Source organism: Pavona decussata, unplaced genomic scaffold (genome assembly GCF_977016875.1).
Source record: "Pavona decussata unplaced genomic scaffold, jaPavDecu1.1 SCAFFOLD_202, whole genome shotgun sequence".
Taxonomy (NCBI): Eukaryota; Metazoa; Cnidaria; class Anthozoa; order Scleractinia; family Agariciidae; genus Pavona; species Pavona decussata.
In genome coordinates this window covers 307,908-379,239 of record NW_028145610.1, presented here as the reverse complement: position 1 = coordinate 379,239, position 71,332 = coordinate 307,908, and the positions used below count along the sequence as shown (strand labels likewise).

The following is a 71,332-nucleotide window of genomic DNA, read 5'->3' as shown; positions in this document are numbered from 1 at the left end:
GATTAAAAGTTAATTTGAGATCTGCCCGCTCATCGGGTTGATGAAACCACAAATCGAAGAACAATTTCTTCGCCGTTAATGCTTGATGTCCGCTGGGAAAAGTAGAACCATAAGGATTTGCCCATGGAAATGCATTTCCAGGTAGCGTGACATTTGATTGTGTTGGTCTGTTGCGTTACAAACTATCCAAATCACCAAAAGACTGAGCCGCTTGAAGGGTTCACTGCACATTGGATAGAACCTGTAAAACCAGTATTCACAGGTTTGGCAGTATTAACATCCGAAGCGTTACCTAGGGGACAAACCAGACTGCTTTCATTACTTTTAAAGGAAACCTCCACTCTCGAAACATGTTAACGTTACATTATTGAAAATACAATTTTCTTTGAAATTTCATTGGAAACCATGGAAATAATATTTCAGTGTCGGAAAAAACATAATTTGATTATCGGCTATTTTCGTATTTAAATTTCCCGCGCACCACCATCTTGGATTTCATGACGTAATAAGGTTGCTCAATTGTTTTACACAAAAGAACTTCTGCTGAATAACAATAGCGGCAACCATTACACGTCATCAAATTCAAAATGGCTGCCCCCAGGAAATTTAAGGTCATTCCCCTAAAATAGAACCTACACTCAGATTTTTTCCAAACTTTGCCCATGTGTGGCTCACTATATATAAACTGCAAAAATGAAATAAAAAGAGGGGGTCCCCATGCTTGTTCTTCAGCAACGAAGCATTGAAATATGTTAATTTCTGCATGTTTGGACAAAAAGGACTGTAATAGAGCATTTGCCAAAAACAGGAATTATTTTCTGAAGAGAACAGTTAACGGCTCATTTCATAGAATAATTCCTTGTTCATAAATCATTTTCAAATGTGAAATCTGTTTGAAAACTATTCCTAGCCAGTACTACTGAGATATTCAACAAAATAATCTAATTCCTTACTTCTGAAGCTAGACCAAAATGTCCATTGGCTAGAGATTAGGTGCAAAATTTGATATTTCTAACACTAGGATTTTCCTTAAATTTTCACGGTAGTTAGTAAACGATATTGTGGTTAGAAATCTGAAAAGAGAAAATAGGTTCACCGGGTTGGTTTTGCAGATATTTCACAAAGCAGTGGTAAATCGAGCTTCAAAATTGGTTTCTCCGCGAAGGGACTGGGGCGAGTCTTATGAAAACACCTTAATTTTCACGCAAACTGCAAATTAAGAATTTTGTTCTTAGATGCAAGTCAGATTGAGTGATACTCAGTAGTTAGCTAGAAATGAGCGTAAATTTTTTATTTTGCCATTTTGCGCAGTAGAGTTGCGCACGGCAAAACAAGGGAATGACCTTAAAAGCGAAAGTTGTCGATAATCATATCTAATTATTAACACACTTGAATGTCATTTCTACGTTTTAGACAAATATTTAGAATTTAGACACTATTTCCAACGCTTACCCGTCAATTTGTTGTTAGAGTGGAGGTTCCCTTTAAGATGTGGCGAATATGCGACTGTATCGTTCGTTCCCTTTTCGAGTCCAGTAATTGAGGTCACGTCAGAATGCGTGACACGATGTCCGGCAGAATTTGCGTTGTTGCTACACAAGGGATCGAATAAATCTTTCAGTCGAACTGTTATGGGTGTGGCAGAAGTAGGTCTTGCATTTCCCTCAGTCAAACGGAACAATCCACCCAGATTGGATTTAGAAATCTCATTTTCATGAGAGCGACTTCAGCTGGAAGGATCAAGTCCTTGGAGCGCGTAACGAACAGTGAACTTCTGATGACCTTTGGTTTCCCCGAACAGCAGCGGGAGATTCAAACTGTTTTGACCTTGAATAGGTTCGTGTCTGGTTTAACATGAAATGAAATGAAACAAAAAGATGTTGGACTGTTACGCTTAATGATATAGTATGTAAACCGTGTTCCAATGTACTACACGCGCGAAATGGGCACAGAATGATGGAACCCTGCCATACGGCCACCTTATTATTATGGACACTTTTTTGTCCCGGCAAAATACCCATACATTTCCTTATAAAAGAACCCCGTTAATGCAGCAATATTTCTTAAGAAAATCTGCAGACTCACCGTGTGTAAGCTCACTCCAGAAAATAGGGTTGAGGTGTAATCAGCTGCAAACTGATGAGAAGGAAAACTTACAGTACTACCTACCTGCAAATTATACAAGAAAAGACATACATGTATCAGTATTAACATGGACTTTCTCTTTTTAAAAAAAATGGAACGTTGTCACTCACTCGCTCGCTCGATCGATCAATCAATCAATCAATCATTAACAATTCCCTACATTTTGTAACTTCATAAGGTCCTGGCTGTGCGTTACTCTTGATTTCTCATAATCTTTCACAATTTTCTACGTATCTAAATAAGGAAATGAAAGTCTATATTTAAATTATTTAATTCCCTTATACTGTATAGTGAACTACAGTTCACCACCAAATTTTCTCCGAGTCTGATTGGTTCAAATTGATATCGTGACGTGACAATGTTCAACAGTGGAGAGACACTATCAGTGTTCAGTATTCATCCGGCGAAAATGTCCAGTTGAGCAGCACTCGTCTGTGAAAAAACTCCCATTTATTCTTCCAATAGTATACATGAACAAACAGAAATTCATGAAATGTTTTCATTGCATTTTTTCCTGTAAGTTGTTCAGTGGACTTTTTCATTTCAACCTTTCCACGTCAAATTGGTGGGCGTAAACTATTCGAAAAGCCAGTCTCCGTGACTTTTGTGCGGAAGAATTTTTTTTAGTAGTCAACAATAAACCAATGGAGTGTTCCTCTCAAGGAACAATTGGTCTGATAGTTGCCCCTTTGGAATTCGATGGTCTTAAAACAAATATTTGTCGAGGTCTTGTGTGCGTGTGCGAGTTTTAAGACCATCAAATTTCCGTGGGGCAACTATAAGCCAATAGTCCCTCGACAAAAGCATTCTATTGTGTACGTAGGGAGTAAAAGGGAAAATAGGGAAACTGTTTTTCAGAGTATAATACCAAAACTATTTGTAGCAATGGGGTAGACGGAGAAAGGGGCAAGGCGATAATAATAGCCGATAAATATGCCTTCTTATACATGCTGCATATATTCTGTTTTTACATGTAATTAGTGAATCGAACAGGCGAAACGTTGAAAAACTAGTTATGGGGGGGGGGGGGGGGGGATTCGGGAGGTTCGTTGGTCGATCGTTTCTTTCCACGTAAACGTTGACTGGTAACTGAATTCCGCACGACAAAGGTGGCCAGTTTCCTCATCAACGCTGCTGACAAAACAAAACATTCGTTTCTAAACCCCCCAGGGAGTACTCCCTATAATGGCCTATACGGGGAGGCTCCCCCCGAAAGGGGTACCTTTTTCACGCTTCAGTTATATGAAAGGGTAGGGAAATCTGTCATTTAGGTATTTAAAAGGGCCTTTCATTATTTTCCAATGGAAGGTATACGAAAGGGGTACAATTTGTCAATGGAAGGTATACGAAAGGGGTACCTTTTCTGCCAAAAAAAAGTATATAAAAAGGTAAGGTGTCGGACCTCGGGGCGGAGCCTCCCCGTATTAATTTTTTTTTAGTACCCCCCCCCCCCCCGGGTCTATTCCTTACGACGCAGCAACAAAGTTTCTTTAGAAAATAACCCCTTTGCTCTTTTATATCGTCACGCAATGTAGAAATCTTTCACCGAATTTGTAGGGACCGCTACATTTGAAATCGAACCACATTTCCTAAGCTTACAATGGGACACTAACTTGTAAAAGCATTTGGTCTCAACCCTTGCAATGAGCCGAAATAGACTGAAATAGTATGTGTTCTTCTTTATGGGCCTTTGGACGAAAACGAAAATCGTCTTCACGAGTGCCTCACAGGACCTTCGCATACATTTTTTTCATCGCGTTTCGGGTACGAGAAAGCTGCAACCTATTGCTTTCCATAGCTAATGATTTTGCTAAACCAGCTCAAACTAAACCAACTGAATTGCCCACCTTGCTGCATTTTCTCTTTTTCCATTTTCGCTTTGATTATTGACAGAATCTGTTAAAATAATGGAGTTGAAAAATTAATGAGGTCCCAGTGTTCAGAATTCCGAAATGTATGTTGTTACAAAACTGAAAGATCACTGTTCTAATAGAAAACTACCATTAATGAGGGTTTTAAATTTCTCTGTTTACCATACAACTTCTAACTAACTGGTGAAGTAATAGAATCTAAATTAAACAATGCAAAAGAATGCAAAGGAAATCAAGTTTAGAATCTAAGAGAATGTATAAAACTCAATATAAAAATCACAAAAGAGCCTTTGAACTCAAAGGGTCATCAATCCTTTTGATTCTAAATCTTATTTAGAACGTTTTTAAATTGCGTTTCGAAAGTAATTCGCGTTTGCTTTGGTTTGCTTTACTACGTTTCCTGATTGGTTAACACACTCGCGTTACTTTCTCAACCATTAAGAAGCAAAACCCAAACCAACCGCTCGCAAGCGTTTTCCCGCGGTTGAGGCCAGTTACATGCACTTGCTTCGAATTCTGATTGGTTCACTGCATTGTTTGCGTCTGCTGTGATTGGCCAAAGTAATAACTTTGCTTTTTGCTTTTTTTGCCAATTGCTCGTACGCAAGCCAACCTCCCACCTGGCCTGGGTTGCTGAAGCGCGGGAAAACTGCCACACGTTGACATTCAAATCCTAGCAGTATGCAGGATGTTTGTCCTATGATGAAACTAGTTTAATGGCCTTAGCTCCCATGAGTCCCTTGTAGCTCAGTGGTAGAGCATCCGAACTAGTAATTGAAGGTCTGAGAGCATAACCGACTTATGTCGAATTCTAGCCCGGTTTTCGATTTCGCTCGGATTTGTCCGGATTTTTTGCTCGCCCTGGTTTTGAAAGCATTTCGCGGTTTTACAATCGAGTCTGACGTGGACCGAACCTATAAGAAAATTTGCCTTCCAAGCGCTTTCACTTGTAGACAAGTAGTGATGACTGTGCCGTGGCGAATTTTTCAATTCGATTATCAAATCCCGCGGGAGCATCAGAGACAAATCACGGCACAGTCATCACTACCAAGGAGGGACACGTCACACTCGTTGTTTTCCAAATTATCGGTAGCCTAAAAGTTTCCACTGTCCACGAGCCGTGTATAGTCGCGCCAGTTGTTGTTTCTATAAGTAACGTTTGTGATGACATCATGGTTTGCTTTTGCGGGTTGTAACAAACCCAAAATAGATCAAGGCGGTCGAGATAAACAACTCGAGTAAAAATAAGACAAAAAAATTGTGTCAATTATTTGGACCTGCTTCCTTCACAATGGACCTCACTGACAAACCAAAGTAGTAAAATCTATGGCCCAGCTTCTATCCCATTCTATCATTTCATAGAAATTCTTCCAGAAAACTCAAACCACATCATCAACAGTTACATTGTAGGATTGGTCGGCCATTAAAATCACTCACCTCTTTTCGGCTTCGTAGACAGTTTGCGGACCATTGCTTTGGTGGGGTGCAGCAAGCAATTACCGGTAGTGAAAGGACTTCATGGGCCTTATACGTGTAAGATAAAACTTTCCAGTTTCCAGCATCAACATAGTATTGCAACAGCAATACTTGATCATTTGGGCAAGTGTCTTTTTCTGTGGTGTCCCACCAGAGCTTCATTATTTCTCTGTGATAGCTGGAATCTGGTCTAAACACCAGAAGTCCTGCATTAAAGCATAGATCCAGGACACCAGGTCGTGAAGAGGCTGCAGCAAAGTCATCTGGATTGTCAAACAGTTCATCAATGTTGGTCACCAACATGTCATTTCAGTTTCAACATACCAGTAAATTATCAAGGAAAACTGAGTGTAACTCCACGCGTGAAAATATTTGGTATGAGTCCCCTTGATCCTGAGTCCACGGGGTCTGCCAAGAAAACCACAGTTTCTCTGTCCCCCTATTTTTATTTCCAGCCAGTTGCAGTCAATTTCCTCGACCACACGAGTCTGCCAGCCTACATCCCGTTCGGTCACAGAGTCCGAAATAAACCCAATCATATTTTTCTGGCACGAAAATGTGCTAATAGACTTTGCCTAGAACCAAAGCTGGCAAAACAAAGACATCGTTCACCAAAGCGGTCAGCCAAGCCACGTCTGTTCAAGGTTGGACGTTTTCTTTACACCAATCCCGGCCAAAACGGGGCTCCAGTTGATATTGCCTCCATTCCTTGAGAGCAAAGTGGAGCTCGTTGTCCAAAAAACCGCTGTTTGTCACTGAGAACCTCTGAAAGTCCTGAAATGACCAACTTAGCATATCTGAAGAATATGACATCAAAACTGGTCTCAACACGGGGAGAATTATGATCATTAATGTTGGAATAAGAGACACGGTATCCGGTCGTTTCATTCCAAGTCAAAGTCACATAAAAAAGTCGTTTCGTTCAACGCAATAGCATGAGCCGGCCATAATCAGGGATGGAGACTGTAAGCGTGGGGTCCACGCAACCCCATAACTGTTGTACCGAAAAATAGATTTTTAGGAAAAAATTGTGCCATCCTACACGTCATAAACCCGCGCGGATACACGCAAATTTGCGTGGGGTTATTACCTTATATGGTAAATGGCAGAGAGAGTCCAGTTCGGTTTTGACAAAAAATTTCCCTGCCAGAAGAGGTTTCTTTCTGGCAAGTCTTTGAGCTTGTACAAAGTAAACAAGCCGACTATGTGAAATACTAGAGATGCAAAGATTTGCCAGAAAGAAACCTCTGCTAGCAGGGTCGGACAAAATTAATTATATAATTTTAATTAAATACTTTGAATGTGAAAATAACGTTTTATTACCCTGTACATGTTTAAGTCTCATCTTACTAAACTACAGTTGTAAACTAAAGCATTGGGGACAACTCCAGAAAATTCTCCTGGCTGAGTAGAAAACGTTAATTAAACCTTACAGTACAAATATAAAAATATATGAACTTAAATTTTATTCGAGAAGTCAGTTTCGACCATTTATTTCAAATTGGTGGAAATTCCTTGGGGAGACGAGTTAAGGCAATGTCTCAAGCGTTTTCTATGTGCTCACTGGCATGACAGACTGACCAATCAGCTTATATCTGAGCCATTCCAAGGCACCAACAGGCTCTCATAACTCCAAGTGGCCATTTTGCTGTATCATCTGAGCTGCAAAGCCATGATGGGAACAGAGCACAGCATCCTTGGAGACCCAGGGGCAGTAAGAAGGGTAAAAGGGATTTTCATGGAAGAAAGTTTACTATAGGTGAGTTTATATGTGGAGGAGATTCCTGCACTGGACAAACATGCCTAGCATGTGCTACATGTTCTAAGATAATAAACAAGGATATGGTTAATAGAACCATCCTGAAAGAGGTTTAAAAACTAGATTAAAGCTGATTGGTCCGTCAGTCAGGAAACAAACTGAACAGCAATATTTTCACATAGGATCACAGCAGTAATCTGTTAAATGAAAGCAACAAAGTTAGTAAATGTGGAAAAGCAAGATATAAAGTTGTACTACGTGAAAATATGGTTTGCCGGCGAGGACTCGTTCAGTCAAGACACTGAAAATCCCTAGGCTTCTTTAGATGCAAGGCCTCTGCTGAATAATCGATTGACATCAAATTTTTGGAAATAAAAATTATTCCAAGAAGTGGAAAGAAAAATTTAGGAGTGCAAAAATTGGATATGATAATTGGGCTATTTTGCCTTCAAATTTCCCGCAGGCCTCCATTTTTGGATGTCCTTAAATGGTTGCCGCTATAATTTGTCAAGAAGCTGAAGTCATTCATTTGGCTAACTGTATGACTTTGTGCAGTTCCAGATAATATCCATAATCCCCCCACGGAAGGTTTTTTGTTTTGCACCCCCCGTCTCCTCAGGAAATTCCAGTTTAACTTCATACTTTGCTTCTAAAATTTTTACTTTCAAGACCCCCTACCCCTTAGGAATTTCCAATGACAGCTTCCATGTGGTGGGTATGGATTTTTCCTAGAACTGCACATTTATGAAATCCAACTGGGAGCATGCAGGATAATTAAAAGCGAAAATATGTGATCAACAAATCCTGTTTTGTCTGACTCAGGTGTACTGATTGGATTTACCACCAATTTCCACAGTAGTTAGGCTTACTTCACACAAGCACAATCCACTATTCAATCTTATATTTTAGGGTAGTTTTTCACAATTCAGGCTGATTAGGTTCTTAATAGGTTCTTATTTTTCAGAGGTTGTCATAGTGTAACCATTGGCAGAAATCATCTATAAATCGTCTATACTGCACTGTAGCTTTATGGAAAACATATTTCTAGTGAAAATCCAAACAAATGTAAATCAAAGAAAACATATACACAATAACTTTTTGTCACACAATTAAAATTCAGAATTTTCACCATCAAAATTGGAGTGATTGTTTTTGTATAAGAATCTATTTTTCTTTGCCAGGTTGAACAGGTTCTTATATTTTTGGGTATTTAAATGCCAAATTTCAGCCTGTAGGTTCTTATATCACTTGGTTCTTATATTCGGGTTTTTACTCTACTCAGTCCCCATAGGGGATATACCACAATCTCTTGAACGAAAGTCATTCCTTAAAAAAAAATTGTTGGAGTTTTGGATGTTCTTTGCCGATAAATATAGATGTCAGTCAATACCCAGTATCTGATTTTGGACTGATCTCCTGACCGATGGTGACAAAAGGTGTCAAGTTACATGATGGTGCATTTGCATTTACCAGATGTGTTGTGGGACATTGGAAAACTGGAACGGCCAATGTCCTGTCTGGCAGCGAGACAAGTTCCTTTAAAAACTCTCATTGGACAACAAATCAGTAAACGAAAATGTGGAGAAGAGCCTGCCCGCCTCTCTTCCAGCATTCCACTAGTTTTCTCTATCCATTCATTTTTGTCAGGATCATAGCATATAATTTGTAATATTAATCCACCATCCCTGCTTAACACCTGGCTTAATGCATACAGCTTATTATCAGCACGCGCCGTACATGTCGGCTGTCCCCCAGTAGATCGAGTCGAGCTCGGCAGGCTTGCTATAAAGTGCCATTCATCTGCAGTTTCATCATACACTTCACATTGACAAGTTTTAAGTTCTGAAATGAACTGTGATTTTACAAGACCACCAAAAATAAAAATTTTTCCATAAGCAGCAGAACCAGTACGTAGCATCGCACCTCGCTTCCTGTAGGTCAGCTATCTTGCTCCAAGTGTTTGTGCTGAGGTCATACCTGTTAGCATCACTCAGAGTCTCACATGTGTATGTGTAGATCCCACTGCCTTCTACCATTGAACCACCAAGAAAATAAATAAAATTGTCTTTGGAAACAATGCACATTCTTTCTTTCATACCCCAATCAAAAGAAGTTATGTCTTCCCATGAGTTTGATTCTGGTATATACTTCGTGATCACAGAAACATGCCTTCTGCCACAAGGCGACATTCTTCCTGTCCAAATTTTGCGGGAAGAATACTGATACCAATTTCCTCCCTGACAAATGGGGCAAGATCTATCTTCAGATACCAAAGCATAAATTTCCTTGTCATTTCTAACAAATGCATTGAGGATTCTCCTTGGTGTTGTGTAAGGCAAAGCTTCCCAGCGGTTTGAAAATGAATCATACCGTAACATTTTTCCGCATCCAGGTGAGGGCATAAAATATAATTTACCACTGCAAGAAGCAAAGTGAAGCTGTTCCGAGAATTCATTGAATTCAAATTCGGATATTTTTACGCCCGGCAGTTTTTTGGCAGGGAATCTTGACCACGAGTCCTCGCGAGGATAGTAAAAACGCGGAATTTGGTGTGTTCTGGATGAGTAGACAACTATAACGGGGATCTCAAGAGACTTTCTCGGCTCAACACTGAGAGGATTATAGTCTTTTGAGGCAGCGAACTTTATAGCGTCTTTTACACGATCCATGCAGCCTTCATTATCATTCACAAGATCATTTGTCACGATATCACTGCGTAGGAAGTCACGCGATATATAACAAAGTCGAACTTCACGAAACAACTCTGAAAAATGTTCCTTTCGCTCCTTATTTCCGTGATCAATCCACGTCAAAATGATGTTGAACACATCTTCCTCGGCGCCAACATTTATTCCGTCACTTGAAATCCACATTTTAACTTGCTCGCTCGACAGATTCAAAAAATCTTTCGTCGCTGCTACGGTGGCAAAATTTTCAAAGATGAAGGTTTTGGCGTTAGAGATCAGTTCGTCGCATCGATATTTTTCGGCCAAATAGTAAGTTGAAATTGAGTTTGAAGCATTCAACTTCTGCGCTAAAAATTTCCCAGCGATAGTTTTCAGATGCGGAAGAACCAAATAGTCCGCCATCGCGATCAAATCTCGAGCATTGTCTTCAGCTGTTATCTGAAAAATATGAGTGTAAATAAACTCCAATATGTCGCTTAAACTGGCTCCTGTTAGCATTTCCAAGCGAACTACTCCTTCGTTAGATTCCCTCATGTCGCTATTAAAGAGCTTTTCAAAGAAAGGGCTTGCCTCTGAAAGAACACCTCTGTGAGCTTTGAATTCTTTCCCATCTTCAACCACCAAAGTGACGTCGAAAGGACGATCGAGGGTTTCTTGTGGAGCAAAGAATTGCTGTCTAATCCTGCTTGGAATCTCCGCAGCGGCTTGCTTTGCAGCTTCCATTAGAAATGACAATGAAGCTGATTTTTAAGGCATGGGCGTACACTCCAACCTGATGCAAATTCTTTATTTTATTACCTTCAAAGAGAGAGGACCCTGGGTACGAGGTTGATTACGTCCTAGTGACGTTAAATGACGTTTTTCGGGTTCTACGCAATTCGAGATATGGGTGGTTATGGGTGGTATTTTTGCGCGGAAAATGCAGGGTTACCCTCAATTTTCTTTTAAATACCAAGAGCACTTGGTAAGTTCTGCTTTCTTCGCATAGTTTTACAGACGTGCAAGGTTTACAAAAGTGTAAACAAATAAAATTGGGAACTGTGGTATTTAATAAAACCCAAATAAGCACCTATTTATAAAAATTCTCTTAAAACATCAGTTCCAACATGAGGGAGAATGTAATTACGGCCGCGGTCACGTAATATCCTTTTTCTCTGTGTAGGAAGATGCACTATGCTAGGATGGAGCAAGTGCACTTCGTATGCGATCTTGGGAGCGGCCTGCGACGGGGTTTAACCTGTGATAACTGGCGTTTCACGCGCTTTGCGTTTGGCTCAGTCTGTTCTGCAGGATAAAGTGGTGAGCGAAGAGTGATAAAAATCTGCGAGTCAGCGAGCCATGCGAGCCATGCGAGCCAAGGTGTGAGCCATGCGAGGCGTGCGAGGCGTGCGAGCCATGGGAGCCGTGCGAGCCATGCGAGCCATGCGAGTCACGCGAGCCATGCGAGCCACAGTATAAATGTTAAGAATTTTTATTTGTTGTATTTACATTCACATAAGAACAAGAACAAGAGCATCGGAAAAAGATGAATAACATCGCAATATTTAATTCTTACAGTGGGACAACGCAAACCATCATATTTCAGTTTTTTGTTACAGTCAACCTAGGTCACGCGTGAACGATATTTTTGAAATTTGAACGGAGTTTTGAAATTTACATGTCAGTTTTGAAAATCGCCAACGAGATTTCAGAGTTCCCGTATAAATTTCCCTAGCTTATTGACGGTATAAAGCTATGAATTTTTCTTTACACTGCAAAATTGAATATTTCAAGAATAACAATTGTTTCCCAAGTATTTTGAATCCGGATTTTTTTCAGTTAATGCGTCTTTTTCGGAACGATTTCCAGAGAAATGTCCAACATTCCATTCACACGTCGGACATTACAAAGAGAAATTCGAATGTTCATTTCAATCTTGGAAATACTGTTCACGCGTGACCTGGGTTGACTGTAATTGACACGTCAGGACTGATTGTCAGTGTCATTCCAATCTTGTAAGGTAATGATAAATGAGTACTCAAAGATGAGCGAAGTCAATATTGTCGCACTAAATTCAATTTGAAAAGAAGCAGCGTAACAGAAGCATTTGCCGTCAGCTGGTGGGTCGAATGCTATCTCGAAACCAGCCTCTGCCACTCTAGTGGTGAGTTTTGAAGAGAGACTTGTCTAAGGGAAAGGACAACCACATGCAGCAGTCAGCCAACAGACAGACTTCTGATAACTGATTCTTGACTAAAGACCAAACGTGTTAAAATGGCGCGATTTACTCACCATTCTTGACGCCAACACACGGAGATTGAAGTGCTGTTCTTTTCTTTTTTTTTTTTTTTCTTGAATGAAGTTCCACGTGGAAATCAATGAATGACATGTGTCAATAGATACCTATTCGAGTGGCGGTGCAGCCGTATGTTTTTCTCGGATTTTTTTTTCTGAAGTCTTGAACCAATAAATTTTTGCGTATTTTTTTTATTTTTTTGCGCATCTTGGGCGATTTTGAATAGGCAAAATTCTCTCCAAAATTATAACAAAAACGAAAAAAAAAAAAAACAATGAAAAAAATTCATCCATAATTTTCTCACGCGAATGTAAATAAAACAAATAAAAATTCTTAACATTTGCACTGTGGCTCGCATGACTCGCATGACTCGCGTGACTCGCATGGCTCGCACGGTGGCTCGCATGGCTCGCTGGCTCGCAGATTTTGCAGACCCGTGAGCGAACCCCGAGGTCTTTGCCGTGTCGCTTGGAGTCTGAAGCCTTTCAGCTGCTAAATGGAGCCCTGGAATTTTACTTTGTTTAGACCCGGAGGTGTAGAGCACCTATTATTATAACGCTTTAACTATATAAATACTGGGCAAGAGAGGATCGAGGGGTACCCCTTGATCCTCTCTTGTAATGGTAAAGTAATGCCGCGATTCTCCTTGATGTGGAAAAATGACAAATGGCACTCGGTTTTCGGTCGTTGCAAGTCGTTCGAACGGGAAAAGAGGGGCAATATTTTTTTCACTTTTGGCCGGGTACTCAAGGAATCGATTCCCACGAATGTCAATTTCCTCCAGGCGTCAAACCGAGATAGACTGTGGCCGAGATCTTTCCTTTCTCAGTTGCGCTAATTTTGAATACGTAATTCGGTCTAATTTCCTGAAATTTTTGTATTCTGCTTGGGAACATGTAGATGTTCTTTCTTTTCGCTTAAAGAATGACCTCCAAAGACGAGCCTTTACAGCAGCTATCATCGAACGCAGTATCCGCAAAGGAATTAGCAAGGTAAGAGGTTTGTTCGCTCATCGCTGGCTACATCTTGTAGGCGCCTGCGAGAGTTTTTCAACGACATGTATTAAGCTATTTTTGTGGAAGTGAATCAAGGTTTAACAGTGGATTTAAGTTAAGCTTAAGATACTAACAAGTAATTGGTTCTTTAAACCTGTTTAATAGGAGTCTAGGCCTTGTCAAGAAAAGACCTTCTTCTTCTACATGCCGAACGAAAGGTCAAGAAAATTATGTCAAACCTGGTGAGTTAGCTAACCTACATGCTCGATAAGCTTTTTTAGTGGACTGAATTCATAAAATTTGCTACAATTCTGGAGTCAGCTAAGAATATATTTTCGTACCCTCTGGATTATGAGTGTTCCAAATTAAAAGCTCATCAATTCTGCAGAGGTTGGAAGCAAACTTTGTACGTGCTCTTTAACAACATTCTTCCAATGCTTTGAAATGCCTTTATTGTAATTCCTTTTCGTTATTACACAGGCCAGTATTCTTTTTTTTTCAGGCCAGTGTTTTGCATACCTGATTGTTCTTGACTTTGAGTCAACATGTTGGAAAGACAAGAAAATGAACTATGGCCCTGAAATAAGTAAGTTGAAGACAACAATTCTGTAGTTACTTTGCCCAGATAAATCAACGAGCGGAGAGCCACTGAGAACAAACTAGACAATATTTGTGTTTAGTTGACTGACTGTCCTGACTGATCACAGGTAAATTTAAAACAGATCATTATCTTACAGGTTGCTCAGATTGACATATCGACCAAGTTGGTTGTTACTACCCATACAGACCATTGACTGTCAATCAATAATCACTGTGGAAAAATTAAGTGACACTGATGTAGCTAATGTTTCGGTGGATTGCCATTAATGGACGGCCAACAGGTAGACTCTTGCTCGACTTTCAGTCAGTAGTCTGTTGATCAAGTAATGACATACACTCGATTGCAAAAACGTTGACACCTAAAAAGCATAAACCATGAACGATGAGACCCAACGGATTTGTGGGTGCTGTATAAACAATAACCTCATTTCCATAATCATTAATTAACCATTCTCATTCTTTGCAATAAAAAATTCAGTGCTGACTTTATTCTTCCGAATAATCTTCTACCAAATATTGCTTAAGTTCATTGCCTGTTTTGAACTTAGGCAAATCGCAAATTGTATATCCACTCAAATTGGCCCTTGTTGGCGAACTTGGACACTTTAAGGAAAGCTTGGACAGTTTCCATCATTCACCACGTGCAACTAATTTTGGTCATCAACCGTCGCATGAGAATAGAATATTATGCAAATAAATTTAGTACACTTACTGACCCATAAAGCCATTGGGTCTCATCGTTCACGGTTTATGCTTTTTAGGTGTCAACGTTTTTGCAATCGAGTGTATATTGATCGCTTGTTGGTCGAAGGTTGATCAGGTAGCGATGTTTGTTAGATGTTCATTGATTGAAGGTGGGCTAGCCGTTGATTCTCACTTGACTATTGACTAATATGCCACCGGTAGTAATATCACAGTTGATACATTGGTCGACATTGGTGGACGCTCAAACCTATCAGTGGACTAGCGGTCAATTCTCACTCCATAGCTGAGTGGCACATCAGTCATGTGTCCATGTTTTGATTGAGGCACCCTATGAGATACATGATCCACTTATAATAAACAACAGTCATTCAACTTATCTGTGTCGATATGTTGATTGAGGCACCCTATAAGATACATGATCCACTTATAATAAACAACAGCCATTCAACTCATCTGTGTCGATATGTTGATTGAGACACCCCATAAGAGACATGATCCACTTAAATGAAAAAATAATAATTTTATAATAAACAACAGCCATTCAACTCATTTGTGTCTATATGTTGATTGAGGCAACCTATAAGATACATGATCCACTTAAACAACAGCCATTCAACTCATCTGCCTACATTTAGATAAATGTCTAGCCTCTTACAAGTGACTTGTAAATAATCAGCCCTCGGATTCAGGATCATGTAAGAGTTTCAAAAACGAAGTGTTGAAGTTTAAGACTGAATGAAACTGGAGAACTCTGTGAAAAAAATAAACCCTTTTAAACATTTTAAGAATGAGAACTAACAACCAACACAATCCATATATATACACCTACGCAAATTGATCAGTTAACCTCGGGTGAATCAGCAAAACTTTTATGCTCTCATAATTTACAAGCTGGGCCCTACACGCACTCAATTAAGAGTTGACAAACACATTAGTCCAATAATCATCATTAATGACTTCTAAAATTGATCTTTGATTTGAACAGTTGAATTTCCAGCAGTCCTTCTCAATACTTCCACTGGAGAACTGGAATCCGAATTTCACATGTTTGTTCAACCTACTGAGCACAGGAGACTGAGTGTGTTCTGCACTGAGCTGACAGGCATTACCCAGGTATCACAGAATATTAGACAAGTACAAATCAAATGAATTCAAATTTTGTTTTTCCAGAAACTATCCATACCCCTCCCATAGAAGCTGGGTGTTTTGGATTGGACCCTACAACCCTCCCCCCCCCCCCCCTTAGCCCCACCCCTTCCCCCTAATAACAAAAGGAGGGTAATTTTTAACAATGCTAAGCAGCTTTATTTTGGGACAAGAAATTGCTTCTTGTTGTAGGCATATAGCGGCTGGTAAACTGAGATTGGAATCATGCAAGGGCAGCAGCTTCATTGTGCTTTAGGCCATAATTCTTAACAATATGATATGAGTCAAGCACCTTAATTTAATGGTTTCTATCTTTGTTTTCGGTGTTGCATAATAATTATGTACCTAGATTTTTGACAATGGGCCAATTCATTGGTTCTTTGACATCTCCAAAATTGCCAAATGAATAAAAAAATAAAAGGGTGCAATAAAATTATTATAGTCTTTCTCCCTTTTTCTTTTTTGCATAGTTATTCTGTTAAGCTTTTTACGGGCCATGAAATCTGTGATTTGGGGTTAATGGAAAGTGCTCTTGAAAGTTTTAACAGGCCACCTTTACAAAAATTCAGGTTGATAAATTGTTAGGTTATCTTTGGTTATTTTTATTCTTTTACATGTGATTTGATGTTTAGACAAGACTTACATTCATTTGATAACATTTATCTCAAACTTTCTTATGAGAGGGGCAGGGATGTTCATTTGTCTCTCTTACCAGTGTAAATTATGGATTTTGGTATCACGCAACCTTTTTAGCCATCAAAGTATCATTTACGGTTGCACACAAAGGATAAAAAAGTCCTTAATTCATACTTCAAACCCTGGTAATAAACTTAAGATCAATAAGGCATGAAAATCAAATCTTCAAGGGTTCTTCACAACCATCATTTAAATTAATAGTTTAATGCACATCAGGATTTGTTTGTCTCTGTAGAATGGGCCAAATACATGTAAGCTAGAGCCATTGGGGGTGGGGAGAAGGGGGGGGGGGGGTGGGGGTAGATTCCCATGTGGAAAAGGCAGAATGCTCATCAGAAAATTTGAAATCAGAATCCTATGGGTCAGACCAATCTGGGAATGCACCCTACTAATTTTTTTTTTCTGTTCTTTAGACTCAAGTGGATGAAGCTGTTCCAGTTGGCACATGTCTGATGCTGTTTGGACGCTGGTTACAGGAGATGAGAGATAACAATTGTTTTAAATTTCCTTGTGATCAGGTGCAGCAGAAGAAAGATCACGAACCACACAAGGATCATTCAGTCAAATGGTGCACATTTGTTACATGGTCAGGTAATTAAATTCCTCACTTCTATAAAGCAATAGTCCCAAATTACAACTTATCGTACATTACTATATATAAACACCAATTAAATACCAGGTGAGCTTTCACGCAAAAACATGATATCATTCTTCACATTTGAAAATAAGATTTTATCTTCACATGTGAAAAGATCACCGTTGCTAAGGTTACATAATAAATCGCACCTTTTGCAATGATTTGGTATCTCATTGATGTTTATACAGTCGAACCTCCCTTTGCGACCACCTCTCGTAAGCGACCACCTCTCATAAGCGACCACTTTTCCAAAATACCAAAAGTTTTCAAGTCAAATCACTATAGATGGAACCTCTCGTAGGCGACCACCTCTCGTAAGCGACCACCTCCCGTAAGCGACCACTCTTAGAGATGATTGTTTAAAATTTTCTATTGTTTTTAACCTCCTGTAGGCGACCACTTGACACGGCACAATCTGCTGTTTCTCTCACGGGTGGAAATTGACTAACATATCGGCCCCCATCATTACAGCGGATGCCGTATTACTAAAAATCCCACAGCCGGAGCAACCGGAAGTGTCTCCCAACATTGAAACAAATGATAACATATACATGCACTATGGTACACTGAAATAAACTTTAATCAGGTTGAATCCCTTACAGGAAAAAAGCTCTCTTATCTGGTAAATAGCATGCATGTACATGCACGACCGGTGATGACTCTCTCAACCTTGTATTATTCAACAGAAAAATTGTGGCGATAAAGAACGTCAACTGGATTATGTAACAAACAAAAAAACAAACAAACAAACGCCAAAGTTGTTGATGTGTTACGCTTGTGTTAGGCAGTCTAAAGAAAAGCTTTTACTTAGGGTTTCGATAAGCAAGGGCAAAAGCCGTTAGGTGTCTGCAATTACCATCATGCATGTAAATTACCCGGAATTTAGACCTCCCCCCCCCCCCCCTTTGTGGTCTGACCTCTGGTAAGCGACCACCTCCCGTAAGCGACCACATATCCTTGACATTATGGGTGGTCGCTTACGGGAGGTTCGACTGTGTTAAATAAACAACATTACATGGCTGCTTAGAGATACAAAGTTTCTCTTCTGACATGTTGAAAAATATTTCGCTTGTTTGCCAGCTCACTCATGAAATATTTTTCAACACTTGAAGAGAAATTTCACATCTCCGCACGGTGATGTAATATCCTCTATTTATTTAATAGCTGGCTTGTATTTTCCATCACAAGCCTTATTTAGGATATCATGCAATGCTTTGCAGAATGGGGAAAAATGCGACACTTTTGTAAATGGAAGAGAAACCTCTCTCCATTGCCCTAATAAAATTTATACTTCAGAGCGGTTAATATTTAATGTTAACCGCTCTGAAGTATGCTAATCACTTGGTGGCGAGTAAGGGTTTGTTGGTGCCTCCATGATTTGTGTTGAAACAAAACACAGATCATTCCACACTCACTGTGCCTTTCAGTGTGGAATGAAAGCAATCATTTAAGGTGTGATAGGGACCTCTAGGCTGTGTTCCCACCATATGAAACCATCTCTACCCTCTCAGTTGGAAGAATGAAGGGGTACCTATAACATCCAGCTGTTGATTACACAGAAGAATAAATCACCAATCCAGGTACATACCAGCCACCAGCTGTTAACCCTGCTATAATGAATTTGATTTTTAATTTTTAACCATTTTCTCTTAACTTCTTACAAGTAAAGGCTTAGATATGCATAGGCAAGTGAAAATAAAACATAAAACCGAATAACGTTTCTGAGTTGTCATGATGCTATTATCAAGTTCGAAGTAATAGAATTAAATAAAGTCAATGTCAGAAATAGTTCAATTCAAGCGAAACTATTTGCCTGACATTACATATACAGACATTATGTTAATTTTTGGTGAACTATTTCTGACATTAACCCCTAATATCAAAGAGCAAATTCTCCTATCTTGTCCCCATACCTTTCTTATAAAAAAAAACTGTACTGGGGAGAAGTTATTGAAATATCAAGGAAATTCACCTTGGGTGATCATATCCTTACTACGTATTCTCATGACCTCAGGGGTTGAATAAACATTTGATCTGGCTTTACTGTGCCATCTCAAAGGGTGTCTTGGATGAACGTTTCTAGCATGCTTATCATTCTCTCATAATTTATCCAAATTTTCTATTTTAACCGTAAGACTGGGACCTGGGGAATTGTCTTAAGAATGAATGTTACCGGAAGCAGTTGAGGATGCCACATGCACTAAGGAGCTGGATTGATCTACGAGCAACATACAAGGTTAGTGAAACAGTGTTTATAGAAAGATTAGGCTTAGTTTTTGGGGTGGAAAAGAACCATGAAGTAAAACCAAGGCCCCACTCACAGGGGTCCCCAATGCTTGTCACGTCAATGATTATCTTAGCTCCATGTAGTTTTTTTATGTTTCAATTTTCTGTCTTGTGCTGTGTCAGGGCTCCATTTACAGCGGTTACCAATAACATGCGACCTACGGCATTCAAAAGAGTCGGATAAAGTTGCGTTTTGGTGGACGTCAATCAAAGAAAAGCCGTTGAAATTATATTGAATTCTGACAAGATTCCAAGGTAATCCGGCAAGAAACTATGAATTTTACCTCGCTAAGAGAAGGTAAACTTTATTTAAATTGATTCTGGAGCCAGATCAAGCGCAAATAAAAGGTATTTTTGAAATAAAAATTTCAATTTCACTGCACGTGATAATTTGCTCACTTGCACGCATCGCTGATTTAATTATCAGGTGTAGCTACTAGCGATTTCAAATGTTTCATAAAAAAATAAGGTGTCGTCCAAACAATGCCCATTTTTTTAGATAACCTGGCTTAGAAATCAACTTTCATTAAGTTTATCATCCATCAACGGATAAAACTGTCAATTTCTTGGTTCTGTTGCCTTGAAATGTTTTTAGAATTCAAAATAATTTCAACGGCTTTTCTATGATTGACGTCCACAAAAACGCAACTTTATCGGAGTTTTTTGAAGGCGATAGGTCCCGTGTTATCGATAACCGCTGTAAACTAGCTCTGCTAAATTGGATATCCCTGGATAAATATTGAATTAAATAAAAAAATAAGAAATTAAAAAATAAAAATCTCAGCTTCAGAGATCTCAGTGTCTTATAGTTAACAAAAATTCCGCAAGCGTGCGTTGGATATGATGATAGATCTTGATCTTAGTGTTGAGCAGAAGTTACATGTAGACTCTACAGCTGTACCACTATCCGAAGCGGAAATGTTTGGAAGCCAGGAGAGTGCTAGGACCACTGACTATTGTTATTTTTAATAGAACTTTTACAGTCGCAAACCTCAAGGATTGGCAGGTGCCCTGCAAGATCTGGGAATCAAATTCTCTGGCAGAGAACATTCAGGTATCAGAATCCGATTAATCAACTTGTCTACCCTCCATCAGGTCCATCAAGGAAATTCCTTGATTTGGACACTAAACTGGCCATTGGTCACCATGAAATACATCTTCGCACGAAGGTCTTCTTCTTCTGCTTCTTCTTCTTGCTACCGTTAACCATGTGATAAACGTTCTCCCAAGAAGGAAAATCGCGGGCCACGAAGATTCCTTTAGGAGATGGAGCGCGTTCAACACTATACTCTGATACTAAAAACTCGGTTTTAGCTTTAGTGCATGAGCGGCGGACAGTGTTCCAGATAAGAGGGGGGTCTCAGGTCAAAAACCCAAGAAGCCTGGCTTCCTGACCCCACAAAATGAATGGTAAACGTAAGAAGATATGGGGAGAACCAGAGCTATTGACCCCTCAAAATTCTTCATTGACTCTGATTTTGAAAGTTATTTGGAACACTGGGCGTATCCAATACCTCATGAAGTTTCTGACTGTCAAACTGGAGGCGCTGTAGAAAACGGATGTTTTCCGTTTTGACCCTTGATAGAGAAAAATAATCAAAATTATTCTGCATGTGGATAAGCCATGTTTATTTGTTTATTCAATTCTCAGGTCTTGATGATGCTCGTAACACTGCTTGGCTGGCCTGGAGGATGATTTCTGATGGATGCAAGATGCAAATAACAAAGACCATTGATGGGGTGACTACTTAGATTGTAAAGCTAGGACAATTAAACGAGAATGGCTTTGGATTATCACAATAATATACTTCTTTACAATTTATTTTGCAATTTGTAGTTTAGAATAAATTATTTGAGATGATGGCGTAATGGTTCTAAAAGACTACCTGAGCTGGAAAATTGAGACGAGTTCGAGAAAAAAGCACACTGAAGACCATGCCTTAGGATTTTTCTCAACAGATGCATAGGTTGGGTAGAAAGTGCTACTATAAAACGGTAGCTCGTTCATTTCAGACGTCTTTCGGGCGTGACACATTACAGACGCAAAACGTCGTGTGGAATTAATATTCCTCAGAATCTCTTGAAATCGAAAATATTATCGCTGCCATATAAGATATAACCTCCCTATTCTTTAAACAGCAAAAAGGTATAAAAAGAAATCACGAAGGTCTCGATATTACCAATGGTCGTAAAAAGGCGCACGTTGCTTCTTTTTTGTTAAACCTCTTGCCGTTTGGTAGACAGCTATGGGCGTCTTGTCTGGAACTTTTTGTTTGTTAGTTTTTTCTTTTTGAAAATTTGGCCGCGTGGGAACGGGGTCGAACTGCCCACACAAATACGTGCTGTCAAGTTCCATGTGGTCGCAAAATTTTAAGTTTGTTTTGTGTTGTTTTTATACGATAAATCGAACGTCAAACATGGACCTTAGCAATCATGCTACAGAAACTGGGTCAAGCGCTTCTGCCGTGTGGGTCATTGAGGCTTGGGTACGACTTTACCTACCTTAGCATAAAGTATTAAACTAGGAGTATTACGACCCCCTCTCGTGGGTGGGACGCTAGTCTATTGCTGGGGTTATCCCCAGCAGTTTGTTAGGTAACCATTTATACCCCTGACCCCAGTTGTTCAAAGCCCGATTAAGCTAATCCTGGGTAAAGGTGAGAATTCGTCCAAAAGATTTTTGTTCCTTAGTTTTGCCTTAGACTTTTCTTTTCCATTAGCTAAAAATTTTTAATGAGCGAGAAAATGAGCCTTTAAAATCATTTTTAATGAGCGAGATGAAAACCTCGGTTAACTTTTAATCGTGGATTAGGGTTAATCGGCTTTCGAACAACCCTGCCCTGGGTAAAGAAGTTTCTTGTCGAAAGAAACAACACGGTAAGGTAGAGCCCAACCTAGTCTCGAATTACTGACCCTCCAATCTTCCAACTGCTTGATCGGTAGTGCGTTGCGCTATCCACTTTACCTACGCGTCTCCACAACTAAGGCGAATCCAAAATCTGATGAAAGAGCCGTGCCATCGTCACACGACAGGAACGCCATTAGGTTAGGGGGTTAGTTTCTCAAGAAACTAATGCTGCGTTGGTGGAGGAGTGAAAAGGAATGTTTGGCTTTATCAGCAGAGTTGATAACTTAAGGTAATTTGGTCACCTTAAAGAGATTCAAGTGCTGACTTTTTGAGCGTTAGTCCATCGTCAGAGCGGATCAAAGAATTGTGGGTTGTGTATGGTTTATACAGTGAGTAGTGGCGCCTCGCTATTGGTGGACGTGGGAGAATGGTAACGTGAAAAACAAGAATAAATTAGTCGAATGAAAAGTGGTCCTTGATTCCGTGGGGATTAAGTGTGACGATTTGAAAGACAAATTTTTGCTCTCGGTTTCTTTGTTACCACGATGTAGAGAAATGCCACAGACTGCCACGTGTTTGTAAGAATGATTAGGCAGTACATGTAAGTGTCAGGCGACTCGTTTGGATGCATCTTTGCCTTTTCTTTCAGCGTCTCGAAGATGTTCTTGAAAACGGCCGCCTAGTCTCCCTCTTGTCTCACCAATGTAAATTGTTTTGTATAAAGTGCATTTTATGCGGAGGTGCATGTAAAACGATCAATGATTTTGGTCCCGCTTGAGAACTTTGTGGTCGGTGCCTTAAATGCATAGAACGCTGAAGGAAAACGTTGCCGTTAAAGTTCACAGTTAAAGGTATGCAAAGCCCTTGAGCTATATCTGAGGGTTGTCTGTCAGACCACACGGGTCATCACCTTCATAGACCCCGACCATTAAAGAGTCGCATATAATCAACGACCCGTCAACAGACCGTGCCGATCGTCAAACCCTTACTTCCCTCTACTGTTGGTCCGAGGTGCGATATTTCGTTTCATGAAAAAATTAAGTCAACACCCAACCCCACCCCCCCCCCCCCCCGTCCCTCACTTACCTGAAGGTCTGGATCCGCCGCCGTTGGATGCAAATCATTAACTGACCGACTTATACTTTTACAGTCTGTACAGATCAAAAAGTTGTTTTGACAGACTACACACGATGCAATTGTAATCGATTACAATTTTCAATCGGCAGCTTAATTGAATCGACAATAAGTGTTCTAAAATACGTTTCCACACACGAACAGTCGAGTGATCAAAAACTTGTATGTTAGAAGGAGCCTAGAAATTTGATTGTAATGCGGATGTGTGCACCATTTACGTCGCTACAAAATTAGACTTTAGTAATCGATGACTTACTCACAGACGCGAGAAACTCAGTTGTCGATAACAAACTGGTGCGTTCGTTAAAGTAGTTTTTCGTCCAAAAGGAAAACTACTTTGTTGTCGACGACTTTATTTTTTCACCAATTTTAATCGATAACTCTATTCACACACGAGATGTTTTGTCATCGATAACTTTTTGTTATCGCGAGCTAGAAAGTTATCGATAACAATTTGTCTCGTCTATTGGACACTGATGCTCTAAAGTGACTTTGCCTTACCTTTTGTTGGTAAAAATCATGATAAAAGACATTGTTTTTATTGAGTTATCCCAAGCGCTAATTTACGTAAGAATTCTTTCCTTTCAGGTGGTTGAAAAACTGTGGGATGTTGTGATGAAAAGAGGTCACACGAATCATTATTTCGCACAAAATGACATCCCAGGATCGCAAACTAAGGTTCAGGTTGTACCGTCTACAACTGAGGAGAAACTTTTTTGCGGAAGATTAAACTTTAGCAAAACGAAGGCAGGGATTGATAGCGGACTTGGCGTGGAACAGAACTCAGCTGAAAAATTTAAAATTACGGGATCGGCAACTACTGATCCGTGCGATAAAATGACAAAGATAAAACGAAAAGAACTTCTTCTCGGAATCGAGGAAAACAAAGCTAAACCTGATAGAAATATTCGAGACGTGGCAAATCTTAAAAGGAGAGCAACGCAAAGTATTGATAGCTTGGCCTCAACAAATGTGTCTGTAATGGGGTGTGCTGTATCTACCGCCACGCCCAACAGAATTTCTAAAAGTCTCTTAAGTCCCACTACAAGTTTATCAAGTTTCAACAAAAGAGCTAAAGAATCAGCTCATGCTAGCGACTTGCAAAGTGAAACACCCAAGGCTTGTGTATCGGAGCTTCTTATGAAAAGAGGCCTTGTTAAGCAGACAGTGCGCTATAACCAAGACACGCCTTCATCAAGTCGCAGTTGCCAAATGTCAATCGGAATTGGACAAAGAGAACGTTTAGCAGCTTATCAGCCGTGCAAGTCATCGAATATTGAACCTCAAACGGTCACTACGCCCTTGTTCAGAGTTCCGGTAAATCAAACTTCTCTCACAAGTAGACAACAACAAGGAAAGGGACTAGACATGAATGCTAACCTCGCAACATGTGATTCAGTAACTCCAAGAAACTTAACACAAACTGCCAACAACAATACAACAACAGTTTTAGTTGCAGCCAGAAACTTCCCAATGCGCCTTATTACTCCCTGCACTACCCCTAAGGGGAAACTAAATCTTCTCACCCCACCCCTTGGTGGAAAAATGAAGTTGACGCCCCAAGTCACCGGTCCTGTGGCTTGCTTTAATGGCGGTAGTATCACACCACCACTGTGCCACTGCGGCCGACGCACCAGACGAAGGTCAGTGATCAATCCAGGGCCAAACCAGGGAAGAGCTTTCTATACGTGTTCTCTGAATCATGGCAGGTCAACTCTGAATTTGAGCGCCGAGAAAAAGAGGTCAAAGAGTGGCTGCAACTTTTTTCGCTGGGAGATTCATTTGTAGTGATGTACAGCGTACGAGTTTAGTTTCTTTAAGGCTGGTTTTCAATAGGACATAAGCATAAAGATAAGCAAGTGAGAACACTAGCTACAATAACTACATAACCACAAGGACAGGCGCACGCGCAGAAAACCATTTCTTGACAGGAATTCTCGATACCAGCTCCCCTCAATGTCAAACAAAATGGCGGATGAAACGGTTGACTGCCTTGTGCTTATGCTTAAAGCTGTTTCGACAAAGGTTGTCCAAAAAAGCGTAAAAGCGTACGCGATAATGCCGAAAGGTGGTCTGGGAAAAACCCAATAAATTTCAATAAAAGCTCAGAATCCATATTGCCCGCCATCTCAAGTCTTCGCTGTATGGCCGAGACGTTATGGATTCTGAGCTTTTATTGGAATTCATTGGGTATATCCCGGACAACCTTTCGGCATTGTTGTGTACGCTTTAACGCTTTTTTGGACAACCTTTATCGAAATAGCTGTATACAGCTGTTTCGACAAAGGTTGTCCGAAAAAAGGGTAAAAGCGTACACGACAATGCCGAAAGGTAGTCCGGGATATACCCAATAAATTTCAATAACAGCCCAGAATCCATATTGCCCCCCATCTCAAGTCTTCGCTGTACGGTCGAGGCTCTAAAGCAAATTTTAAGAACCAATAAGGTAACTACAACGGCCGACCGAGAGAGTTGTCTTAATGGTGACAGTAGAGTGAAAACTATAAAGCGGTCGCTACTTTTCTTCTCAAAGATTAATGCCGCGAGGAGTCTCGCTTTACGGTCGAGGCAATATGGATTCTGAGCTTTTATTAAAATTTATTGGTTATTTCCCAGACTACCTTTCGGCATTGTTGCGTACGCTCTTATGCTTTTTTTTTTTTTTTTTTGATCAATCTTTGTCAAAACAGCTGTATATGTCGCCCCTGTTCTCATTAGTGAAAACTGTGACATAAACATAAGCACAAACACAAGAAGAATGAACGTGTTCGTTTTTCTTGTGCCTATGCTTATGTCCTAGTGAACACTAGCCTTTATGGAAAAATTGTATTTTGGTAAAGGTCAAAAGTTATATAGACTTAACGGCAAACCAGCATTATCTAATAAAGTGACTGGTACAATTTGTAAACCGTTGTTCTTTTATACCCGTCAAAAGCAGACAACAGCTTGTAAATTTGCTTGAGTTAGTTCAGCATATAAATGCAAGCTTGCTATATGTAAAGCAAAAAGCATTTGCGCTCAGTTATTGTGAACGCGAATGTTATTCTTGAAAAAAGAGATGCCTCTCCCGGACTTCGAGATCCGCATCCGGATGAATATCCGCATTTTCTGCAATACGTCCCTCCTCGGCATTAATCTTTGAGAAGAAAAGTAGCGTCCGCTTTATTAATTGTTTGTACTCTATTGTCGCCATTAGGACAACTACGTCGGTCGGTCGCTGTAGTTGCCTTTACCTTATTGGTACTTAATCTCGCGGGTTTTTCTCGATTGCAAAAAAATCGCGAAATTTAATAACCATATAGAAACTTATTCAAATCACAGAAAAAATGTACTAACAACAACATATACAGGATATGTATCGACAAATACACAAATTATTAACTGGGACAATGCGTAAAATTTTCAATTTTTCATTTTCAATTTTCAAATATGTGCTTTGTTTGTTCCAGTTTACCTTAAAAAAAATTTTAAATATGCGTTTTGCTTGTTCCAGTTTATCTAGAAATTTTAAAAAGTTCAGACTTTGAAATCGCGGAATTTAATGTCCTGCCTATTGAAATCGCGAAAATAAAACCCCTCGAAATGCTGTCTCGCCAAAATCGCGAAATTAAGTACCAATAAGGTATTTGTGTTTTTCTCTTCAAAGTAATCTATTTTCCGAGTTCGATCGATGTTAAGTCACTATGCATTAGGAGAAAGCCCTAAAAACCTGACTTAAACCACAAGCCGACTTCATAGTGCCTAACTCACTGGACTCTATATATGAAAACGAATTTTGAGAACGTCAACAGAAGGTCTAGGTCATAATGGAGATGGATTGCGCAATGTTTTTCAAAGTTTTTCTCATGTGTATCAAACTTGCTAAAATAAAAAGCTATTCGGGTCGTGTCCCCCCCCCCCCCCCCCAAAAAAAAAAACTAGGATGCAGTGTTTATTACCTTAGTAAACAGTTTATGCACACGTGATGTGGATGTTACCATTTCTTAGTCGCAGAGTCTTCTAATAATTGGTACGTGGTATATATCAAAACAACTTGTACAGGAAATCTTGTTCGTGACGTGTGGAACCAACCTTGTCTTAAATCTGCAAACTTGGAGCCGACAAGGATGTAGGCGTACATTTCAACATAATTGCTCTACATGTACACATTGTTCCCTCTTGATACGGATTCTTTCACGTGATATTTGATCATAATTGACTTGCTACATGACGGCAGACCTGACGTAAGTTATACATCACGCTTCAGTACAAATGAACTTATGATAAAATTAATCACCTGACATCCATTAGCAATTGGGTTGCGGGTTCCTAAGAATGCGTTTACATTCCTCTATTACTTCTAATTAACTGTTTCAGAGAGTTAGTTTTTGTTATATTTTGGGGCAAATATCGCGGTCATAGCGTTAGAGGTATTTTTCTTAATATATTGTGACCCGGAAAGGGCTTGACTTTGTTACAAAAAAACGCTACAAACAATGTTCATCTCATTATTAGACCTCTAAATGCATGTTGTGTTGAAGTGCTGTCCACAGTAAAATCTAAGGTTCAATGTCTTAAGAAACACAGCTCTCAAAAAGCAAACGTAGAAGCGGCAGCGACTGCTTATCGTCTGTCCATGACTGCTGGAACAAAATTAAAAGTATTTGTGTATTAAATTGTCTGTAGATGTAATATTTCTTTTTACCCGGTTTATGCCAATGATAACTCATGTCTGAGCTGATTGGTGAGCTGGCTGACCTACTTTGATGCCTTACGCCCTTTTGTTGTCACTGAGAACCACAACGCCAATATATAGCGACTTATTCTACCCGCATGAGTAATCATGCTTAGCATGATATGGATCCTTAAGGGCGTATTAAGCTGTCTGGCTGTGCATGAAACTAATCAGTTGCGATGGCGGTATCACGTCCGTGATTGGTAAAAAAGGAAACCAAAACGCACATCCATCCGTCACTGAAACTCCGAGAGATCGGAATCCGCAATAGTTTTGTCAACCCCCATGTTTTGGAAATTAAAAACATTTTGTATCAAACTTGTCATGTGAAATTGAATTTTATTTTTCTGAGCTCAAACTAATTAATGAAAAATTAAAAAAGTTGGACTTATTACTTCTTAATAAAATCTGACAGTCGTGCTTTTCTTGGTCGATCCATCTGCTCACCATGCGGATCTGCTCCATCAACCTGTCCTCCTTGGTCGCCTAATCTCCTCGCTTCATCACCATCTACTTCTCTATCACCGTTTCCGCGATTCTCTCTGTGCCTTGATCTGACTTTCATCTGCCACACTTTTATGCACACTACCGTGATTATACACCCTGTCACAACACAAACTGCACTCCGCAATATTTCTCTATGAGGAAACATCGTGATAATATTTAGCTGAAAATTTATTGACGACTTCACTGTAGGTAAGATACCCGAGTGCTACCGCTTGAACTAGCATGACTGATATATTTATAGCAAATTCGTTGCACTTAAGTCTCATCCAATCAAAATCAATCGATTTAGGGGGTTCCCCTAAATCACCGGTAGCCAATGAAAAAGATAAAATTTACAATGGAAGACTTTAGAAGCAGGAGCAAATATTTATGTATACGTAAATTTTGCCTTGTGCACGGCTTCACGGAGTCATAAATATTCGCAGCACGTGAATAGCAGTAAAAACATAAAACGGGACAAACAGAATAAAACTCTTGTTCGGAGAAAGCGAATAACGACTGAAACTTGAACAAGATTCAGCCTTCTTATCTAACACCGGTTTTCGGTTCTTGGGCCTAAAACTTGAGTGAATATCGAAAAGAGTTCTTACTCTAACCGCTCGTAATTTAACAGAAAAATGGGGTAAGGGTATCTTAAAGATATCTCGATTTATGCAAAGTAGGAACTTTTTCATCCATCTGCGCTTTATTTTAACTGTTTTTAAAGATAAATATCTTAAAATCGGAGACACCCATGAAGCTCAATATACATTTGTAATGTTTTGCTATGAGGAAAGGCCTTTTAACAGAAAAGACAAAGTGTCAATTTTTATTTTGCCAGAGATATTGGTGAATAATGGGGGAATAAACAAAATCACCCCTGAATTGATTCATTATTTACTTGGAAACGCTCTTACAGAATTTTTTTTCTAATTTCGCCTACAAGTTGTCTAGATTGAGTGGTTTAAATCCCTAAAGTTTTGTCATAAAGTGTCTGACTAGATTTCGAGATAATTGACAATGTTCAAAATGAGAGGCTATGCGCTTCCCTTACCATGGTCCGGAGATAGAGGCAACGAAGGAACACAGTTTTTTTATATATATGTTTCCATTACGAAGTATTTCTGTACTTATTTTCTTAATCGGATTGAACTGGATAGAGTAGCGGTAAGATTTGACTCAGTGCCATAACATACGCAGAAATGTCTTGATCACCCCTAGATTACCCCATAACTCAAAACATGGCAGGAAAACCACCCGCCTGCGGCTCGGGGTATATATCTATCATCTGAAAGCAAAGGGTAGAGGCATATTACCCATTTCTGGAATATCTCTGGTATTACCAGTCCCTTTCTTCACATAGTCTTGAGGAAGAAATTCAAACCTGAAGGTTTTTTTCCTCTTGCAACTTGATTTTTCTGTAAACCGGCGGAGACAGACTTACTAAATTGGACAAAGAGAAAGTTTAGCAGCTTATCAGCCGTGCAAGTCATCAAATGTTGAACCTCAAACGGTGAGCACGCCTTTTTTTTAGGATTCCGGTAAATCAAACGTCTCTCACAAGTAGACAACAACAAGAAGAACTGGGACTAAACAAGAATGCTAACCTCGCAACATGTCATTTAGTAGGGACCTTAAGCAGCGACGACGACGACGTCAACGAGAACGTCAGAAAATAATAGTTTTAATTAGCAAAACACTGGCTCTGCACGTGCGTTTTACACTTTGTTACATTTCTTTGCCGTCCTCTGCAAAACAGCAACGTGAAATGACCGAATTTAAGGTTTTGTGGAGAACCTGAACGCATGATGATTAATTTTCCTTTCTCTTTCTGAACTTTAAAGGCGCCCCTACTACGTTAGCTCCTCGATAGTTCGGCCACATTACACAAACTGAGAGAGTATAAATCATCGCGGATTTATTCGGAAGACGCGAAGTTGCAGCCAGGGACTTCCCAATGTGCCTTATTACTCCCTGCACTACTCCTAAGGGGAAAGTAAATCTTCTCACCCCACCCCTTGGTGGGAAAATTGAAGTTGACGCCCCAAGTCACCGGTCCTGTGGCTTGTTTTAATGGCGGTAGTATCACACCACCACTGTGCCACTGCGGCCGACGCACCAGACGAAGGTCAGTGATCAATCCAGGGCCAAACCAGGGAAGAGCTTTCTTTACGTGTTCTCTGAATCATGGCAGGTCAAGTCTGAATTTGAGCGCCGACAAAAAGAGGTTAAAGAGTGGCTGTAATTTTTTTCATTGGGAGATTCATTTGTAGTTCTCTGCAAGGTCAAATGTTTTATGGTTGATTTGTCTTAAGGTAAAGCTCAAAAGTTTAATAAACAGTGAAACAGCGTCGCCTAATAAAGTGGCTCGTGAAATAATACTGCCATGAAAATACACTTCACAAGACTCTGTCCTGATGAATGGAGTTACTTATGCAAATAAATGCACACGGTCTGAAGCAAAGCGTTTGGACTGAAATGGAAGGAAGGAACAATTAAAAGAAAAAATTAATAGTTATCTCTTGTAGTTTTTAAAACTAATCTAACTCTGTAATAAGCGAAACAGGATTACAGATAAAACTTTGTGTAACAAGGATTCGCTCACACTTTTTTGTTTTTTTACCCTAAGTAACGGGATACGACGCCTGAGGCAGACGGGGCACTTCATTTAGTAGACTATAACAAAGGGGCTACAATGATGAACGAGGTAATCTTTCTGCGGAGTATGCGACATTTAAAATCAACGTATCTTTAAGGATTGCAAAAAATAGATTGTGAACCAAAAGGCATACAATCCTGTTACGAGCCAACAGTGAGAGTGAAAATTGAAAGTGCCGACAAATGCTTCGTGTGAAGCAGTTGAAGTGAAGCGGTGTCACATTTCAAGCGCGGCCGTTTCCCGTTTGACGGTCGGTTTACAGGTTCTTTCTTATGCCTCAGTTAATTCCAGCATTGCCCATCCCTCCCCCCTCCCGGCTTCATTGGCCGGGGCATTTTTCAACATTGTCCGTCCCGGGGATCAGTCATTAGTCAACCCTAGGGCATTTGAAAGCCTCGCAATTTTTACGTCATAGCACTCTCACTTCCTTTCTGTGAAAGGGCTGACATGGTAGATCCATAGACCGAACGGTCACTGGAACGAGAATGAGAAATGAGACTGATTTGAGGAGAGTTTGGACTGAATTAACTTAAATTACAAATTATGAAGGTAAGCCCAGAAACGAGGAAATTAATTAATTCTACCTCGGGGCAATTGAACGGCTCGGTTGTCCCGGCCATGGGGCATTTTCCGGTTTGTTTTCACAAATCCTAACGTCGGGGGGGAGGGGTCACTGCTTGAAATGACTGATGCATTATTCAAAGGTCATGGCCGTTTCGCTTAAATTACTCTGTACACAGAATAAATTAACCTCAATTAAGCTAAAAATAACAGTCACCGGTACGATCACTTCGAATCACCAGAAGGAAATGTTACTGAGGTTTTTGCGATGGAGTCCATATACTTACAATTAAGAAATAATTACTAACACATACAATGTTTAAGTTCCAGTCATGCACTTATATAATATTGTCAAGCGCAGTAGTTCACTCAAATTCAGATCTTTAGACGTCAGCTGACCTGTCTGTGCTCTGATAAGATCTGGAGAAACAGGATTTTAATCCATTGCCCTGAAAATTAAAATATAAACTCAGTGAAACGGATAGATGTAGTTCTAAATTATGAAGGAGCTCCCACTCCTCCCAAACACACACACACACACATGGCAAATACTAATATATAACTAAAATACTTTAACGATTTGATTTCAATATACTCTTCAGATATATCGAGCACACGTACCATGATTAATTCAGCACAAGCCGATCATGATCGCCTCTTGTTGCGCAAAATCTCTCATCATTCTCTTCAGGTTGCCTGAAGTTCCGGGGATGTTCATATTGAATCTCTATTTCTCCTTCTGCTCGTTCAGCCTTGCACACAGCATTTAAACACAGCACTGTAATAATGCCACCAATAGCACCAAAAACAGCAGCCCAGATTAATTTTTCGTCTAGCTCTTGGAAGTGATGTAGGGCGCTTTCAGCCCCTGTACCACCTGCCTTTTCAGTTATCCACGTAGGATCCAAACACAGCACTGTAATAATGCCACCAATAGCACCAAAAAAAGCCGCCCAGATAAACTCCTCGCGCGATAGCATGTCTCTGTAAGTTTATGAAATTGATGCTAAACTTAAGGGACAAAAACACTGGCATGCCAGCAGATTTTACGTCATGCTATCAATAACCTTCAAGAAGCCTGATTGGTTTCTGCACGTGCGCTGAAGCGCTGACACATCGCGCGGCTATGACAAATCGCGTGACTATGGCAACTCGCTTTTTAAAAAGAGAAATGTACTTGACCTTGGCGCTTATAATTACCGCTTGTATCTCGATGCTAAAAGGCGCCAATATAAGTGGATCACTTGTTCCTCGCAGATCTATTTACTTTGTTTGTGTGGAGTAATTTTTAATCTCAACGCAAGTGGACCTGATTGGCTGACTGTGTAATAAAAGAAACCCATTTAAAACCGAATATTCGATCAACTTGTGCTATGACAGAATACTCAGTGTGGAACCTAGGGGATTCCCCACTACATGGACGTCACAACAAACAGTGGCGACAACTTGCAGCAACTACCGTATCGTGATACGAATTGTAGTGTTATGAAACCACACATCTACCCAAGGATCGACGAGGACTGTAATCTTGTTCACGCAAATTTACATGCCAGTGAAGGTGGAAAAGAAAGACTGTAAAACCACTCGGGCCACGAGAGTAACAAAATATGCGGAAACTAGAGTGTTGGAAACATGATACTCGGGGTATGTGCTGTGATATTCGTTGAAGGCCTGTGATATGCAACAATGAAAATGAAATGTTTTTAGTTTTATGTGCTCGGAGAACTTTGTCCTCTGTTTCCCTCTTTAGGCTAAGCAACATTTGAATCATCATAGTAATTTTGGTAATTCAACTCCGCGATGATGTTTGCACCAAAGCAAGTGCTGACGTGACAGTGGCTTTACGGACGTCCTGGCTTTTGAGATACGACATGATTCTTCGTAAACCGGAAAAAATCCCTCAGTTTCAGCAGAACTGACAGGGAGTGTGCAACCAATTGTAACTAAGGGCGCTTTCCATTTGCCAGAACTGGCCGGCAAGAGCGGTCAGTTCATAAACGGAAAGTACCAACTTGAAGGATAAGTGTTATCCTAGTCCTTCGAATTCCCTCAAAAAAGCGCGTACCATTTTCGAAGTGATTATTTTTAAAGATTTTTCAGCACCATCCCTCTCCCTCATCCCAGGCTGGACGATCTGGCAGGCCAGTTCTGACAAATGGAAAGTGCACTAAGACTCGTATGTTCCAACATTTACCTTGTAGGCAAATTTCGGACACTCGATAAGAGCGTACGCTTGGCGTTCGGCCGTAAATGTAATTTGTGATAAGCATTGGCATAAATTAATATTTTGCCGACACGGAACAGAGAACTGGGTGCTAGTGTAGCGCGTGAGGTTTCATGGTTAGGGGATTTGAAATAGAGTCCGTTGTGTAACTTGTGTCATTCTACGGTCAGCCTCCATCGGCGTTGCATCAGTTTGTTTGATTTCAGTTTGTATTTTCTGTTTTCAGTGTTTTATTGTTATTTCGCCACACCATAAATTGTTATTCAGTTTCTTATTTGGTGTTTTATTGTAATTTCTTGACCTTAAAACCCCAAAGGTTGCGCCATAGCATTGGTCGGGGGTACACGGTCCCTATTTTCCCTACGGGGTTTTCGGGTTTACGTGTCCGGCTATGGTGCTTGTAACAGCTTGTATTTTGTATTGATGCGTCAATAAAACCATGGGCTGGCTGACCGATGCGCCCATTGCCTCACAAGTTTGTGTGTGTTCGGTTGTGTAGTGAAGGCAAAATTTCTATTTTCTTCACTAAATCTTGTGCTAATTTCTTGTAACAAATGAGGTTTGTCCGGACCTCTCCCTCTCAAACTTCTCTCACAAGAAGACAACAACAAGAACAGGGACTTAACATGAATGCTAACCTCGCAACATGTCATTCATTACCACGAGGAAACTTAACACAAACAGCCAACAACAATACAACAACAGTTTCAGTCGCACTACCCCTAAGGGGAAAATAAAATCTCCCCCCACCACCCCCTGGTGGAAAATTGAAGTTGACGCCCCAAATCACTGGCCCTCTGGCTTGTTTTAATGGCGGTAGTGTCACACCACCACTGTGCCACTGCGGCCGACGCACCAGACGAAGATCAGTGATCAATCCAGGGCCAAACCAGGGAAGAGCTTTCTTTAAGTGTTCTCTAAATCATGGCAGGTCAAGTCTGAATTTGAGCGCCGAGAAAAAGAGGTTAAAGAGTGGCTGCAACTTTTTTCGCTGGGAGATTCATTTGTAGTGATATACAGTGTGGGAGTTCAGTTTCTTTAAGGCTGGTTTTCAATAAGACATAAGCATAAAGATAAGCAAGTGAGAAACAATTGCTACATTTAACTACATAAGCACAAGGACAGACGCACGCGCAGAAAACCATTTCTTGACTTAATTCTCGATACGGGCTTCCCTCGATGTCAAGCAAAATGGCGGACGAAACAGTTGACTGCCTTGTGCTTATAAATGCTTATATATGTCGCCCCTGTTCTCATTAGTGAAAACTGTGACATAAACATAAGCACAAGAAGACTGAACGTGTTCGTTTTTCTTGTGCTTATGCTTATGTCGCAAGTTTCTGCTTATGCTTACGTCCTAGTGAACACCAGCCTTATGGGAAAATGGTATTTTGGTAAAGCTCAAAAGTTTTATAGCCTTAAGGACGGTGCCTACTAATACCGAAATATTTTTGCTCGGTTAACGACTATGCGGAAAAAGCAGATCTTAGCAAGGGCTATTGAGATCCAAAAAGAAAATTGGGGGTAACCACACATTTTTTAGAGATAATAAAGCAGCAATTATTCTAAAAAGCAGTGAAATACAAAGCAATGTATTTGTATGGCATTTTTTTTCCAAATTGAAGCTTTATTATCACTGAAAAATGCATGGTTACCTCCAATTTTCTTTTTGTATACCGAAAGCACTTGCTCATTCCTGCTTTCTCCACATAGTTTAAAACTGCGCAAAAATATCCCTGTGTTAGCAGGCACCACCCATAGGAAACCCGAGTATCTTTTGATGTGCAGAACGTCTGCGCAGTAACAAAAGTATGCACCGTCCTTAACGGCAAACCAGAATTATAAAGTTACTGAATAAAGTTACTGGTACAATTTGTAAACCTTTGTTCGTCTATACCCATCAAAAACAGACAACAGCCTGTAAATTTGCTTGAGTTAGTTCAGCAAATGCACGCTTGCTATATGTACAAAACAAAAAGGACTTGGGCACAGTTATTGTGAACGCCAATGTTATTCCATTAAAGAGAGATGCCTCTCCGGACTTCGAGATCAGAATGAATATCCGCACTTTCTGCAATAGGCCCCTCCTCGGCATTAATCTTTGAGAAAAAGGCAGCGACCGCTTTATAGTTTGCACTCTTCTGTCACCATTAAGACAACTCTCTCGATCGGTCACTGGAGTTATCTAATTAGTACTTAATTTCGCGTTTTTCGCGATTAAATCACGAAATAAAAGACCCGCGGATAAAAATCCCTGTAATACCCATATAGAAAATTCAGATCACATAAAAAAATGATTAACATGTACCAACAACAACATATACAGGATATGTATCAACAAATACACAAATTATTAACTGGGACAATGCGTATCCACGTTGTAATACTCGTTTTGCTTGTTCCAGTTTGTCTAGAAATTTTAAAAAGCTCAGACTTTTTGAAATCGCGAAATTTAATGACTTTTTTTCCTATTTGCCTACTGAAATCGCGAAGAAATTAAGTACCAATAAGGTATTTGTGTTTTTCTTCTTTTTTGGGGGGGAGTGGGGGGGGGGGGTTGGAGGGTTCGTGAATTTGGTTTACTAATTTCTTTACAAATTAAGTGACACTTTCTCTAAGAGCGGTCCACTGCGTTTCGGGTCGGAAAAAAGTTTGCCCTCAAACTTTGCCCAGTAAATCATCTTGGGTCGTATGCTAATGAAATGAATTTAGTTTTTGGAAATACGTTAAAATAGATTTTTTACAGGCCACAACAGTCAGAGCGGTCGAGGACCTAAATTTGGGCGTGGCGAAAATAGAAAATTGCATAAAATTGATGAGCTCGCTGCTCGAAAACCAGGAAACGCCACAAAAATTCATTATAATTCCTAAGTAAAGTGGTCCTTCAAAGGTATGAAATGCATATTCATTTTCATTTGTTTTAATTTTTAGGGTCACAAAAATTGATATTATTAACCCTCGTTAGAACGCTTTCTGAAAACCGGTGAAAGTACCCTGTCTTTGCCGGCATTTATTTCACAAGTCCAGACCGAACCATTCTAAATTCCAACTGAACTTTGCTAAACAGATGTTAGAAAGCACAGAAATATAAAAATACCTTGCGCTTTTTATCTTCCTTGATCACAGTGACTTCGCACTTTTGGTGCTTTTTCGAATATGACACCCACATTATGCAAATGAGGTTGTTGATCAAATTCAGATTGTTATAAAACAAAACATTCTTAATCGCTAAATTTTACCATTCTAAATTAACTACACCGAAAAGCACACAAAACTAAAACGCATAAACGGGTTTAACCGTCTAAAAATGCTTTTAAACTGATGAATTATTTAGTATTGTTTAGAATGCTATGTAAAATAATGTAAACATTTAATATGCTAAATGCGCTGTCTACGAAACTTAGTCCTATATAAAGAAATTTTTCATCTCGCTGTTTCCTACTGTCGATTTTTATTTTTTGAAAAGTACTATTGAAAATTTGTACACGTTTTTGGTATCAAAAACGTGAAGATCAATTCAGCTTTAAATGGATGCTGTGATTTGCATTGAAATCGACAACACTTGATTCTGTGTTTCACTCTAGATTATTTCTTGATTGCCTTTTTTATTTGGTAAATGACTACTAAAACGACAATGCTAACAACACCATCTTATTTTTTCCCGATCTACGACCAACGTACAGAACAATTTGATGAAGAAAGTTTTCTTTTGCCGGATGCGGCATTTTAACGACATAACTCCTGTACTGGAGAAGTTTATAGGTCAAGGTCCTTTAAACTCCTCAGTTAACTTCCTAATTTTCTCCAAATTGATTCCATTCACCACTGCTTTGAATACATTATTACTCTTTATTCTCATACATGATAAGCAATATTCAACACCGTACAATTAAAGCTTACTGGCGTGTAGCTACTAACTTTTGGAATCTGAGCGGGAATGGCCTCCGTTGACATCAATGTCCGTTTCAGGGGCAGTAATACTGACAATTTCCTCATATAAACAATGACCTTTGCATGCACCGCGCTTTGAAACTGTAAAACGCGGTTAACAAATGAAAAGACAAGATCCTTCCTTAAAATCTTCTAAGCTTACTTCAAAATGACCGTTATGCTATATGCTTTACATATAACGTGTTTTATTTGTGAAGTCCGATAAATACCGGGAAAAAAAATGACCGCGCACCATTTGCGCGCGCGCTGGAGCGCCCAATTTTTCTCATAGGAAAGACGCGGTTTCAAAATGGTGGGAATTTGTTGCAATCCGCGCGGAAAGTCCCACACAAAACACCAAAAGATGTTACGTTACCTTTAGGAAAGTTCCCCTAGGAACTCATTTACATCACTAGTGTGACTGTGGTTTGGATATGATTTCCTAATTACCATAAAATTTTGCTAACTTTAGCCTTGAATTATTGATCATTTGAAGTCGTTTAAAAAAACTCATTCGTGCCTCGTTTTTTCAACCTACTTCTCAGTGTTTGAATATCTGATGAAACACACCTTCTCGTGTTTGATATATTACATATAACGCGTAATTTTACTTGAGAAATACGGCGCTAGTTAATTGAAACGTTTACAGAGACCGTTGCTCCCTAATCTCGTCCCTGTCTTTCACAGTTATTACATAACTGTTCACTGCTTATTCGGCATTGCATTGCAACTACACTCCGAGATCATTTCCTTCATTTTTGAAAGAAGGACTGCCTTGGTATCTTTGGATCGGACTGAAAGATCAAAATGTTTGCACATCTCTCGAAGCATCGGAACCTTGAAACTTGGTAGCTTCCCATCTCTTGACAAGGTGCACAAATCATAAATATCGTACAGGATTGGGTGGGTCAGGCCTATTTTCCCCAGGACTACCTCTGTTGTATCTCTTAGACGTTCCTCATCTATGTCGCAAGCGTACTCCTCTACCAGATCGTCCAGCTCTTCTGCGTCGGTATCCTCTTTTTCACTTTCTGTAGGCTCTGTGTCCATCTGGTGCCCCTGCTTGATGCTTGCTGATAACCTCGAGAAAAAACCTTGAATCTGACACTTAGAGAGCCACTCCGTTCTATCGAACATTCTCTCTCCGTCTATTGTGGAAGCCGTTCGCATATCCTTAGCAACCTGTGCTGGATCTTCTTTCCTGCCAGTGCCTTGCCCAATATTAAACTTATGTATCAGATACCGCCGAACCTTTTCCGGAAACCTCGCCCCTCTGCACTTCTTGTGAAGTGCCCAGCCCTTCAGTAATCGTGGGGTACTTGAAAGGGATTCTTTCACCGCTGCTGATGCTCCTGTCAATCCTTTCCCTTGTATTGTTAATGTCTGGAAGTGGCTGACCCAGTCTCTCTTTAGCTTATCATACAGACACTCCTTCCCAGGCTGTCGCGGGATTTCTTGATGACCAAACATATTCATATGGAGGTCTAGGTCCGACCGACTTTGAAACTCTTCATTGCAGCTTGGCTCGGGACATTCATATAGCTTGTCCTCACTAAGATCGGCTCTGCTTTGCTCTTTTGACGTGAACTGGCGAACAGTAGTAAGGAAGAATGGGATCTTCTCCATGAGATCTGATTTTCTCTGCGGACAAATTACAATGTCATTCCATGGAATAAACTTCCCAGGACCGACATTGAACGCTCTCCAGACACGTAGGCCTTCTTTAGTAAACTCGAAATTGTGTAGATTGCTGTAGTTCGGAATCTTCCTTATCTCTAGCGTTGTGTATTGCTCTTGGACAGCGCATACCGTCGCTGTCGTCCCCTTAACTGGCCTCTCTTTCAAAGCGGTATGCATATCTTGTGCAGATACGACATCATGACCCTCGTTACAATACCTTCTAATAGCTGCCTTAATCGGGCACAAGATTCTATCGCACATGTCCTTTCCCGATTGAGGTTCGGAGTGGTCGTATCTGACGATCTCTATCCCCTGGCGATATCCGAGCTCTCGGAAGGATGAAACCAGCTTGCTATTGTGGTAACACCCTGCTTCATCTGATCTCAAGTAGGCCTTAATTATTCCTGGGTGTCGCAGCTTAATGGTAAAAAGAAGGTTCTCCAGGATTGATAGCACTGCAAACCAGTCCTGTCGACAACTGTCAAGAAGGTGAACGTAGCAGGTTACTTCAAGGCTTTCTTCTCGTCTCGTTATGACGCTACTCACATGCCAATTGATTCCTCTCTTGGCAAACCACTCTGCCTGCTTCTCTCGAAACTTCATGACTGTAAACTTCATCGCCCAATCAACTACTATGACCACTTCATCTTCTTCTATGGAGTTTAAAATTTGCTGCTTTGCTTGATCCTGATTCTGAGCTCGTAAAATATGGGCTTTCCATTCAAAGATTTTAAAGGCGGCACCCTTCGCGTCATGCTGAAGGTCGTCTGTTTGATCTTTTCCGAGCTGTGCCTCGTACTTAGGAATGGCACTTTCTACTTCCTCCACGATACTTTTCAGGCTCTCGCAGTCTGCGCACGCCATGTCATGGGTGTGGCTGCATGCGTCCTGGTAGTCAGCGTCACTGGCATCGCTCAAAGCAAAGACTCTACAATGATCAGGGCAGGAGCTGCCATCCTCCCTGCAATGGTCACAGTATTTAGTCTTGAGATATAACTTGCCTTCTCGAAGCTTCTTTCTAGCTTGTTCACACCAGTCTTTTGCTGCCCCAACGTGCTCTAGCTCGTCTACGATTCTTAGCAAATCCTTAAAACCATCAGCACCGTCAGCTGCTGTATTATCGAGACCTCGCAATGATTTCCTCTGTGAAGCTTCTTGGACGTCAAGTACTCTCCACATGGTGGAGTTACTGATCGGGTTAAATCCAGTTTCCTTGCAATGTTCAAGGTATTGGTTAATGATAGTGCACCTGGCCACTGTGCGGACGACGTTAGGCATAACAAGTTCTTCCCCACTCTCAAGTTTAAGGGTGCGAGTACCGTAAGCTACATCTTGGTAGTAATATGGCCGCATGCTAAACTCCAAGAAATGGTCTAGTTGGCGCTGATCCACACGGATTCTGTGTCGCGGTAATCTTTCAACAGGTATTCCGGGTCCTTCAATCTTCGCTTGAGCTCTTGCCTTCTTTATTTGCCTTTCAGAGAGATCTTCAAATGGCTTATGGATTTCTTTAAGCTCTTTTTTTGTGAATCGATCGGCGTAGATACTCAGTATTTGTGTTTTTACAGACCTGGACGGGGCATTTTGATATGCAACAACGAGGGCTTTCAGGCCGACACCACCAATTTCAGTCTTATTGTTGTGTTGATCTATTACTGCCTGGAACAATTGCTCTCCATCATTGGGCGCTATTACATTACACAACAACTGACACACCTGCTCTGTTTTCTGGACAACTGCTGATCTTTCAGCTTTGGGGCAACTTTCCCAGCAAGCTACTTGTGACTCCAGGGGATCGATTTTAGGCTTTCTTGCAGCATCGGCAAGGCTGTCAATGCAGGAATTGAAAACTTGCACTGGCCCTCCATTATTTTCTTCAGTTAATCCAAATTCGTCCATTTCCATGCTATCGTCAAACGCAAGCAAGGCTGAAGGCGTCCAAGTTTCATCAGAGTTGCATCCCCGCCTCAAAACACAGGGTGTTATGGCTGAGTACATTGAAGACTGGAGTTGAGCTGATGCTGCTTCTTTGCAAGGCCTTAAAATGAAAAATTAATTTTAATTGAGAGCCAGCAAAATTGGAACAACGGCATTTTTAGTGTACTTATGTACAAAAAAATAGACGGGGTGTGTTCCTTTTCGGTTGCATGTGCTTGCTGTAAAAAGCATAAGTGCATCAAAAGGGAGTGAATTAGTTTAAATGTGGACTTTACTACCTTGGTCATCTCCATCTCGAAACTCAATCGATTTTAAATGTGTAATTTGGAGGGGGTCAACCTTCTTTTTGTGCTTTATTTTGAGTTATGTCTTGGGCAGAATAAAAGGAAAAAAATTGGTCCCTCATTCTCCCCTCTAAATCAATCAGTATGAATTTGCGTGCAAAGCAAAACGCGCCATGTTTCAATCACTGAAAAAAAAAAGGTCTTAATTTTTTATTTCAATTGTCCAAGATTGTAGCTATTAATATGTTTTTTGAGGCTCCCAAAGCGTGCGCAACAACCCCCCCCCCCCCCCCCTAAAGCAGATACTGAAAATGCCCCTCAATTTAATGCAATAGCCATTTTTTGAACGCGACAGCCATTTGTATAGAGACCGGCATAAATGGGGCTGCAGTATGGAGTAAAAAATTCTTGACACAATGACGGGGCCGTCCCACATGTTGTTATTGTGCTTTATCTTATAACGAATATCACCAAATATGGCAATGTTTATCTTATTGCGGAGATTGCCTTGCTGTAACAAATTGATTCAAACTAATCAAATAGGATTAAACTTATTATAAGCCAGGCTGCATTCATAAATATCAAGATTTTAAAAGGTGCGCGCGCCGAGTTCTTTTCTTTACGAAAGGTTAGAAACGATGTTATAGTCTGATTTTTCTCTATATACCTACATTTTTTGGTAGATATTTTTACAAAATAACTCACCTCGCTCCTGGCTTGGACGTTTGTACAGATTCCTTTTCCGAAGTTGCACGGAAGATCCAAGGCATTTCTTTCACAGAGGCATTGTGTTGGTTGCGGCAGTTGTTGCAAATAACTTATTTGATCAAAAAGAAAGTCAAATTACTCAAGGAAGGTTCTACAACTGACTTCGGACTTATTTCTCATGTTCGGGCTACTGCGCTACGCAGTCTAAGAAGCATATGTGAAAATACCACATGAACATTTTTTTATCGGGGGATGTTTCAGTACAATTTCGTTTTGATACGCAATATGGGGGGGGGGGGGGGTAGAGTGGGGGTGCCCTTAACCCCCCGAAGGCGATAAAATTGGACAATTTTCATTATATTCACAGAGACCTCCTAAAGTAAAGAACTATCTAAAACACGACAGGTATCTTTCTGCTCCGTAAGGGCTACTTTAGGTTAATAAACCGAGGAGGGACTGGGGAAGGGGATAAACTCGAGCGCGCCTTGTTTTTTTTCTTTGCTCTTCCTTTACTCCTTTCCACCCGATTTTTTTACGCCCATTTTTGGAGAATATCATATGCAAAGAAAAGAGATGGCCAATAACATATCACATACTGTGTACCAAAGAACCCGATATTTCAAAAACATAATGAGATGTCAAGAATGCCTCTACATTTCCAATTCTGTCGCAATATTAGTGTGAAACCAGCAAGAGCAAAAAGGAAAGGCTGCTACATCCAAAAGTATTAAACGAGGGTCTTTGTTTTGGGAACTTTACCGCGTGTGCGAAAGAAGAAAATAAAACAGGGAGAAAAGCGAAGATCATTCAATTACCAACAGAGGTAGATAATTCAATTAGACGCTAATTGTAAAAGCCAACAAACTGAACGAAAATACCGGCAAATGCCGTGCGAAAAAAATCTCAGACAGGGAGCTCGAATTAGGCACACTTCCCCGCCACATTTTCACTCTAAACATGTTGCAAAATTAAATCCTAGAAAAATTCAACACCAACTTGAAGTTCTTCATCATAAATAAAAGTCAGTTTGCTATAACTGATTTTATGTAAGAGAACGGTCACAAGGAAGTAACTATTATGTACGCACCTGAACCGATTTGGACAAGGACACCATACATTTGATGAATAGCCTTAGACATCTCAAGAGTAACAGAATACCGGCTCTTTGCCCCCTTCTGGCTCCTACCAGGACGTCCCTGATGAGCGGGATACTGGCATGCTCTTCTCGGGCGCCAGAACTTCCCCAAGGTGTGCCTATGTTTGGCGCATACCGACATTTGCTCTACGACGGTCTGTTCCAAATCAAAAAGGCCAGCCCTGGCCAGGATTAGCTCTCCCTCCGTTATAGTTTCTCGCGATAAATGAACAGACGCAAGGTGGCTTTCTATTGATTCAGTGCAATGAAGCAAATTAAAGAAACCTGAAATGCCTCTTGAATCACTACAAATCCCCGAACGTGACAGGAAGCACGACATCTTGTTTCGGAATGCACAATTTCCCTTATTACCCAAGTCTTGACGTCAAGGATCGAGAAATTTGTATAAAGGGAATAAGGAATACGGGACGTGGATTGGGCTACAAAACTCTTTAATGCAGATTCAAATTTGAGGGTAAGTCGTAAACGAGCTGTTTATGTTCAATGAAATACATGTGCAATAAAGTACATGTAATTGTTTCTCATAAGCGTCAAGTTCAAATTCTAAGCCACGCTTCTAACCTCATGCCAGTTGAGGGTCCAGGGCACTTATTTCAAATTTCAGATTTTCCCTGCCGTCCTTTTTGAGCTGGTAATGACACCTTCAGTGTCCCAAGGGTGCTCTAAATGGTATGGAATGGAATTATGGCGAACATTTCCAGGACACATTGGGGGCGCGTATTCGAGAGGTAGCACTTTTTCGAGGATTTATGGTATTTTAGTGGACTGCCTGTCAACTAGCTTGGAGTAGTTTTAAAATTACACTTACGCTATAAACAACACAGCAACAATATACTGTACTGATGCTCCTTAATGTGGGATTTGATTATCTTTCTCTAGGAGGAAAGCTCGTGTTGAATTTTCAGTAATAATGACTTTAAAATAATTACACTGAAACAATGAGACATTACATTAAAAATATTAACTACACCAAAAAGTACAGGTTAGAAGCTTTGGCATTTGCGTCGAAGGGCCTGGAGTGAAACTCTCAGAGCGAGACACCAGTCCGCCGGGATTGCAACCGGAACACATCGCGACGGACGGATAGACGGATTATCCTTCCCTCGCTTCCTAGGAAATCTTTCTTTTTCTGTGCAGTTTGTTTTTCCTTCCGGCTTTCATGTACAAGTTCTTATCAATTCAATTTGAGCAACATATTGATAATGCCCAGCTTTTGAAAATTAATAAATCACATGTTTTACTAAAGCGAATTCAATTTTTTCTTATTACTACATGGAAATTTTTTGCGAACTGTAATAGAATGACAACTTGCACTTCAAAAGACAAATGGCTAAAACAACTTCTAGACCACCGAAATCTTTTTCGTGGTGTGGTGCAGAAGTTTATATTATCTATATATTGAGAAAGGCACTTAACGTGGAGGGATGTACAGGCCGGCATCCTCCTTCTAGTCTGCTTGTCAATTTCAGTGATTTGTGATTAATTCAGATGGCAGTAGGCCAAACTCAGCGAAATGTTTTACTTCCTAAAGGACCTTCAAGCAATGAATACCAATTGAATGGCGTCAACAAAGCAAACATGCAAAAATGGAAAAACAAATAATACTAACAATAATAATAATAATAATGAAAATAAGTTTCTTAGAACCTAAATACTGTTTAGCAGACAGACTAATTTTTATAAAAATTCCCCACAAAGTGTCATAAAATCGGGGCCGAATTATTCACCAATTTAAGGCATTTGTAAACGGTTAAAACCGTTTATGCGTGTTATTTTGTGTGTTTTTTGGTGTGGTTAATTTAGAATGGTAAAATTTAGCGATTAAGAATGTTTTGTTTTATAACAATCTGAATTTGATCAACAACTTCATTTGCATAATGCCGGTTTCATATTCGCAAAAGCACCAAAAGTGCGAAGTCGCTGTGATCAAGGAAGATAAAAAGCGCAAGGTATTTTTATATTTCTGTGCTTTCTAACATCTGTTTAGCAAAGTTCAGTTGGAATTTAGAATAGTTCGGTCTGGACTTGTGAAATAAATGCCGGCAAAGACAGGGTACTTTCACCGGTTTTCAGAAAGCGTTTTAATGAAGGTTACTAATATTAATTTTTGTGACCCTAAAAATTAAAACAAATCCAAATAAATATGCATTTCATACCTTTGAAGAATTACTTAACTTAGGAATTATAATGAATTTTTGTGGCGTTTCCTGGTTTTCGAGCAGCGAGCTCATCAATTTTATGCAATTTTCTATTTTCGCCACGCCCAAATTTAGGTCCTCGACCGCTCTGACTGTTGAGACCTGTAAAAAATCTATTTTAACGTATTTCCAAAAACTAAATTCATTTCATTAGCATACGACCCAAGATGATTTACTGGGCAAAGTTTGAGGGCAAACTTTTTTCCGACCCGAAACGCAGTGGACCGTTCTTAGAGAAAGTGTCACTTAATGCTCATTTTATTCCAAAACACTGCACTCAAAGGGTTATGGCTCCTCACCCGTTCTATTATTTACACCATACTCGAAAAGCGCAACCCCACAACTGGACTTTGATAAGCAGACAACTCTTTGCTCTTTACGCAGACAAAACGATATAAAAGATACAAAAGTAACGTGCTAATGTAATCACGAGGTACACTTCAATCAAATTAATAATCAAATGTCAATCATCAATGTACTGTTCGGATGTACGGTCCAACAAAACAAATAATGTAACAAACGATTCACGACATTCACCATTAAATATCGGGTTGCGGTTTCCTAAGAATGCGTTTATATTTCTCTTTTATTTCTAACTGTTTCGGAGAGTTAGTTTTTGTTATATTTTGGGGCAAATATCGGTCATAGCGTAAGAGGCATTTTTCTTAATATATTGTGACCCTGAAAGGGATTGACTTTGTTACAAAAAAAAACGCTACAGACTAAATGCATGTTACAATAAAATCTAAGGTTCAATGTCTTTAGAAACACAGCCCTACAAAAGCAAGTCTTGTGGTTTGACTGGTCATCGTCCGTCCATGACTGCTGTAAGAAAATTAATAGTATGTGTTTAAGCAAATTGTTGGTAGATAATATTTTTTCCCGCCTGTTTAGGCTTATGCCAGCAAGATCTAATTCATGTTTGAGCTGATAGGTGACCCTGGCTGACCTACTCTGATATACAAAGCTAGCGACCTATTTTACCTAACCCGCATGATTAATATTAGTTGTGGACTGATGAGCCGGGCTGTGCATGAAATTAAAACCGAAGGTGTGCATTTTACGTGCTAGGATCGGCAACAAAGATAATAGTGGAATAAATGTGATGGAATATTGAGGATAATTCAATATTCAGTAAGGTGTAGGAGCACTCGGATTTTTTTTTCGAGTTGCCTGTGTCACTTATTCGGAATAATACATCATTCGCATTTATTCACCAGGCTTAAAATATTCCGTCATATTTATTCCATTGCGTTCAAATACTATTATCTTTGAGGATAATGCTAGGATTCGAAAGTCATGTGTGACAGGAATGGAATGGAATCCTAGCACACATGACGGTCATGTGTGCATGTGCGCTGCTAGGATTGGATTTCATGTGTAGCAACGCGGAGGGAACGCGGATTGGATTTCATGTGTGGCATACTATGCCAAAGATAATAGCATTATCCTCAAAGATAATAGTATTTGAACATATAAAGCAAGAAAGCACGTTTGCCGTATAACTTCGTGATTGGTAAAAATGGGTATCAAAACGCACATGCATCTGTTGCTGAAACTCAGAGAGATTGGTAAGACACTGCTACTTACCCAGTACCTTTACCTAACAATGCGCTATAGTTTTTCTCAACCGCATCACATGTTTTGGACAATATATATAAACTTTTCATGTATAATTGAAATTTTTTTTCCTGAGCTCAAACATAGGATAAAGTTGCACTTACTTCTCAATAAAATCTGACAGTCGTGTTCTTGGGGAACTCTTGGTTCCATCTGCTCACCCTGCGGATCTGCTCCATCAACCTGTACACCTCGGTCGCCTTGTCTCCTCTCTTCATCACCGTCTACTTCTCTATCACCGTTTCCGCAATTCTCTCTGTGCCTTGATCTGACTTTCATCTGCCACATTTTTATGCACACTACCGTGATTATACACCCTGTCACAACACAAACTGCGCTCCGCAATATTTCTCTATGAGGAAACATCGTGATAATATTTAGCTGAAAATGTATTGACGACTTCTCTGTAGGTAAGATACCCTGAGAGTGCTTAACCGCTTGAACTAGCATGACTGATATATTTATAGCAAAATCATCAAAGTTAAGTCTCATCCACTCCTGCATCCAATCAAACGAACCGTTCTGATTTAGGGCATTCCCCAAAATCTAACGCCCCAGTACGTGCGGCGTACCTCTCATACCACATACCGCTCGCTGACACCGTCAATCATTGTGCAAAGGAGTTTTGACCAAAAACAATTCTCAGAAGATAACATCAGTACTTTAAAAATACAACATGCTAAGACCGGTGGCCAATGAAGTTTTTAAGGTGGTACTGGAGGCTAATTTGCACATTTTCATCACATATCTACATGCATAAAATCTGTTGAAAAAATCACTTAAACTTCATCAAATTTTCACGTTTAACATGTTAATGCATGTAGTTCTAGTAAAAAATATTATTTTTCCAAAAGAATGAAAGGAATTCCTGAAATTTGATCTGTTAATGGGCGTGGTCGAAACCTTGCCATTTGGCATATCTCTATAAAACTCAAAGAAAATGTCCTGCATTTCAAAAAGCATTGGCCAATTGATGTGTAATATTAAGACCTAGCATCGTGTCAGAGTGCGTCAGAGAAAACTCAAACGGACAAAAATTATATCTACAAATGTAATTATTCAATCTCATAAAAAATGTGACGCCACTACGAGTCTTGTATTTGAAGAAATTTGACGCACTCCGACAAAAATGTTCGTTCAAGTACGTATTTTATGACTGCCAAGTTTCAAGCCGTTCTGATAAGCCTTCGAAACTAATTTTAAATGAACACGCTCCCACCTTTCAATCAACATGCATTTTTTTTCTCAAAAATTGCGCTGGAGTCGTCAAAAAATCAGCTTGAAAGCTTCCATCATCTTGGATTCAATGGCAGCCATGTTTTTTTACGCCTGTAACAACAGTATACAGCGGTAAATCATCAAAAACGGTCCTTTTTAGGCCCTTTCTTTCCTTTTAAGGGGTGCTATTTTTCCCGCGAAACCAATCAGGAGAGGCGATTATAAACAATGACACCTCTGCATAGCAACGGCACCCGCAACAGAACCCCAACAGTGTGACGGCGTTGAATCAAACAGACAAACACGCGTGATCGAAGAAGCTAGTTTTAGAGGAGATATACGTCTAAAGAAAGGGAAAAGAAGTGATGCCCCCGAGAAAGCGGTTACACACAATAAAGGAGAAGTCCGAAAAGGGTTATGAAGCTTGTGGTTCAGGATCACAGTCGAGGATAGGGTTAGATTTTGATAAGTTGGGGGAAGCTAGCTGGAGAATCATGCATTTCTCTCCTGTTTTCTCCTGGCTTCAGGATCGCCATTAGACTGCGAGCAGTCTCTGTCTTCTCCTAATTTTTAGAGCGCGCATCTAGCGCACGATGGATCTAGCGAGCGACGAAGCCGCATAATTTTACTGTCACTTTTCGTGCGTGATATGAGGGGGAAAAGTACAACTGCTTGCAATCTAAATCGCCGTTCGTTGGATTACGCGACGCGACCCGTACCCGTTCGGCGTTCCAGCAAACCTGAAAGAAAAATATTGGAATAGCGTGTGCTGCTAGGTAGTTGGCTAAGTGGTGAAAATAAGAAATAGCGTTTATGCGTAAAATTATCGCGCCAAGAAGCAAATTGCGATATCACTACAAACAATATTAATCACGTAAGAAGACTGCTAAGATGTTCAAATTACCGGTTTTTAGGAAATTCTCGGCCGCAATAGCGTCCATGTTTTCATTTCCTTTATTGTCACCACTAAGTTGATCGCAAAAGATGATGTCTTTAGCGAGGACAATAATTTTATTTTATCCATCTAGAGATCCAGAACGGTCTCATCTTTCACGCAAAAGAGAGCATATTGACAGATCTCTCAACATCGTGCTCTTTGGGGAATTGTACACGAACACAACACAAAGATTTTCGCAGTGGGCAGTCCGTGTTTTTTCCGCGAAAGACCCCGTAGAAACCAAACTTCTCTTGCTTATTACTCGGGAACGCTTCAGTCTTGATCTCTGAAATTTGGCATACAGGTCCCATTTTTAGTAATCTCTCATATGTTTAAAAAAGGTCATGATTCGAAAGATAAGATTTAGCCTCCAAGATCTTTCAAGACTGAAATCATGTTGTCAGATTGGTGTTTAAGGGAGGGGTTCACGGTTCTGCGCATGTCCGTGAATCAAAATACTTTTTCGCCTTTGCTCGCTATATGACCCAAGCCTGCAGTGTTTAATTTAATTCGTTGCTTATGAACCGTTCGGAAGGGAATAGGTACCTCGGGTGGTAATTTTTTCATATGATTACGTTATTTCGCATACAAATAACTGTAAACACATCAACGGTGGAATAAATCCTACGGGTTAATGCTAAATTCAATATCGACAATATGTGGACAATCACTAACATTTTCGATGAATTTTGGTCATCAGTCATTTTGCTTGGACTAATTATAGAATGTGATTACTGAAGTATATATGTGTGGGATTTTTAAGGCCATAAAGTTGATAATTGAGAAAGAGAAAATAGCATTTATATTCATGCACATGCGCTGAATTGTGAACCCCTCCCTTTAAATGACTGCATGAATGCTGGAAAATACTAGTCCGGAGATAGAGGCAACGAACGAACATAATGTCTGGAAAAATTCCTCTGATTCATCGGCTTTGTGAATATATTTCCCTTATAAAGTATTGTTGTATTTATTTTCTTAATCGGATTGAACCGGACAGCGTAGCCGGTAAGATTTGACTCAGTGCCATAACATACGCGGAAATATCTTGATCACCCCTAGATTACCCCAAAACTCAAAACTTGGCAGGAAAACCACCCGCCTGCGGCTCGGGATATATATCTACCATCTGAAAGCAAAGGGTAGAGACAGATTACCCATTTCTGAAACGTCTTTGGTATTACCAGTCTCTTTCTTCACATAGTCTTGAGGAAGATATTCAAACCTGAACGTTTTTTCCTCTTGCAACTTGATTTTTCTGTAAACCGGCGGAGGATTAAAGATGGTCGGCACGGAAGTACTCCCTTTTTTCTCTTTCAGTTGAATTTAAAGGGAAACAGTTAATTAAAAGTGTTAGCCAGGAGGCTTTGCATTTTCTCATGTAATGGTTCAGTTGACTGCCATTGCAAAATATTGCTGAGTAAAATTACCACCAGTTTTCTTAATGCAGATCAGCATGATGTTCGCGAAATGTAGTTCCTTTTAACAAATCACGAAATCGTTAAGTCCCGCGAAATTTGCCACTTCCATTTTCGCGAAATTACCTGACGTTGCCGTGAAAATTAGTAACGATGAGTTATGCGGCATGGAGAATGAGTAAATTACGAGTTTGTAGGTTCCAACTCGCGTTTTATGCCATCTTATCTGTTTCTTACCTTAGTAAGAGAAAGACAATGTTGAGTAACAAGACAAACAGTACAAAGATAAGGGTAAGCCATCAGGCTTCAGGGGCGTAGCCAGGATTTCTAGGAGTGGGGGGGGGGGGGGGGGGGTTCCAAATTGGTTCCAACGAAAACAGTTGGTCTAAAATCCTTAAATTACGTACGTACAAGACTTTGGCGTTTACGCTACGCAGACAGAAGACGCCTTGGTTGCCGTTGAGCGAACGTGTATATCATTTCCTCGATATTTGTGTCTCGGTGGTAATTGATGTTCATCAACGCCAGCCCAGACTCTCGCTCGCCTGACATGGTCGACCTTAGGTATGTTTTTAACCTTCTTCGTGTTCTAAATGAGCGCTCAAATTCAGCTGACGTTATCGGCAACGTGCACAAAATACGGATCAAGGTGTGGATGTTAGGAAAGAACTCTCGATCGCATATGCATGCTGCGAGTGTCTGAACTGCATTGGTGGGAAGGTCGGCATCCTCAGTGCTGCACCACTTTCTCTTCCGTCGCAGGAGCTCAACATCAAACACATGAGGATCTCGAAAGAAGGACGTTCTCATAAAACTCCAGCGCTGCTTCAATGTCAGGATTTCTGTCTCCGAAGGCTCCCAGCTCAGGAAGAAGATTAAAGAGGCTGGACAAGACAGCATCATTAGTAGGATTGAAGTATGTTTTCATCTCTGATTGTAGATGGTCTAGAAGGGGAAAAGCAACTGCCCTCTTATAGTAATCAGATGGTCTGGGCTGGTACATTGTCGCGATGCTGCTGCATCGCAAAGAGATACCACAATGACGTTCATTGTACTTATTGTAAGCATAGAACAAAACGAAGAATTTCATTACACTCTTGCTGGGATAAAATCACTGTTAAAAATAGGAGAGGGGGGTTCCGGAACCCCTGGAACCCTCCCCTGAAAATCTGACTCGCCTATCAGCAGGCCACCGCGCATCCGTGCGTTTTCCATTTTTATTTTTTACTTGGGATTTGAAGACCAAGCTGTATTTTAAAAAGCCCGAAAACGTTGGTCGAGACAGGTGGTCAATAGGGTGGAAGTTAAACCGGTTTTGACAACGTGAAGCGACAAGGAGTATTGGTATCCCCCTCCCCCCGTTGGGTGAGATACTAGTCCATCGCAGGGTTAACCCCTGCAATAAATTATGTCCCGATACCCATTTATATACCTGCGTGAAGAGAGACACTGAGGCAAAGGTTCTTTTACCCTTTAATTCCTAATATCAACTTGTATATTCTCGCTACTATTCTCTATATATTTATCATGGGACTACTTGAGAGAATTTGTTTATCAATCAGTGCGTTTGGTGATCATTTGCTTCATTCTCATGACCTGTTTGTTTAATCAAGCATTGATATTGTGAGGAGAAATTACATGCTGATCAATTTTTGGGACTTTAAGGGTTAAGGAAACAATACGATAGCAGAGGGTAGGCCTCGGGCCACGGACCTCCAGATGTGACTTTCAACTGAAATGCTACCTACAACTCCGGCCACGTGAGAACTTTGTGTGCGCCCCCTGCATAGAACATGATCCCAGTATAGCACACAAATCCCGTTAGAGGGAAGGACCATGTTCATCTTGAAAGCAAGTTAAGTTGTGTCAGCCGGTCACCCTCTTTATTACTCTGTCTGCCTTTCAGTTTTTAGAAGATTCATGGAGAAAATTTGATAAGAGTTTGCTCACTTTGGTAATCAACTTTCTTTTTACAACTAGCTGAGTCAGAGAGATGTACACTGTAATACGCTTTTTGGTCAATCAGGCTTGCGTAAACATTCTTTCCTTGATTTTTGGCTTAAACCCACTTTGACCTTCAAAAACATGGTACTGGTAGCCAAGAGCGCGATGCCTGACTTGATTGTCGGGCTTGAAGTTCACAAAGTTAATGTACCTGTTGCAATCTTGTAGACGCTGTCTATGATTTAATAATATTTTGGGGAGAGAAAAAATAACAACAACCGGAGGCAGACATAGTATTTATTCCCTGAACGTTCCCTTTCTAATCTCAAAAGGCAGAATACTTCTTCCACATGGCCTGAATATTCGCAAAGAAATTTACTAGCTTTTTTCCTTTTTATTATTTGATTTGCTTCATCTTTTATACTGTCAATCACTTTAGTTTTACGTAGTTCCGTTATTGCGCAAATACTTATAATATAAGCGCATGTCCCAATGCAAATTCTCATTGTATCTGAAGAAGGCTGGTTTGGCCAGCCGAAATATAGTATACTCTAAAATATAATTCTACGTTGTATCGGTCTTTGCTTCTCTTATCATTTGTATTTGTTAAGCCGATCAGATCAACAACTAATCCAAAGTATACCAGCAGGATTATCGTCCACGGTTGTTGCTTAGACATTGCTCATTACAAACATGCACGTCACTAACGGACCCACGAATCGCCTAAGATGGTTTTGACAGCCGGACTGTAACAGTTTGTCAATATTGGACATGGATGCTACATCTAAGGGACTTTGCTTTGCTTTCTGTTGGTTCTTTGTGTTCATATACGCAATTGCCACATTTACTGTTCGGGACCGTTATAAAAAGGATTGCCTCAGGTTAACGGCTTTCTTGACAGGCGCTCTTCGGACATCTTGTTTTTTTGAGATACGTCGACTTGGTTCCTCGTATTGCTCAGCTTCAGCATAACTGACGGGGAGTATACAACCATTACAACATAGTTAGCGATAACATGCACTCAACGATTTCCGATTTAGCTGTATGGTGCAACAGTCCGTATGACTTGAGAGGATATAAAAAGGCCGTTTTTCCACGACTTCCACCTATTTTATGGAAAATTATATTCAGTATAAAGGCGTTGTGTTATGGAATTTTGTCGCAGATTATTTTATAATTTCACAGAAAGGTGCAATCTGATCCCACATTTAGGGAATTCAGATTTACTAGTGCATAAAAATTACAAAAGTACATTTTGCATTGTCATACTTTTAACTTTATCCTTTATTTATCCATTTGATGTATTTTATGTACTTCTTTTTATAGGTTAATTAGGTAATAGTTACACGCGACCCTTCAAGCATGTAATGCTTTTATTCTCATCGCGTTTAAATAAAGGATCCTACTTACTTTTACTTACTTACCAATTGTGAGTAAGACTCGTATGTTTGGATGTTTATCCTTGCCAGCAAATTTCAGACACTCGATAACATTTCTCGGGCGGCAGAGGTGAACTTGGCGTACGCGCGCTGCCGATTCCCAACAGTATTGCTACTGTCAATTTTAACCCAGGAAAAGGTAAGGACGGTGTAGGTGGATCGTGTTGCCCAAGCTGTATTTTATTTGCCGGCTAAATTGCGTAGATTTTCCTGCTTACCAGGGCGTTCTGGGTACTATTTTCTTCACTGAATCTTGTACCCCTGGATCAGGCCACTGTGGTACGAGTGAGGGATTATGGGATTGTTTGGGTAGGCCGATAGAAATGGCGCCAATGAACAAGTGCATTTCTCGGCAGTCTGGAGTAGGAATAACCCATTTTCAGGCACTTGTGTGCTTAGGGTTGTTTACTAACTATGAATTGATCTGCACAGAGTTGGCGCAAGAAAGTCAAAAATGAAATTATAGAAGGACATTGTATCCTTTCAGCTTGTGACTCTGTTTATCGTGAGATTTTTGTGTCTCGTCGTGAGACTGAACTGAAAACCTTGAGTGTCAGGGCAAAATCGTGAGCCGCGGACTTGAGAGGTCTGCAAAAAAAGCGTCCAGCTTTTCTACCAGGAACCCTTGTACTTTTATCCTTGCGCCGTGTTGTTGCTGAATGAAACTTGACAAATGTGAATGATTTTGGTTGCCTAGCACCCGACCTAAATCTTGCTGTTTTCAGCATCGTATTACACTGTATTCCTTTCTGCGTTCAAAGGACGGCCTCTATGGCGTTTTATAACATCGGAAGAAGCTCTCAATCTTGCTAAAGTTGCTGGTTTGGCTTTATCCAAGTGAACGTAAATATAGCAATACATCAAGCGTTTGCGATGATTGTCGCTATACATTAGCAAACTTTCAGTGTTAACATTTGTTCTGGTGAATCGATCTTATCGCTCACACTGGACCCCGAATGAAATTTATTGCGAAGCTGAAGTTTTAGTTTCCTATTTTACCCTTAGCCTTTCACCCACGGAATTGCCTTGAATTTTTAAAGTTAATTAACGTTTTTTTTTTTTTTGCATTTCCGGTAGTGAAAACAACAACCACCGTAATGTAGCGTTCCCTTTTCCAGTATTTAAAATGTATGTGAAGTTCGCGCTTTGGTTTAATCATTCGAGAGCTTGTGCAGTTCATCATTTCAAAATCCTCAAAATCCTTTTTTCCGCGGTCGAGTGATCTTTGGACTATTTTATTTAATTTCGAACTCCAAAACCCTGTATTTTAACTGAAGGAGGAGAGAGAGAGAGCCGTGAGAACTCGCCAAATTTGCCAAAAGTTTACGACATACTGAGCGAACGAGCGAGCAATTGATCGAGTGATCGAGCGAGCGATTGAAGTAGGCCATTTCCGAGTTGTTGTGAACTTCATTATGAAAGCGGGGCTAAGTGCAAAGTTTTTATTTCATTCATATGAAAACAAAACTAACTTTCACATGAAAAGCTTTTGCACTAGCCTCTCTTTGATAATGAGGTTCACAGTGACTCGGAAATCGCCTATTCGCCTCACGTTACGATAACTTGTTCATTACGCATGCGCGTATTCACGAGTAAAAAAGGAGCGGTCTTCTAAGTGACACCACTCATGGGTTTTAACCAAAGGTATTCAATCGGCTCCCCTCACCTGCCTCTCCCCACCCCCCTCGGAGGATTCTAAACGAGTGAAGAAACCAGAACAGTTGAAATCAGCTGATGGTCCTCAACAACTTTACTAGTAAATAAAACGAAACCAGGTGTGCATTAATGCAGTGTGAAAAGATCCCGTTAAGTACATAATATGTTACATTAAAGCATAAATGTTTATTATGTCAACTAGTAGCTTACACACCCTTTCTTAGCAACAACAGAAGGTTCGAAGTTTGTTTAAACAACGTAACCTTAAATTTTTCTTTCCCATTTCAGTTTTACAGGCCAGGAGCTTGGAACTTTGAAAGCTATTACATTTTAACCGCAATGGGAGGAGAAAAGTCTTCGGTTGGAGTGATCCTCTCGATCTTTCACGTATTTACTCGCTGTTGTTAATCGTCATGTTACTTGAGAAAAGTAATCTCTTTGTCAGAGTCTGTGGTATCCTTGGCTGGGATGGACCTCAGATCTAATGATTTCTTCGGAAAGCACTGGGGACAAGTTCACATCCGTTGAACGTTCTACGCATGTGCAGAACCCTCCTGTGAATTTATTTTGCTGCTGAAAACTTCTCTTTTATGTAGGGCACCAAATGTTGATACTTGGTGTTGTAAAATATTTCTCAGCTGCCAGATTTGTCAGCGATAATTCAGTTTGTCCCCGTCCCCGAAGCTGCAATTTAATTATTACGTTAGGGCTTATAAGTAGATAAATATAATATAGGGAAACAATTCAGCCGTTATCACGGTATGTTCTCTTACTCGATTACTTGTTTGCTCGCCATAAGTCTATACTTAAACGTTATCTCAGTGTCAAACAAGTCTTGCCAGCCACGTTTAACTTAGCTCATGGAGTAGTACCTTCCGTGCCTCAGTTGAGGAGCTTCCTCCTTTGATGTAAGCGCCACGAAAAATCCGTACTCTCCAGTGGAGGGAGAAGGCGACAGAGATGACATGGAACCAGTTGATGAAGAGCCCATACTTTGTCGCTTTCGGCGCATCTTTTCCAAGTTTCTGACCCCGGGAAAGTCGGCGGAGAGTCGGAGTAACTTCGGTCGGCTGAAGCTAAACTTGGCGGGATCTCTCTTTTTGTAAGTGCTCTGATAAAACGACGAAGATGTCTCCGACGCGTCATCGCTCGGATCGTAGCCGAAGGAGCTGTCGTCGTTGGGGTACTCTGGAGTCGGGGCATCGATCATCAGATCTTTCAAACGGGTCGATAAGTCGTCAGTACTTCGTATAGACTCGGAATAACCCCGATAAAAGGTAGGAAGAGTGGCGGACGATAGCCTGTCGTCTTCAATGTTGTCTACGAAAATATCTTCTTCGTAAGCCAGCGTCGGAGGCGCAGATTTCGGACGCTCGGGCCTCTTTCGGGATCCCGAAACGACGGGATTATTGAGTACGCACATGCGGGAACGACGATGTGGAATGCCATTTGGCTCTATGTCAACCTTCCATCCGGCGATATGAGAACGAGGCTCATTGGGATCAAAGTGGTGAGTATACTGGGAGACATACATCTCCTTTAGATTGCCATTTCTTGGCGAGTGATCATGCAATGGACAGGAGCCTTCAAGATGGACGTCTTCACGCCGTACTGCATCCACGGTATCCTCGACCACTTCCGGTATTGGTCTCATCTTGACGCGATACAGATCTGGTATAGACAGGGAACGGTTGCTCTGAACGAGTCCAGAGGTACCACACATTCGCAGCTCAATGCGATCGGGCAGCGGAGCCTTGGAGGCGATGAAGTAGTTGCCTTCGGAGACGACAGAAATGTACTTTTTGCATGGCGAGCGTGGTGTTGTTGGTCCGTTCATGTACTGAGACTTGTCGTTGTTGTAGTCTTGGTTCCATCGTTCTCCTCCCCAGCTATGAGAAAGATCATCTCGTTTTTCTCTTTGCCAAGGATAGGATCGTTGCAGATCACTACTGTCAGTATAGGCTCGCATGTTTCCGGGACTAGTGGAAAAAACAAACAAGTATAAGCTTCTTACAATTAAACACTGCTGGTCAACAAAAGTAACCCCAGCACTACCTCAAGGGCCCAAGGTTTTAACTCAAAAATGTTTGAAAAGTACTTCTTGGTAACTTTCACTTCAGTGGTCACACTGTTTATGATTTCATCCACAGACTGAAAAATGAGAACAATCTTGTATAGCATAACTGAAACAGTACCACGGGAAACGGGGAAAGTACTCCTCAGCAGCTTTCATTTGAATGGTCACAATTTAGGATTTCAGCCACAGAATCATCTTGTATAGCATAATAAACAGTGCCACATGTAAGAACTACTCAGCAGTTTTCATTTACAGCGGTTACGAACAACACGCGACCTATCGCCTTCAAAAGACTCCGATAAAGATGCGTTTTGGTGGACGTCAATCAAAGAAAAGCCGTTGAAATTGTTTTGAATTCTGAGAACGTTTCAAGGCAACAGAACGAAGATATTGACAGTTTTATCCGCTGACGGATGGTAAACTTTATGAAAGTTTATTTCCAAGACAGGTTATCCAAAAAATGCGCATTGTTTAGACGAAGCCGTATTTTTTATGAAACATTTGAAATCGCTACACCTGACGATGCGTGCAAGTGAGCAAATTATCACGTGCAGTGAAAATCGAAATTTTTAATTCAAAAATACCTTTTATTTGCGCTTGATCTGGCTGGAGAATCAATTTTAATAAAGTTTACCTTCTCTTAGCGAGGTGAAATTCTTAGTTTCTTGCAGGGTTACCTTGGAATCTTGTCAGAATTCAAAATAATTTCAACGGCTTTTCTTTGATAGACGTCCACCAAAACGCAACTTTATCCGACTCTTTTGAATGCCGTGGGTCGCGTGTTATTGGTAACCGCTGTAAACACTTTAGGGTTTCAACCAAAGACTCAAAATTTAGAACCACCTTGTACAACATAGTAAACATGCAGCTTCACAGGAAAGAACTGCTTGATAGCGTTCATTTGAATGGTCACACTTTAGGATTTTGCCCACAGACTAAAAAGTTAGAACCACCTCTTTGTCTTACAACATAATAAACAGCGCAAGTACTACTTGATAGCGTTCATTTGAATTTTCGCACTTTAATTAGGATTTCAGAATGAAAAGATAGAGCCACCTTGTGTATCATAATAAGCACAGGTAGCCCAAGCTCGAAATATGAGCGCTAGTTACGCAACGGTTGAAAAATATAAGGATTTGTATGGGAAATAAACGGTTTATTTTAGAGGCTAAAAATATGAACGAATTCTTAAATAAAAATCACCCACTTTATTTCTCTTGTGTATGTTTTGCCTGCTATGTGGTTTTTAGGGCGATTTAGCGCGATTCCAGTGAGCTTTAGTTCCATCGCTCTCTCTCTAAGAACCAAGTTGAAAGGATATATAGAGAGAGAGCGATGGTACTAAAACTCACTGGAATCGCGCTAAATCGCCTTAAAAACCACATAGCAGGCAAGACATACACAAGAGAAATAAAGTGGGTGATTTTTATTTAAGAATTCGTTCATATTTTTAGACTCTAAAATAAACCGTTTATTTCCACAGGCTAACCAAGCGCACTATTAGTAATCACGGACGTGACTCTTGCTGATAAGCGGTGTTGTGTTACAAGTATTTCGAAATATTCGATCTATAAGGGTTTGTATGGGAACTCAACGGTTTTGCTTCGAAAATTCATAAAAGTGTATATTTTGCAAATAAAATCAACTTACCCTTTTCCCTTGTGTATTACTTGGCGTTTGCTGGCTCCTCAGGTCGATCTGGTGCGATTTCAGCGAGTTATCGTCATTTTAGTTTTCAGATACTCAGTATCGGCAGTGAAAACTAAAATGACGATAACTCGCTGAAATCGCACCAGATCGACCTGAGGAGCCAGCAAACGCCAAGTAATACACAAGGGAAAAGGGTAAGTTGATTTTATTTGCAAAATATACACTTTTATGAATTTTCGAAGCAAAACCGTTGAGTTCCCATACAAACCCTTATAGATCGAATATTTCGAAATACTTGTAACACAACACCGCTTATCAGCAAGAGTCACGTCCGTGATTACTAATAGTGCGCTTGGTTAGCCTGTGTTTATTTCCCATACAAATCCTTATATTTTTCAACCGTTGCGTAACTAGCGCTCATATTTCGAGCTTGGGCTACCTGTGTAATAAGCAGTACTACAGGAATTGGTATAGTTCAATAGTTTCATTTGCAAGGCCATACTTTAGGATTTTGTCGACAGGCTGAAAGTTAGAGCCACTTTGTACAGCATAACAAACAGAACAACGGAAAAGTACTGCTCAGCATCTTTCATTTGGATGGTCACACTTTAGGATTTCATCCACAGACCCAAAAGTTAGAACCACCTTGTACAGCATAATAAAAAGCACCACAGGAAAGTACTGCTCAGTAGCTTTCATTTGGATGGTCACCCTTTAGGATTTCATCCACAGACCCAAAAGTTAGAACCACCTTGTACAGCATAATAAAAAGCACCACAGGAAAGTACTGCTCAGCAGCTTTCATTTGGATGGTCACACTTTAGGATTTTATCCACAGACCCAAAAGTTAGAACCACCTTGTACAGCATAATAAACAGCACCGCAGGAAAGTACTGCTCAGTGGCTTTCATTTGAATATTCACACTTTGGGATTTTCATCCCATCGAGCAAACGTGGGAACAGATGACAGTACTCAGGGAAATGAAAGACCGGAATTCATTTGAATGTCTTGTACGTTACAACGTCTATAATGTCATTTACTTGAGATGTCTTTTGTATGTGTTTAAAAAGAAACTCACTTTAGGATTCCCATCCACTAGCTCAGAGTTTTAACACTGGGAGTGAATGCGGGATCAACACTGACAACAACTGAATTTCGATAGCACAAAAAAGAACGATTTAGAAACGTGAACAACATGCAAAAGCGAGAGAGGCGGTGAAAGGTATTACGTCAACGATAGATACTAATAAAATTAAGGGCACAATGAATGAAATTGCAATGAAAATGGCTTCAAAACGCGCACAGCTGCAGTTTGGGAAGATAAACAAATAGCGAGACAAGATATAAAACTAAAAATCCTCATAGATTTCTTTCCTAAGCGTTTCTAGCAAACTAAAAAAAAAATATAATAACTGTACCTGAAAAAATTGTTAACTGAATTATTAAGAAAATCTAATTTAGTTCTAATCGAAGGTTACCTTAGTGTGTCCGTAATTTCCTTGTCTCGTAGACCCATCTTTGACCGAAGTGGATTTAGACTTGTGATGACTCAATTGATTTCAGTTTTATATGTCAATCGATTTCAGTTAATGTCGATGTCTTTTTCCCACGTAAAATTATGCAGCAAATCTCGTCTTGAATGTCTGATTGGTTTTGCGGCTTACACTCACAAAAAGGGTCTTAAAAAGCTCCCAGGAGTTTTAAAACCTAACGCATAAAAAGCGCTGGAACCGGGCGATAGAAACACAACGGACGTTAGGTTATCCGGTTCCCACGCTCTGTTGTGGGAATGATGCAAATATGTTTTTGTCTTCACAAAAGGAAGTACTCTGGAATTCACTGAAGCGAAGCAATTACAATGCAATAAGTACCTGCTAGAACTGACTTTGAATTCGTTACTAATGGCCCGCGTGTGAGAAATTTCCAGAGCGTAACGCGGCCAAGAAAGGCCCAGCTAGCCAGACCACTTGCATAAAGACGACTTGAAAGTTATGAAATATTTATGCAATATTCTACCGCAGAGCGAAAGAAATTAACGCCTTTTCCGTTTTACAGCGAGCATAACTATAGTTTGATGTCTCTAGGCGAATTAAATATAAAAAGCTGGCATAATTTTAAATCTGTGTACAAAATTCATTGCGTACCTATATTCAAAGAGTATGTTGAAGATAAGCTATATTTAATGACGAAAGAAAACTTAACACAATACAAACCTCAAACAACCATATTCTTTTAAAAGGCAAAATAATATTGTAAACAGCAACAAAAACGGATCAGAAATTTAGTAAAGACACGAATGATTTAGTTAAACCTAAAGCTAAACTGAGTGCGAAATGAATAGTCTATAGTCACAGCGCGTTTAAATCGGTGTTACAATCCGCGTGCGCATTGCAAGTTATTAAACGTTTTCGTGCCAGGAGAGAATCTTAGTACCGTACAGTCGTCAAACTATAACAAATCGAGTTCGGACCGACATCACTCGCAATGATACGTGGTTTTAGACAGTTTTCTCGTAAAACAAATTTGAGTCACAAGGACTAGAGGTGATGGAGTCGCCAAAACCTGATTAGAAAATGAACCGTACCACTTTCATGGAAATACTCCTTTTTAGGACTCAAAAAAGGAAGACGTTTCTACTATAAACAAATCGAAGAACACTAAATTTGCCTTAGTTTTGTGTTCGGATGCGTTGCCTGTAGTTTAAAGAAGGCCTGATTGCGCTAACACCGGTATTTGAAATGTCGTTTGTTTGCCTAGCTTCGCCGGATCGATTCTTTCGTTTTAACAAACTATGCTTTACACCGTACCTGTTTATACACTTAGATAACCATTAACCGGTTTGCTTCAACAACATTTTGCCTGGCATCCTCGTCGTTTTGAAACATTCTAGCTGAGAATAAAGACAGTCTTGCCAAAGGGCGAGCGCTGACAAGTCACCTTAACGACGGACAGCTGAAGGACGTGACAAAATCTTCGTCTGAATTTATTTTTGTCACTGTTGTCAAGAGCTGTTTACACAACACGATATTATTATTTGAAGCAGGTGACGGGCTGACTGACAGCATATTTAAAAACTGCATAAGAAAGTTATGCCTTGCTCAACCACCAGCAGACTGCAAACTAAACTGAAAGGTTGGATGATTTGTCTCCAAAAGTGATTCAATATTCTTTATTGATTCAATCCTCTCCTTTAATTTCTATCGTAGCTGGCCTAAGATAAAAGTCGAGGATCGAAAACAAAAACTATAAAAATCTTTTTAAATCGTTATTATTATTAATAAACTTATCCCGCTTTTTAAAGAAATGTTTTCAACTGCTCCTTTCGTGAAAATATTCTTCGTATCATAAAACAAGTGAGCTTTACGAGACGGGTGTAAACACCATTGGTCAGCTTTAGCGACCGAAAAACGTTTGTTTACTGAAGCTGTGGTAAAAACTCGATTGTTTGGAAAACGAGAGTATGATTTATTGGTTATAGAGTTGTCGTTTAGTACAGAATATCAGAAGCACTTGTCAAAAAAAACAAATTATCTTAAGAAAACAAATAATTAACTGAATACTTTTCGTCAGCATGTGGTCGGTATGGCATCCTTAGCGGCCACTGCTCACAATAGGTTTTTAATAGGCTTTTCTGGGGTATGTTTATAAGACGATTTGTGGTGAGGATGCTAAATGCATTTAATCATGTCACAGCAGTGTGGAACAGCTTGAGTTCTTTTACACCGTTTAAGGCTCCTGCCGGTCATCTCAGTTGCTTTCTTACCGGTTTAGGAACCTTTTTTCCTTTGCTATTGGCTTTCGCAAACCTTTCGCTATCTCGAACCGAAAATTGTGTTTCTTACATCTGTACGGGACAGTAATTGCCTTGATTGTGCAAATTTGAGTTAGATGTTACTATTTAAAATAAAACTAATCCATTATTCTCGGAAACTGTTGAAATCAATTTGTTACTGATTGAGGAGCTTCAAACCTCTCCTCCCGGCTGGGCTGAGTTAGCGCTAACCATCGGTTAAGAGGTATTAAACCCTATAGGTTGTCATGCTATTTAACCCGGGTTAGCGCTAACCATGCTTTGAGCAACTGGGCCCTGATCTTGAACAGATACCAGTTTGTCGTTGGATACAGAAAAACTTGTTTCCCTTCAGGGTAGTGGCTAGTGTAAGGATCACGGACGAGGCACTCGTCTCCTCTAAATTTTATCCCGAAATTAAAAAAATGCTGTTAGTTCAAAAATAATCTCCAAATACCATTTGCAATTGCATCAAAGCTCAACCATCACAAGGTGAACAAATTTTGGGGAAAATCAGTCAAATGATTCCTGAGGGCAATTTGTTTTAAAAGTAAATTTGGGTGTCACAGTCTCGAATGCGGCTGGGATGCGAAAACTTAAAACAAGCTCGAATGGCAACTCGGCTCACAGACATCCAAACCCGGCTCTTTTAAAGTCGTAATTTCCGTTATCATGCACCCAGGTCTGCAACGGTCGTAAGTTTTGGTTAGAATAGCTGGAAGGCCTCCACACTCCATCTTCATCACGGCGGGAGCAGCCGACCAATTTAGCTTCTTGTGTATATTTTAGTAGCGTGGTATACTATGAAGTGTGAAAAAATTCATACCAACTGAATAGCGGTCAATCGTTTAACTGCCGCTTGTTTCCAGTTATGATTGCTTTATTTTGAGTAACGTGGCTTTCGCTTTCTCTTCATTTTGAGTTTGACCTCTTGTTCTGTTTGTTTTCCGACTATGTTTCTTATGCCGCAATGAAGAGAGGAGCAGGCAGGCATTGTGATACTTGGTGCAGGTATCGCACGGTCTAGGAGCGAGCATGACTAATGTTGACTTGTAAGCAATAAAAGAAGTTATAATTGAACAAGACTGATTTTTCGTTGAACAAGTACTAAAAATATGACATTTCAGATCTACCAGATTTCAAAATTTTCTAGGGGAGCAAACCCCCTAGAGGCTTACACCTTGGCTGCTCGCAAAACTTGCCCCGCCTCTCTTAAAAGTCTGGCCCTAGCTCCACTTGGATACTGCAACTGATATTGTACAATAACCGAGTCATTACAGGCCTCAAAACTCTTGCTGTATCATTATCAGAAAAGTGTTTCCTTTAGAGGTGATATATGTTGTGGTTTAAAATTTGGGGGATTCAAAAATTTTCAAATCAGTTTGATGTTTATTTTCCTTCGTGCAATATCCAGTACCATAATCTGAGACAAAGGGAAATAAAAATCAAACTGGTTTGAAATACTTTAAATCCCCCCAAAAATTATAAACTACATATCAGTTCATCTACAGATAAGAACTAATACAAGCATGTAATCTTAAACCACTCTACTTGAAACTTATCAGTTTAGAAGCTGTTGTACTGCTATAATTTCTAGCTCTCTCTAACTTGCTGTTTCACAGATTATCTCATGTTTTCCTTATTTTAGACAAAGTGACATTTTACTGCACCAGTTTCGATTAATTGAGACTTGGTTTTGCGGACAGAAAGCAGGAATATTTAAATGAATTACTGCACGAGAACAGATGCCAACCATTAAGTCCGCCATTTTGGAATTTAAGTGTCGTGATCAAAAGTTTGTGCTACTTAATCTGAATTTCTCCAGTTTCTTCACGAGATAAAAATTCTACAGTTCAAATTTGAACACTGCCCAGTATAACAATCTCAGCTGCTTTACCTTTCATCGCATAAAAAATCATAAAACAACAAGATTTGTTTTCATTCTTACGTTTCAGATTTGATTACAACCAAGACTGTTACTACTTAATTAAATAACGGTATTTTCGTAATTAGTTGGTTTTAAATAAATGGTTAAAATGGTACTGTAGTCCATTTATCACCCTTAATCCTGGCGCCATTTAAAAGAGAATCCAAAGGACATTTAAAACGCGTTTTCTAATAGGGCAACTATTGTAATATTGATTCTGTCTTAACTCGTTATTAAAGGCTTCATATTCTTGTTGCTAAGAAACGAAAGACAGTCCGAAATCGCTAAACTACTTTATTGCAAACATTCGATAAAAATATTTAAGAGTAGTAGAACTAATTTCTAAGATACTGCAACTTCTACAAGTTTTGCATTCTGCAGAACTAAAAGTAGAAAACAAAAGAAACAATTTTGAAAATTTAGGAACATCTAGTGTCTTGTTTTTCATATGCAAATTTGTACGAAAGGAAGCTTTTCAAATCGCCAAATTAAAAACTTCCACTTCGTTTTCAGTACATTAGTGAATGACTCTTGAATCGCCAAAAAATAAAATACGTTTTTAAGACCTTTGCTACATGAGTAATGAAATCTATAGACGATAAAATTACTTAACCGCAGAATTTAAAACAATATGGCTAATATTGCTATATATAGCTTTGTTAAGCGGCGAGAACGTTCGAATATCAATTTGATACAAGAGGAACGCAGCCATCATACGATAGGCGGGAAAGGAAAGGTTGAACATGATCTCGATCTGCGCTAAAAACATAACAGTGTTAAATCTTATTAGCAGGACCTTATTAAAGTGCCCTTTGTTCGCTGGCTTTTCTTGGGTACCCTTTTCATTACTTTTTGCTCGCGTTATTCAGATAATTAGCGGAAGGTTGAACGGTACATAAACATATTTTCCATGTCATTTTAATCTCCATTTGAACATTTCATATAAGCGGCTATATCCGCTCGTGCTACTTGTAGGAAATCATTTTAAGAGTTGTTCACAGCCACTATTTGCGCCTATTTGCGCACCACATGTAAATATCTCCTAATGGCACGCCAAACCCGTCCCAATTGTTATTCAAACACACAACACAGACATGTAACAGGCTGAATTTATCAACACAAATCCGCAACCGTGAAAAATATTTACCCCTGTACAATATTGATTTCCGACTGACTTTATAATTTGAGACTACTGAGGCTGAAAATACGAGAACTAGAATTCGACTTTTTGAATATGGACGCTATTTCTTTTGACAACAGTAACAAAGAACAAGAACTTATCTTTTGTCTCCTCTCACTCAGAACAAACCGTAAAAAGAAGTATAATGTAGCAAGGCTTAAACCTAAGCGAAGTTTCAGACTATTTACATTATCAAACCGGTCATTAACCTGAAAACACAATTCTGGAAAAAGAAATCGATTTTGACAACTGAGAAGAATAAAACTACCAGATTTGTACGAGTTCTCGATTAATTGACTTCGATGTATAGTAGAGCATATTGAAAAAGTTTTCTCGAGTGATTTTATGTGCTACAAACCGCTTAAGATCTCGAGATCCCTGAATTCGGTAAAATATAAGGAGGCAGAAAAGTGACTTCGTATCGGGACGAATTCGAATATCCTTATTTCATATTTACCGGAGAAGTTAGTTTAATGGCGACCCTTTCAAGAGTGAATTTTACTTACGTTTGATCTTTGTCGAAGGTAAATTCCGGGCTTGATTTCTTAAGCTTCGATCAAGCGTCTTGCTTCACAAAAGTTGTCGTCGAATGCCAGGCAAGGCGACGGCTGAAAAAATTCCGCTTATAACCCAAGGCCGGGCCTCGTGATGAATTACGAAACACAATATTCAAAACAAGGGTCAACCACAGAAAATTTATGCATAAAGTAGTCGAACGACGATAGAAATGTAAATCGTTTTCTTAGCTAATCAAAACACTCTTTTGTCGTTGAAATGTGTCACGTCGAATGGAAAGGACACCTGTGATTGGTTCGACACGAACGGGTCATTACAAGTGTTATTGAGAAGACCAAATGTTCTAGATTGTTATTTTCGTCTTTAAATTTCCCCACCAATATTTTATTACATCTTAGTTGCCAAAGTTCAATTTTCATTTGTCATTAGAATTATTTTCTAGAAAGGTGATGTTTTCTGGCAAGTCATTTTTTGGTTGACGTAACATAAGTGAGACGTAACGAATTCTCGTCCCTGGTGTTGCATTTTTCTCCACACATTTAGTTTGTAACTTTTATTATACTTTGCAACGTCTAGGCTGTATAAGCTTAAGCGCGATTACACAGCTATAACGTACAAAAACTGGTTTTTATCTCAGAATCATCTCTTGCGTGTCAAGTTGTCTACATTACGTACAGAAACTTATCGATGATGTTGCTCCGATATTTGCGTGCATTCTTTTCGTTCCTGTGGGTATTACTTTCATACCCTGAGGAATGAGAGAGCACAAAAAACTCAGCTATGAGGAAACTCTATCCAAGGTCTTGTAACCCCATAATAATCGCATTTGCTCAATCAAAACAAACGCAAATAACAAAGAAGGGGAAAATATACAACCAGTGACAGGCCAGGCCAAGATGTCAGTGCCGAGCGGGAAAACATGGGTGCAAGCCATCCTCCCACCTGGCCTGGGTCGCTGAAGCGCGGGAAAACTACCACACATTGACACTCCAATCCTAGCAGTATGTAGGATGTTTGTCCCATGAACCTAGTTTAATGGCCTTAGCTCCCACGAGTCTCCTGTAGCTCAGTGGAAGAGCATCCGAGCTTAAGTAGTCGGAAGGTCTTAGGTTCGACTCCTAGCTGATAGGAGCACTCGGATTTCCTGTTTCCGAGTATGCCTGTGTCACCCACTGAAAGCTACTGAAAATACATCATTCTCATTGTAGACTTTTCGGTTCTGATGAGGCCTCAAAAATAGCTACGACCGGCAATATATAAAGAGAGAGCAATAATAAAACCAGCAGGTCATCTTTCGTGGTCGCCATCATGGCCTTTGTCAGTTAGCACTTTTTGGTATAAACTTACACATACTTTTACTTTTTTGAATATTTTAGCGAAATCGAGCCAAATTAATCTCAGGCCCGTAAAACTGATGAAATTATAAATCCCAAAGCATACCAAAACGGCCCAAAGTACAGACTGTTTACCCTCCCGAATTGACGAATTGAGATTCAAAGTGATTGGCCTGCGAGAACTCGGCCCGGCTTTTGATTCACCCGCCTAGCCTTAGGCCTCACGTGGTCGTACGTAGCCTCCCTCGCAGACGCTCTTTTGGCTTGTCACGCAAGCTTTCCTCCTCGTGACGAGCCAAAAGAACGTCTGCGAGGGAAGCTAGGTCGTATGCCACGCCGACTGAACTGCCGCCATCTTGGTTCAGTAATGGCGAGTGCAACCAAGACTACCAAAACTACCGAGGGGGCCGGGCAGTGGAGGAAGAAAGGGGGAAAAATATTTTTCTCGCCCCTCCTTCCCACATGCTATACAAACCTGACGAGGGGCCCCTTAGGTAATTTGACGTTCTCCCTAGGTTGCGCTTGCCATTACTGAATCCAGATGGTGGCAGTTCAATCGACATATATTTTCGACAATCACACAAAATAGAAGAACTATAAATATTGGACAGTAAAAAGTCAACCGAAAGTATAGCTCAGTTTTTAATCTGCCTCATTCTGTCATCAAAGACTGGATAAGAAATCAATTATGATGTACAAAACTTTAAATGGGATGACACCAAAATATTTAAGATCAAGCTTTGTTTTTTGCGATAATTTATATTCTTATCATTTAAGGAATACTGAAAACACCCTAACTTTTCCACAACCGCGCACCGATTATATATTTGAAGAAAAGTTTCTCATACAGTGGAGCTCAGTTGTGGAACAGTTTACCAATAGAATTACGGCAAGCAACTTCCTTGAATGATTTTTTAAAAGACTAAATAGGCCATTTTCATGATAGTGTCATTTGTCCACAACTAACAGAATTCATTTCCCCTTTTTAAATTCAAATTTTGTAATCAGCAGAGAGAGCAAAGAACAATAGCTCTAATTAGCATGAGAAAACAAAAAACTGAAGCCGGTAGTTGTAGTCAAATGACGCCATAGTGAAAATGTCCTATTGAGACGCCACAGAGATGGCGAGAGCACGTGATTTAAAAAATTGCAGTAGTTGACTGCAGGGGAGACTACCAATCAGAGACATCAGAGGACACCGTGATAGCTGCAAACTGGAAGGGCTTCACAGATGGAAGTAAGGGAAGTGGGATTGTGGAATGAATGAATGAATGAATAAGTGAATGAGTGAATGAATGAATGAATGAATGAATGAATGAATGAATGAATGAATGAATGAATGAATGAATGAATGAATGACTGACTGACTGACTGACTGACTGACTGACTGACTGACTGACTGACTGAATGAATGAATGAATGAATGAATGAATGAATGAATGAATGAATGAATGAATGAATGAATGAATGAATGAATGAATGAATGAATGAATGAATGAATGAATTCTTATATACCGCACATATCACCAAGTCTCAGGGCGGTTTACATTTCTATGGGGTAAGATCGGACGTCAGCATGTGAAGGCGCCTCAGCCGGTCCATTGTAGATCTCACCCACCCACCCACTTAATCCAAGCATGAATGTGAAAGATAGAAGGCCAGACCACAACACCGGAAACTACGTCCCCTACTCTTGCGAACAGTGTGTGGGTTCTTTAACGTCCCACAAAGTAATCATGAGCAAGGGTTGTGAGACGGGACCTACGATTTATCTTCCTTATCCGAGAAGACTAGAAAGTCTAACCATGTCATTACAAAGGCAGCACTTTTCTCCTCAGTTAATTTAAAGACCCTGAGTGGTGGTCCGACCGGGGCTGAACCCGCGACCTCCCGCACGGGAGCCCGGTGCTCTACCAACTGAGCCAACAGGTCGGCAGTCTACAAGTACAGGGTAACAGAAGCCAGTGGAAACATAATTCTTCCCTGGACATCTGCAGAGAGGAGAAGATTACTAGACTTTGGACTGAGGTGAGGCAGGGGTTTATTGCGAAGTCTGACGTCACGTCCGGGGGTCCAAGCCTCCCTCGGGCCCGGGGCAAATCGCCGCGTGCAAGAATTGGTGGAGGCCCTGGGAACGAGATTGTGCAATGTTATATGCATAGTATATATATATCGACCGCAATCATATCTGTGTCAATCGATTACAAAATTTGCAAGCGGCGATCACGCAATCACAGAGCACATCAGTGGAGCTAACTTGCAGTCCAAGAAATGACGGTAGCACACGAGAGAAGACTTACGTATGTTAATCTAGTTTTGGCTCTGTTTTTTCTTCTGGTTAAACTATCGCCAGCAAAAGCAGACGACAACTGCGTTCCAGACAGTGGCGAGAGCGGCTCTTTAGAGTCGGTTGATCTCATAATACAAACATGGGAGGCAAGATCCTCTAATTTTCATGTAAGTATTTAATGTAAGTTGGTGACAGAGATTAACGCGGGTGAAGCGCGATAAAGTTGATATTTTGTTCCCAGACTGAAGATCTTTCAACTTGTTTTCGTACAACATGAATTGTAAAGGTCATCAAGGATCGAGTCAGTCTAGTTATTTTACCTTTTAAGGGAAAATATTTTTTGAGTCTGTGTGTGAAGTGCGACTTATCAGCTGAAAGCCATTGAAGAGCTGTTTCTCAAGATAGTGTTTATTGCATTGCATAGAGTATTTCGAACTTTTCTGTGGACAAAATCCTGAAAGTTTTAAAACAAAATAGGTATTGAACAATATTTTCCCGTCACGCTGTATGGCTGTATTTAGATACTGACTGGTTTAA

The 71,332-nt window shown here is 40.1% G+C and overlaps 5 protein-coding genes across 7 annotated transcripts in view; 2 read left to right on the top strand and 3 right to left on the bottom strand.

Moving 5' to 3' along the window:
• The first annotated feature begins 13,034 nt into the window (after nucleotides 1–13,034).
• LOC146460982 (ERI1 exoribonuclease 2-like) lies at nucleotides 13,035–35,955 on the top strand. Of its 2 annotated transcripts, XR_014857510.1 has the most exons (10): nucleotides 13,035–13,205; nucleotides 13,374–13,450; nucleotides 13,711–13,794; nucleotides 15,499–15,626; nucleotides 16,769–16,946; nucleotides 19,128–19,228; nucleotides 20,251–20,332; nucleotides 20,930–21,018; nucleotides 23,849–25,119; nucleotides 34,991–35,955. XR_014857510.1 is itself a non-coding variant. In XM_085087454.1 (9 exons), the coding sequence occupies exons 1-9, from the start codon at nucleotides 13,138–13,140 to the stop codon at nucleotides 25,046–25,048; spliced, it is 2,007 nt and encodes a 668-aa protein (XP_084943580.1). In that variant the 5' UTR covers nucleotides 13,048–13,137; the 3' UTR covers nucleotides 25,049–25,149. The 2 variants fall into 2 exon arrangements, 1 of the variants encoding a protein (XP_084943580.1); XM_085087454.1 differs by lacking the exon at nucleotides 34,991–35,955 and having other exon boundaries at nucleotides 13,048–13,205; nucleotides 23,849–25,149.
• Nucleotides 35,956–38,445: 2,490 nt separating this feature from the next.
• Nucleotides 38,446–45,959, bottom strand: LOC146460981 (uncharacterized). The gene is made up of 3 exons (XM_085087261.1): nucleotides 43,507–45,959; nucleotides 42,442–42,553; nucleotides 38,446–41,560 (listed from the first exon to the last, which is right to left on the bottom strand). The coding sequence occupies exons 1-3, from the start codon at nucleotides 43,917–43,919 to the stop codon at nucleotides 38,537–38,539; spliced, it is 3,549 nt and encodes a 1,182-aa protein (XP_084943387.1). The 5' UTR covers nucleotides 43,920–45,959; the 3' UTR covers nucleotides 38,446–38,536.
• Nucleotides 45,960–46,407: 448 nt separating this feature from the next.
• LOC146460980 (uncharacterized) lies at nucleotides 46,408–47,991 on the bottom strand. Its single transcript, XM_085087501.1, has 2 exons — nucleotides 47,523–47,991; nucleotides 46,408–46,623 (listed from the first exon to the last, which is right to left on the bottom strand). Exons 1-2 carry the CDS (start codon nucleotides 47,920–47,922, stop codon nucleotides 46,604–46,606), a joined length of 420 nt encoding a protein of 139 aa, XP_084943627.1. The 5' UTR covers nucleotides 47,923–47,991; the 3' UTR covers nucleotides 46,408–46,603.
• An 8,115-nt stretch (nucleotides 47,992–56,106) lies between these two features.
• Nucleotides 56,107–67,375, bottom strand: LOC146460979 (uncharacterized). 2 transcript variants are annotated; one of them, XM_085087300.1, is made up of 2 exons: nucleotides 67,162–67,375; nucleotides 56,107–58,009 (listed from the first exon to the last, which is right to left on the bottom strand). In XM_085087300.1, exon 2 carries the CDS (start codon nucleotides 57,997–57,999, stop codon nucleotides 56,884–56,886), a length of 1,116 nt encoding a protein of 371 aa, XP_084943426.1. In that variant the 5' UTR covers nucleotides 58,000–58,009; nucleotides 67,162–67,375; the 3' UTR covers nucleotides 56,107–56,883. The 2 variants fall into 2 exon arrangements, with proteins under 2 accessions (XP_084943426.1, XP_084943427.1); XM_085087301.1 differs by lacking the exon at nucleotides 67,162–67,375 and adding an exon at nucleotides 62,566–62,759.
• A 3,310-nt stretch (nucleotides 67,376–70,685) lies between these two features.
• The window catches only part of LOC146460978 (uncharacterized), a 4,185-nt gene continuing 3,538 nt past the window's right edge, over nucleotides 70,686–71,332 (top strand). The window contains exon 1 of the mRNA XM_085087473.1: nucleotides 70,686–70,962. Coding sequence (XP_084943599.1) covers nucleotides 70,777–70,962 — 186 coding nt within the window. The 5' untranslated portion in view covers nucleotides 70,686–70,776. The remainder of the gene's footprint in view (nucleotides 70,963–71,332) is intronic.

What these genes read in the sequence shown, in the direction of transcription:
- LOC146460979 (XM_085087300.1), bottom strand. Translation starts at nt 57,999, where the DNA reads ATGCGAGCCTATACTGACAGTAGTGATCTGCAACGATCCTATCCTTGG.
- LOC146460982 (XM_085087454.1), top strand. Translation starts at nt 13,138, where the DNA reads ATGACCTCCAAAGACGAGCCTTTACAGCAGCTATCATCGAACGCAGTA. An exon ending in AGCTGACAGGCATTACCCAG is followed by an intron (nt 15,627 to 16,768) that starts GTATCACAGAAT and finishes TCTGTTCTTTAG; the next exon opens with ACTCAAGTGGATGAAGCTGT. An exon ending in ATCTACGAGCAACATACAAG is followed by an intron (nt 19,229 to 20,250) that starts GTTAGTGAAACA and finishes TATTTTTAATAG; the next exon opens with AACTTTTACAGTCGCAAACC.
- LOC146460981 (XM_085087261.1), bottom strand. Translation starts at nt 43,919, where the DNA reads ATGTCGTGCTTCCTGTCACGTTCGGGGATTTGTAGTGATTCAAGAGGC. An exon ending in TACATAATAGTTACTTCCTT is followed by an intron (nt 42,554 to 43,506) that starts GTGACCGTTCTC and finishes TGATCAAATAAG; the next exon opens with TTATTTGCAACAACTGCCGC. An exon ending in ACGTCCAAGCCAGGAGCGAG is followed by an intron (nt 41,561 to 42,441) that starts GTGAGTTATTTT and finishes AATTAATTTTTC; the next exon opens with ATTTTAAGGCCTTGCAAAGA.
- LOC146460980 (XM_085087501.1), bottom strand. Translation starts at nt 47,922, where the DNA reads ATGCAGGAGTGGATGAGACTTAACTTTGATGATTTTGCTATAAATATA. An exon ending in CTGTCAGATTTTATTGAGAA is followed by an intron (nt 46,624 to 47,522) that starts GTAAGTGCAACT and finishes ATTTTCTTACAG; the next exon opens with CAGTCATGGACGGACGATGA.